Source organism: Haliotis cracherodii, unplaced genomic scaffold, assembly GCF_022045235.1.
Source record: "Haliotis cracherodii isolate W230 unplaced genomic scaffold, xgHalCrac1.p SCAF_5, whole genome shotgun sequence".
Classification (NCBI taxonomy): Eukaryota; Metazoa; Mollusca; class Gastropoda; order Lepetellida; family Haliotidae; genus Haliotis; species Haliotis cracherodii.
The window spans coordinates 68113232-68185320 of record NW_027266308.1 but is presented as its reverse complement, the minus strand read 5'-3'; the positions used below and the strand labels follow the sequence as shown (position 1 = coordinate 68185320).

At 39.1% G+C, this 72089-nt stretch overlaps 2 protein-coding genes across 2 annotated transcripts; one reads left to right on the top strand and one right to left on the bottom strand.

The window, feature by feature from the left end:
- Positions 1-21624: 21624 nt before the first annotated feature.
- LOC139442308 (dihydrolipoyllysine-residue succinyltransferase component of 2-oxoglutarate dehydrogenase complex, mitochondrial-like) lies at positions 21625-39322 on the bottom strand. The gene is made up of 13 exons (XM_071223099.1): positions 39226-39322; positions 34217-34247; positions 32584-32632; positions 29527-29591; positions 29257-29331; positions 28490-28545; positions 27977-28085; positions 26987-27219; positions 26026-26123; positions 25064-25262; positions 24408-24491; positions 23775-23942; positions 21625-22489 (listed from the first exon to the last, which is right to left on the bottom strand). Exons 1-13 carry the CDS (start codon positions 39304-39306, stop codon positions 22355-22357), a joined length of 1383 nt encoding a protein of 460 aa, XP_071079200.1. The 5' UTR covers positions 39307-39322; the 3' UTR covers positions 21625-22354.
- Positions 39323-39520: 198 nt separating this feature from the next.
- Positions 39521-71511, top strand: LOC139442899 (homeobox protein prospero-like). The gene is made up of 5 exons (XM_071223807.1): positions 39521-39650; positions 46695-48313; positions 54498-54652; positions 64099-64243; positions 67270-71511. Exons 1-5 carry the CDS (start codon positions 39620-39622, stop codon positions 67453-67455), a joined length of 2136 nt encoding a protein of 711 aa, XP_071079908.1. The 5' UTR covers positions 39521-39619; the 3' UTR covers positions 67456-71511.
- The last annotated feature ends 578 nt before the right edge of the window (positions 71512-72089 follow it).

Here is a 72089-nt window from a genome sequence, read left to right as displayed (position 1 = left end):
TTTTGACCGCTGTGTTCCCCGTGTTTCTTCAGGTGGACAATTGTCTTGCCTTTGCATGCGTTTGTGACCGGTGACACCGGCGGGGCAGGATACGCTCACCTTTTCGCGGTTCATTTGCGGTTTCTAATGTTTCTTTACTGATGAAAACATCTAAAACTTTGATTCTCTGAAGAAAGATTGTAGGATAAAGATATTATTACCAGTGTGTATTTCCGTATAATAGTGAGCGTTTTGGTTTTACGCTTTTCCGAAATATTCCAGTAATATCAGGGCGGGGACACTAGAAATGGGCTTCACTTTCATAATTATCATATATCAGGAATATTAAATATGTATAATGCACATATTATTATGTCATATATATGATATTTAAGACACCGAAACACACTCGGGTGATAGGCCCTACTAATATTTCCTTGTCCACATGTTAATCCCCCTATGAACTGATGGAATATCTAGGGTTAATCAATAATGTTCTTGAAAGAAAATCACTACGAATTGGGAAGGATAAAAGAATGTGGCCGCATTAAGGGACCCTGTCTAACATCTGGCAGCCCGATCGTGGACCTGCCGTCATGTCATTACTGGGACGTATTGTGTTAGATAGTTAGATCCAATATTTGTTCTGTGTAAGAGAACAACTAAAGATAACTGCCGCGGGCAAGGGAAAGTATACACGTGGAAACTGGATTTGACCATAAAAATACAAACCTTATCAAAACGTTACCAGACTGACAAAAGTCCCCGAAACACTGCAAAGTTAAGGTGGGAAACATTTAACCAACATTTTGAGCAGGTTTGTAGTCGAACTTTGACAGGGAAGATGAGGAAGTTTACACAGGTGAAGTTATTGGCCGCTCGTCCCCCGCATTATCTGGCAGCAGACAATACCGTGAATGTCCACTCCAGCAAGTGTCCCAGTAGATCATACGATCTGCGTGAAGAGCCATTCGCATATCATATATGATATGGTACAGTAAAGTTCAAATTCGTGAGATCATTGAAATGCTGGGCTACAAACTTGAACATATTCTCGTTTTTGATAGCAATGCGTTCAGGGGTGGTAATCAGGGAGGATACGAATACCGAATGTTACCTGGCAATATCAGATGTCAACAATAAAAATGTATTCTTTTTATCACGGTTTCACATCAAAACAGATGTGTCTGTTTGTTGTTTAGCGCCGCACTCAGCAATATTCCAGCTATATGACGGCGGTCCGTAGATAATCGACTCTGGACCAGACAATCCAGTGATTGACATCATGAGCGTCTATCCACGCAATTGGGATCGATGACATGCATCAACGACGTCAGCAAGCCCGACCACCCGATCCCGTTACTCTTTCGACAAGCATAATCGCCTTTTATAGCAAGCATGAGTTGCTAAAGACCTATTTTAACCCGGATCCTTTCAGATCAGTTTTAGCAATATATTTATGCATAGAGTATATGTTGCTTGAAATAAACATGTCAACTACAGTCCAAAAGAAAGTTGATTTGGCCAAACAAAACATTATAACCGTTATCAAAACTTTACTGGGCTGAAACTTAAGGTCCAAAATACAACTATGATACCCGTATCAAATACATCACCATCTAATAACCGTTTCCTGTTTTGGTTCATTTTAGCCACCATCGAATAAGGATGTATACTTTCTTTTGCCAGGTGACCGCCTCCGTGGTCTAATGGTAGAGCGTCCGCCCGGAGAGGGGAAGGTCCGGGGTTCGATCCCCAGCCGCGTCATACCAAAAGACGTTAAAAGATGATACTTGTCGTTACCCTGTTTTGCGCTCGGCATTAAGGGGCTAGAACAAGGACAGGTCGGCTCGGAGTCAATATACTGTGTCTGAGTGGGGTATTCATGTTAAACTGCGGCATGGTATCTCAGTGTGTTAGCATTATAAATCGGCATCAGTCCGGACTAGAACAAGCAGCCACACATACACGTGCATGCACGTCGCTGTATAAGTGCAATAATCTTGGACGCGACGTTAAACCCCATTTCACCTCACCTCACCTCACATCACCTTCTTTCGCCAGGCAGTTTATGTAGTCCATATGTTTTAGTTCGAAAATAAAATCTCAATTTATGTGGCGAGGACAGACAATGCTGCAGGAGAAATAGACCAGTAATATATTCTTCATAACCATAGTGTAAAGCTTCTCATGCCATTAGGATGACATATATATTTCATATCGATTATGTAGAACACGGTGTATTGTACTGATCATATTGCCTATATAAATATCAGCTGTTAATGATGTCATCAAAACATAAGTCGGCACCTTGTATCCTGGGCCACGCTACCAGTCTAGACTGGCATTTTCTGTTTGAAACTGCGTACCCCTCTAGACGTTCCCGTTAACGGCGAATGTGGCCGTCTTTTCTCAAACACCCGGTGTTGTGTTGGACACCGCCCTTGTGTGTGGTGAAAACAAATGCCGTCGTTCCCATTTCAATCTGTACAATTTATACATGGCGGCGATGATATCTTGCATATCTCAGTACCAGTTCTCGTGGGAATTTACGTGAGTATACGGGAAGTCGGTTCCGTAAATACAGCCGACGTAGCGGTCTCGGAGGGCTCTGTTAGAAACCGCATGTCCACAAATGAATGGAAATTATTGATTTAGCCTTCTTTGATAAGTTCATTCATCAGCAAATTGCCACTTGAAATATTATTAATTGAGTAATGAATATGTGTCTTGATAAATGTCACCGTCGCTTATCTTGACATGAGTGATAGTCTCTGAAACCCCTCCTTACGTCACAGACACCAAAGGTTCGCATCTGTGTCTTCGCGTTCGGGTGACTCGTAATTTGGTTGCGGTGTATATGTATGGCTGAAAGGTGTAAGTATGCGTGTGTTTGTGTGCGTGCGTGTGTGTCTTTGTGTGCGTGCGTGCGTGCATACATTTGAGGCTGTATCACAAACTGACGGTGTTAGCTTAGAAGCTATGTGATCGATGATGAAGATGTTTTCATTATGAGGTGGATGGTGATGAAAATGGCGAATATTACCACGATGGTACTGATGATGAAAATACCAACGACGATGTTTGGTGACTATATTATTGCAATGAAGATGAAGATGAAATTAAAATTGTTACAACGCAGTTATAAACAGGACTAAGATGGATTAATATCACATAAAGGTTTGTACACATTGAGGGTGTTAAGCGAAATATGCTTTTTAAAAAAGGAGTGAGTGAATATGGTTTCACGTCGCTTTTAGCAATACTCAAGCAATATCACGGTGGGGGCACCAGAAATTTACTTCACATATCGTGGGTAAGCGAACCCGGGTCTTCGGCGTGACGAGCGAACACTTTAACCACTAGGCTACCTCGCCGCCCATATAAAATAGGACGTGTTTCTGACAGAAAAAAACATATACCTTTAAATATTACATATTTCAAAATATAGTGCTATATTAGGACAACTTTGCTATACAAACTGATTTAATAACATATGCATTTTACACTAAACATGTGTATACTTGACAACAAATGGCGGCAAAATTGCATTTATCGTATTATGTCAGAAAATATAAATGTCTTCCTAAATGATCACCAAATGCAATGCACATTTACGCAATGGAATATTTTTCAATGTGAGATATTTGTTTCTGAATTTACAGAAGTCAATTAGTAATGAACACCGGGTCAGAACGGGACTGCGACAGCCGTGGTTGATGCGGTGCTGTAGATGTTGCAAACAACGATTAGCCATAGTGATACCACACGTCTTCCTCACAATGTAGCACCTTTGACCTTTGCATCAGTTGGCCATGTCTAAAGTCAGTGTTAAAACGAAACCCTCAACAAACACTGTAAAAATATATAATATTATAAATCCGAGGTTTATCATATTCCGTTAAAAACCTTTGAAATATGCATTGTATAAAGTTTTCGAACGAAAGTGTTAAACTATCTGTTCATTTTTGCAATTGTTTTAGTAAGAAACGCAATACATCTATTTATTACAATTACCATAAAAAGTCTAACCTAGCATTGTCAATCTAAATGCCGGAAAGAACTTTTGTTAGAATATGTTTAATTTCAAAAATTGTGCTATTCCTGTAAAGGATAAGAGGTAATTGAAAAAATGTTAGATCCCAGATCAAAGAGTATGGCTACAGTTCTTCATACAACCTCAATTGTTACGGAACAGCCTCTAAATTTGATACACGACCCAGCCAACATCAGAATGTCGTATTCCATGAATCAGTTAGCTGGGCATCTTTCTGAAGTAATCAGTTTCAGCTCCCAACGACTTTATCTTCTTATGTCAACACACTTTGTTCACATAAGTGACGTGAGTTCCTCTGTATATGAAATGGGTCGCTCTCTCCAACGACCGAACGAACTATTACAATGCTTCACTATTTATGTAAATAGCGTTCGTTTTGAAAGGTTCTTCGAGAAACAAACCAATGTCATTTAGAACCGTGAATGTTAACACACATAACAGTGCAGTGCAAAGTTTTTTTCTTGTAGTGAAACAGACTGCCTCTGTCATAATATCTACGAAATTCCAAGATTATAAACATAAAAATTCCGTTATGGCCGTTTCGATTAGGGTTCTTTATATATACTACTCAAAAGAAGTTAAGGAGCACCCGATTCTTTCATATTACTACAGTTAATCTGGCATTGCATATAAACGAATCGGGTGGTCTTTAACTTCTTTTGAGTAGTATAAGTTACAAGCTCTTATCATATGTCTTACTTACATGTCTTTACACAAGTGTCTTGTATCCGTATTTGAAAAAAAGTATTTTCTCCATAATTCCTAAAACAATAAATATGGTTATTTAGATTTGAAAGTATCGAATATCATGGACCTTATTTAAACATGGGTATTTTCTTATGTCTTGAAATAGTAACATCCATTAGCCGATGATATGTTGAATCGTTCCGGTGTATGTGGAAACGGTTTACTTTTTATTAAGATGGTCCTACTAGTCAAACACAGAGGCATAGATAGTACTAAGTAGAGAGGTGGGCCTGATTGATGGGTGTGTGTTATCCATCTATTACAAGGCAAATTAATCTCTCCAGGAAACAAAGATATTGACACAACAAACACCAATCTGTCGGACATCATGTCACGACACATTAACAACTTGGTACTTCCTCAGCGGCCGGCGTTAATCACCCCAGAGTATATTTGTCTCAAATATTAATGAAGCTCGGCACATGCTGGTGCCTTTATTATTTGTCTTAGAAACATGGGCGACGTTTGGATCTATTGATGAACCATTTTTTTGTTTGCTATCTTTATCCATAAAGAATACACGATTTAAAATAAATTGCCGTTAAGCTGCTAAATCTACATTGTTGTTATTGTGTTTCTGATCCGTGAGTGTAGTTTAGTGAATTTTTGGTTTCAATTTTGTTTTTTAACGAATATAATTACTCTTTCGATATTTTCACGTGTTTTGTTGAACAATAACCAATATGACATACACAATTGAAGGCTTAAATAAATCATACACGCTAATGCTGTTCAAGTCATTGTAATAAAGTTAAGGCATTCTTCTAAAGCATAAACATTTCTTCTTTCAAAAATGAAATTCCATTAAAAGAAATTTGCATCGTGTATAAGGATTATACAAGCAAGGTGTCAAGCCTGACTACGTTCCCTGCTAATATAAGCGTCAGTAGATGATGAATATTTCAATACGTTATTACATTTCGGAGACGTGATCATGATACGCGTGCTGTCCTTTCACGTCCCCTTTCATCGTGTCCTTATGTAAAGACTACATCATTGAATGTCTGTTAAAAGGTTGTTTGGTGGCTCGTCATGAGGCCCGAGCCTCCAAACCTCGGTCGCCACATGTCACGATCTTCAATTAAAGCCTTCTTTCTTGGAGCAGGAAATGTGAGATTTCACACAAGGGGAACCGGAGCGATAAAGGCTATTTAAGCAAAGAAATAGCGTTAAGAAGTTGTAACCGATCGGCTTCCGAACAGATGTCTTCCGTCTCGGCAGGCCAACCCCTTATTTTAACGCTAATATCAATTGTCCCCCCAATTGTGAAGTAGCGGTTTCTAATGGATGACACCTAGGCAAGTCGTGTCCCCCTTTGATTTCATTAAAGTGACAATCTTGGTAATTTCAAACAGTCTTCAAGTTGAAAAACGATCATTAATCGGTTGTCGATTTCTGAAGTCGGCCCGTCTCCCAGATGTCAGAATGCGCTTGGCGCTGACAGCTCGTGCGCGTGCCAATGAAATCGGCAACATGGACTTGTCATCGATCGGTGTCTTGAACGCTTGAGGCCGAGTTGGAGGTTGTTGCTTAATTTCATGATGGTCGGGCCGGCGTAAATCACTGTTTAACAGAAGAAAGCAAATATTTAACCGCGGAAAATGTCTTTTTACTCCGTCAGGTCTTAATGCCGGCTGATTGCGTGTGGATGACAACTGATATATCGCTTGAGAATGCGTGGAAACATTCTTATAATAACTCGTCCCAAAAGCTAATAGCCCGCCGGCTCCAATCCTGCCTGGCAATATGAAGACATGAAGTCAAACACGGATGTCAGGCTAGAAGCGCTCGGACAAATACATATCGGTAGAGATCTGTCGAACTCAGTGACGTTTGGACGATTCCCTGTTTGATCGTAAATCAAATACTTGTCTTTTAATTTCTCCATGTACACAAAGCTCCCAGCTTTCCGTGCAATTAGACGCTTTATTGTCTCCGCTGTCGACTCAATTCTAATCAATTCAATTCCTTTATTTGAGCAAATTAACTACCTGCTTACCAGGTGGAAACCATGATATTGCTTGCATGACAATCGGCGGCTAGGCCACAATAGATCCGGGGACAATACCGTTATAACAAAACAACTCATTAGACAGAAGCCATCAAGAAACAAACGATGCTATTGCCAGTAATTTTACAGAAATAAGGAAGCCGCGACTAGCGTATCACTGACATCAGTATACTTGTGACAATTGGGCTACCACAGGACATAATCCGTGCACACAAAGTAGTGACGTGGCCTGCGCGTGCTATGACGTAATAAGTGGGGGATTATGAGTCAATACTATCTGATTACAGCACTTAGCAGACTTAATTATAGGTGAATTATCAAGCACCTTGGCTCGAGCTGTCATGTTGGGCGACGGTACAATACGTATTGGGTTGTAATGACAACGACGCAGAAACACGCGAAGGACATACACGAACCGTCAACAGTTACATGAATTGGAATCCAAATTGAAATCAATGGTTATTGCGTAACTGTTGTAGAGTTTCCCAGTGAAACAACATCTTGGTTCGCCGGGGATGCATTGTGTCGGTTACCGTTAAACGACTTGGCAAATGAGGCATTTGTACCAAAAGGTATTAAACAAATTCTGGGAAGTGCCTGGTTTAGTGGACACGCGGCAACACCTATAATGCATTTCGGTGAAACGAGAAAAGCCATGAGATGAGATTATTCAGTTAATTTGTGTCTTTGAAGATCTTCGCCGGCCGTGTATGTTTTTCTGCTGTTGTTCTTGTAACCAATGAAAAAGAGTTATTTGTCGTAATGTATAATGTCACAGTGACACCCTACACCAATACTATAGTACTGTAGTGCTCCCGATCAGCTAGGAGCCATCAATGTTTAGACAGTATTGGTTTTGTTTTCGATAACGTCATGATATTTTTGTGTAAGGCAGGTTTAATGACGTGATATCAAACGTACATTCTGAACACAAGTTTTAAGTAAGGACCGTCCTTATTACGTAGTGACTCATTACGCAGTGACTCTGACCCGTGAAGATCCGGGGTAGAATAGGTCTTCAGCAACCCATGCTTGCCGTAAAAGGCGACTATGCTTGTCGTTAGAGGCGACTAACGGGATCGGGTGGTCAGGCTCGCTGACTTGGTTGATGCATGTCATCGTATCCCAATTGCGTGGATCGATCCTCACGAGGTCAATCACTGGATTGTCTGGTCCAGTGTCGATTACTTACAGACCGCCGTCATATAGCTGGAATATTGCTGAATGCGGAGTTAAACAACAAACAAACAAAGAAAACGTATTGACTCGAGGTTAAGACCAGATAGAGGGCGATTAATAAGACTGATTGTAAATATATCTTGTCATAAAAAAGGTCAAACTTATTGTGGCGTGTTGTGAGTGTACTAAATACAGTGTAATGACTCTGCAAAAACATTTTCTTAACTTCCTTTATTCCCAAACGCAAACACAACCGGAGATGCACAACCTGAAATAAATCATTGCGGGATCTCAGTTAATTATATAACCTGAACAAAGTACACTTACTAAATATATGCTCTCCCAACACAGCCCGGCAAATAATCGAGTCATAAAGCGTTATCAATTAAATGTCTCAGTTGAGACACCTATCTATCTATCTATCGTACAAAACACTCCCAGAACGCAAATACTTAATACTGTTCTAATTCCATATTTCTGGAAATAGATTTATAAATTACGCTTAAACGCAGGGTTCGTCTTGATAAATAAATGCTTCAGCATGCCCATAGGAGCAGCACCAGAGGGTGGGGTGAGAGTGCGGTGGGTGGGTGGATATATGTTTAATAGTTGTGTTTAGATTAATCCTAAGCATTTCAGTTTTGTCTTTTGGCTTGAATGGCCTGCTCATTATGTCCGAGATAGTTTAGCCGCAATCTTCACCAAGCATGTGTGCACGTGTGGAAGCTCTCCCAACACCACCTGTTGTCAGTGTAGGGAGCTCTACACCTTCACATCCTGGTCTCGCCGCGCGTCAAGTGATCTAGATTTATGTTATGAACACTGCAAGATCATTATCTAAGCTCATGTGTCAGTATTGTCCAGCCGTAATCAGTGTCAGTCTAATGTCTTCCACGTTCTCGTGGCCACAGCTTGTCAGTCTCCATATTGTCCAGAGCAGGTCACGTGGTCAGTGCATATGACCAATAGTCATCCCATGATGCGGAACTGGTTTGGTGTTATTGAAGCGAGCAATAGCTATGACACTAACTAAGTAACACATTTCATTCTTGAAGGGCCGGGCCCGCATATTATAATAACGGTAACATCTGGCACTTTGTACATTCACAAGAATTGTATATTGAATAGTCTCTATTTTCACCATACTATGATGGCCCATTAGATATTCCACATTGCTTATTAATTAACCGTTCGACAGTCATTATGCTATGAAGTTATTCATGTTGCAGAGATGCTGTAGGCGACGTGCGACTCCCCACTTACACAAGGCTATGATACTGTAGGCGATATGCGACGCCCCTTTGACCTAGGCTACAATGTAAGAACTGCGATAACCTGACTATGAGTGTATGAACTTGAATATCTGCAATGTTTTTTCAATCATATGCACCAGTTTAATGCATTGCTATGTTTTGTTTTATCACAATATGAATATGACTTGGGGCTGATTTAGTGTCGTAAACATTTACAGCATATCTCACTACCGGAATTATATTAAGATAGATTCAAAATTAAGATTTTTTTGGCCAAATTCATTTTGAGAAATCGAAGACAGCCGGCCAACATCAGTAGTATGTTGAGAGCATTTCCTGAGGGTAGTGCGTTCTATTGGCCGTGATTGATGACATTTTCTTCAGATCATAAGATTTGGTAGACAAGCGACAATACGCAGACATGGTAATGGACGCTTTCATAAATCAGTGCAGCCAAATTGGAAATCTTTATCATGTAAGACAATACTAAGCGATCAACTCCAGTCCTTGATGCACCGATAGACGTCGCAGTCAATCCTTGCTGCAACTTTCGTATATTAAACTGTCTTAAACAATAAATGACAGACTATATATATTAAAATAATAACAATTAGAAGACACATTGAAATATTACCTTGCAGACGGTTCGTTATTTTTATCTAAGATAATATTTCGATGTTTACCATCTTGCGAATACCGCTAGTACGTTCCGGACTTCAACGTACAGCTTAGTAAATGGGAACTTTTATGAGCGGTCATGGAAAGGGCATATTTCTAAAATCGACATATATTTTACAACTCATCTCTGCAACAGACTACAGGAAACCGTTGTGGAGGCGATTAACATTTAGGGAATTACAATTAAATTACACAATCATTTATGAGTAACCTGGGAAATAGCAAAATTGACGTATGTAGTAACAATTTATCGAGTGGATGTAGAGAAACCACTTAATCAGTCATTATTTCATTTCTTCATGGACTTGTCAGAAGGGAAGGGGTTAATTCTTTTAATATCAAAAGCAGGGTTTGTGTCGACAGCAACATTACAAACCAATCCCCTTTAAATCATGCAAACACGATAGAAGATCGAAACATAAAAAAGTGCATTGAAACTGGCTGGGCATCCCACCCTCAGTCGTGTAAGATGCGAGCTCCCCTGGGGTGTGGTGGTATTATCATCAGCATCATGAACTATCTTTAAGTGGTATTGGAAATTATTGGGAAATGCTAGATGGCTGACAGCGATTAATAACCAACTAAGTTGTGAATAATTTAAGACGATGGAAGTAGTTGCGTTCCTATTATATCCACTCGGAGAGAGTCGTGTTCCTGACGGGGTTTCCTGAGCAGGGTTGCGAGATGGGGGGAGGGGGAGGGGGGATTGGTTGGGGTGGGTCGGTGATGTGGAGGGGCTGTGAACGACAGACTACACCGGATTCATATGCTGTGATACTGGTGCAATCAAATACGGCTATTATCTTGATTTAAATTGATTCTAAATGAAACAACACAATGGTTTAATGTTTTCCATAAAATTGTATTACATGGAGTTAATCTAGTCTTGTATTATTCTGAGAAAGGTGATTTGGGAGTAAATTTCCGCAGTAAATACTTAATAATGCATTTCAAAATACAAGAGTTATTAGTCGTTTTCCGTAGGACTCTTTTCACTATATATCTCGCAGCTGTGAGGCGGACATGGTGTCACTCTGGAACGCTATGACGTCACGATACAGTTCATGGCGTCATAGTGTTTCCGCAACAACGGAACCCGCATTGCTGCCAGAAAACCCCCCAGCGAAATCGAAATTCTTATGATATTTATCAAACAATATAAAACAAATGCGGTATCAATTCTGAATGTCACATTTTTCAAATTTAGAAAAAAGGGCATATATCCATGCTCGGAAACAGTGATTATTCAAGAAAAGTATTCCTACGCAGTGAAAAGTCAAGAAGCTTATTTGTTTCTAATTTCATTCAAAAACGTTTTTCATCCAATCAAATTGCAGGAGTCTGACAGAGACACAGAAATAAGGCATCATCTTCACACGAATTATATAAAGTTTCTCCGAATGACTCTCTGTACAGTGCCATATAAGAACATGAACACAATGCCAAATTCTGCCTGGCGGAGTAGCCTAGTGGTTCAAGTTTAGCTCGTCAGGCTGAACTGGGTTCGATTCCCGATATGGATACTACAATGCCTGTTCATGGAGCAACCTGGCATACTATTGCGGTATTTCTTTTGACCGCGATACAAAACCATTCTCGCTAATTTAACTAAAAGTAAGTGTCTTAAATAAATGTACATTGATACCGACCGCCTCAGATTTGGTGGAATATTGAGCACTCACCCCGACATATAACAACATTACGGCTCTTTTCGGAATGCACAACTCAGTGCACTTCGACATGCATGTAACTTGTAAAAGAATGTAATACGCTTTCTCTACTATTGTTTTAAATTTGTACAAGAAGTATATTTCTATTTACAGAGAATATATCCGATATATCTTTCTATGCTTTCCGTGAGTGATATGACTTTTGTTTTAGCTGTAAACAATTGGCAACGGTTGTTCTCGCTCACTTCTAATTTAAGACTGAACATTTTTTATTTGTTGAAATTCGAGAACAGTAATAAACAAATAATGTAAACACGTTTTTTACGATGATATTTATGTCCCTTAAATTATAACATGAAGCTAATTATAGAGCTAGTTACCACAATACCGTCGTAATTTTATAACTCATGTCATACTTTAAATTTCCAGTCTGGTACGAAATATGCCAAAATGAATATCTTTTGTTGTAGTTGTCATACAGATTATCATGAAATTAAAATATCAAGGACCTCGTTATTAGTAAACATGCCAAACATACCCCACGTGGAAATATACACGAACAGCCAGAGAATAATGAGTCTCAGCTGAAACAGATTCCATTGGGAGATATAGCGGTAAAATTATGTGTAACGTTTTGATAACGTTTATAATGTTTTGGTCAAATCCAGCTTTCAAGCGTAAACTTTCTTTTGTCCGGTAGTGTATTTTCAGTTCACAAGTCACGTGGTGTTCTTACTTTTTAATGCAAATTGTGAGTGGCGGGTGCTGCAAGTTGGGCAGGATGCTTACCCCTCTCGCGGTCGCCTGTGTCACCACTGACTGTTAGTGATCCATTCATATAATTTTCACGTTTATTTGCCTTTTACGCCCAATGGAAGCTGTCGGTGGGACAATGGACACTTGTTATATACATATTATGATACCAGGATCTACAGCGACAGTTGGAATGGATTGGTATTGAGCTGACATTCACGATACTGTCTGCTGTAAGATAATGTGCACAAAGGGCGATCTGTGAACACAGTCCTCCAACTTCCCTGTCAAAACTAGCTTCATAGGGTTCGTGGATGACACACGACTTCTGAAGAATTGTTCAGATACGTTCTCACACTTCGTGCGATACATTCGGGAAGTCACGTGGTAAGGCCGAGTGATGTTTTGTTGACAAGGAAACCCGTATGTATGATGTGTGGCGTAGATGGACGTATAAAGGAAGTGCTCAGACTCTCAACTTGAGGAAGGCAGCGCTGACCGCTGAGAAGTTGAGAAGTCATGATGGCGTTGTCAGAATCGGATGTGAAATGAGCACCGAGGTCTTCATGTACAGGTCCGACCGCTCGGTTTACTAATAAGAGAACGACATGACGGAAATTACGGGAAGATACATAAGTCGTGTGTTCCGTCGAAGCTCTTCTGACACTAGACAGGCACTGTCTCTTAGCACGAACATACACTTGACACTTGAGCTTACAAATCTTCCACAAATTAGATGCAATTGTATAGCGTCCTGAATTAATAATACTTGTTGAGTTGGAGCAGTGACAGAGAAAGTATGTCTTTATCTTTTATCTTAATGACAAGAAATCGGAAACATATATCAATAGATCTTTTGTAGGGAGTATATGTCATGCTCACTTTAGTTTAACTACTTCCACAAAAGCACTGTTAAATATTCTTGAACGTTGTATCCAACGTTCATAACTGATCAGAAGTGTTCACACTCAGTGTTGTGAACAAAATGGCCATCGACTAATCCCCATTCCTTTGTCCAAACTTAATTATGTAAGTGTCATATATCTATATATTAACTTTATATAACTTTCCTGTAACTATGTTCTCTGTATTAATACTTACTTTCACCAATGACATTTAAGATCTATATTTTGTTGCCCATGAAAACGGTGTAGCGTGTCACCATCATCTATAAATGAATAGTATCTGTATGGAGAAATATACGAGTAACAGTGATGCAGTGGAGCTCCAACACATTGTAGACTAGGTTGACAGTATGACTGAACATTGACCTAGGTTGACAGTATGACTGAACATTGACCTAGATTGACAGTGTGACTGAACATTGACCTAGATTGACAGTATGACTGAACATTGACCTAGGTTGACAGTATGACTGAACATTGACCTAGATTGACAGTATGACTGAACATTGACCTAGGTTGACAGTATGACTGAACATTGACCTAGGTTGACAGTATGACTGAACATTGACCTAGGTTGACAGTATGACTGAACATCGACCAAGGTTGACAGTATGACTGAACATTGACCTAGGTTGACAGTATGACTGAACATACACCTAGGTTGACAGCATGACTGAACATTGACCTAGGTTGACAGTATGACTGAACATTGACCTAGATTGACAGTATGGCTGAACATCGACCTAGGTTGACAGTATGACTGAACATTGACCTAGGTTGACAGTATGACTGAACATCGACCAAGGTTGACAGTATGACTGAACATCGACCTAGGTTGACAGTATGACTGAACATCGGCCAAGGTTGACAGTATGACTGAACATTGGCCTAGGTTGACTGTATGACTGAAGATCGACCTAGGTTGACAGCATGACTGAGCATCGACCTAGGTTGACAGTATGACTGAACATTGACCTAGGTTGACAGTATGACTGAACATACACCTAGGTTGACTGTATGACTGAAGATCGACCTAGGTTGACAGCATGACTGAACATACACCTAGGTCGACAGTATGACTGAACATACACCTAGGTTGACAGTATGACTGAACATTGACCTAGGTTGACAGTATGACTGAACATCGACCTAGGTTGACAGTATGACTGAACATTGACCTAGGTTGACTGTATGACTGAACATCGACCTAGGTTGACAGTATGACTGAACATCGACCTAGGTTGACTGTATGACTGAACATCGACCCAGGTTGAAGTAGGACTAAACACTGACCTAGGTTGACTGTGTGACTGAACATTGACATTGTGTCGTCTTTAAATATATTGCCTTCCACCAATGTGAGACGCTACCACGAGACACTTGATTTGTTTTAAAGAGTGAGTGAGTTTGATTTTACGCCGCCTTTATCAATAATCCAGCAATATCCCGGCGGGGGACACCGAAAATGGGCTTCACACATTGTACCCATGTCGGGAATCGAACACGGGTCTTCGGTGTGCCGAGCGAACGCTTTAACCACTAGGCTACCCGACCGCCCCTTGTTTTAAAGAAGGTGGATGAGATAGCGTGGGGTGGGGTGAGATTGAGTGAGATGGGGTTGGGATGGTGAACTTTGACCTCCCAATCAAAATGAAGAATTAGTATCTGACGTCAGTTTGCTAAAACAATCGGCTTCATTTATTTGCGACCTAGAAACGGAAATTTCGATCTTGGCAAAAGATATCCTTGATAGTAACCCTCTTCCGTATAGAAAACGTGGGCCTTAGAAACGGCAGAATGTATAAAATAGAACAATAGAATGGAGCGGCTGCATTGTTTCTGCACTCGGAACTCCTCGGTCATATTCGTTTTCGAGAAATCAGATATGTTGGTCTAAATGCTTCGCTCACTCGTGCTGAGAATTTAGAAGCCTTGACACTGATTGGCTGATTAGAAATATCACCTGACGCCGCCCCCAATGGAGGTGGTCTGAGATCTTCAGGCAGGGAGGTGTCGGATCCCATTAAAATATCTGATTTGAATGAGAGTGAGTCAAATAACCATTGTCATGACATAGTTACAAAATATGTCATTAGATAATCGATTTGGGTTTCTGTATTTGAATATGAGTAGGCCAGTGTGTAAATAAAAACAAACGTAATGACGACAGGATACGATTTTATACATTGTCAAAGTAAACAACAAATAGTGTTTAACTTAACGACACACTCAACAATATTCCAGCTATATGGCCGCAGCCTGTGATTAATCGAGTCTGGGACACACAATCCAGTGAATAACAACGATCGCAACGCCACCCACTAAGTCAAGGAACCTGGCCACCAGGTTCATTAAGTAAGCGCTTACGATTACTGAATAACCTTCTTTTTGTCATCAATATGTTTCATATAATATGTACGGTCCATCACTGTTAGAGGTAATTCAGTATTCAAAACAATCTGAAGCAGTGAAAACCTGTTGTGAGTTAGCTTGGTTTATGCCGCTGTTGATAATATTCCAGTTATACCATGGCTGAGGGCACCAGATATGGTCTTCACACACTTCTCCAATGTGAGGAATCGAACCGGGACCTTCGGTGTAACGAGCGAACGGTTTCACCTCTTTAGGCTACCCATCTCCATCTGAACGTGAATGAATTAGGGGTATTACAAATATTTGATTCCCTGTAAAGCAAGGAACGACCTCTCACGACCTAAACTAACGCATCCCAAATGTTTGGTACCGTATTAAGCAATGGACGACTTCTCACGACCTAAACTAACGCATCCCAAATGTTTGGTACCGTATTAAGCAATGGACGACTTCTCACGACCTAAGGTATTTCAAATGTTTGGATCCGTATAAAGCAAGAAACGAGCTATCACGACCTGAACTGACGCATTCTAAATGTTTGCTACCGTATTAAGCAATGGACGATCAACGAGTAAGTAGATTAAACATATCACAGCGGGTGGATCAGCGAACACAGATGATCAGTTCTCAAACTGCAAGTCGTTTTAAAAAACAGATTAAAACCGAATAAAAAGGAACCCTCGTCAATATTGGTAACAGTTTTAAAGAGATAGCAATCTAATATTCCATAAAACGACAAAAAATAGAAGTCATGTTGCACTCTCTGTACTTTGACAAACACAAGACATTCGATACCGAGGCTATGCGGCCGAAGCCTGTCTCTGGTGCAAATAGCGCCTGCTCTTTGTAAAATCAGACTTGTGTATTTCAAAGATTTAATTAGAGAAATAGGCTGTTTTATCCCAAATCTCCCGTGTGTCGTTAACGTCGGGCAGCATGGTCGGGTAGTGTTTTAACTTGAGAGTATTGTTCCGCCATTCAGAGGAATCAGTGGCCTAGAAGAATCATCGGCTCGAAAGTCACGGACAACGTCGCCCGCGACACACGTTCACCCGGTTATAACACTGTACTGTGTGGGTAGTATGATGTGATGCTTGTTTGTTATATAACTCCGCACACAACAATCATCCAGATTTATGTTTGTTTGTTTGTTGTTTAACGCCGCATTCAGGAATATTCCAGCTATAAGACGGCGGTCTGTAAATAATCGAGTCTGGACCAGAAAATCCAGTGATTGACATCATGAGCATCGATCTACGCTTTTTTTAATAGAAAACAGTTTTATTTGAATCATTTAAATACAAGTTGGGGACAAGTGATACTTGTACAAATGGGATACGATGACATGCATCAACAACCCGATCCGTTAGTCGCCTCTTAAAAGCATGGGATGCTATATAGGATGTATATAGGATATAGGAAGGCGGTGAACGCACCAGTGGAATGTACCTTAAAGTCTTTAACTAATGTACTTCTCTCAGACAATTTACAAACATTAGATATTCAGTATTCTGTTTGGTTAACTCAATAGTCGATTGGTATTCATAATGTCAAAATACATATCCTTAAACTGCATCCCAGACAAAAACGTTCCACAAGGTGCAATACGAGCCTTGTATTGCTTTACCCGATTCCTTTTAATTTAGTTTTCAATATTTTCGTAAAGTAGTCCCAATTATTGTATATGGCTCAGAGGAGTGAGGATTAGACAATTTTATCAGATATTGAAACTATCCACGTTGTAAACGATTCCTAGTACATATAGGTGAGAAGTCGTCAACGCCTGATAACATCGTTATTGGTGAATGTGATGCTCCCTGCATTATTTCATATAAACGAATGGTAAACTACAGGATCAAATCAAAGAATATTCTAAAACGATGTTATAATCTGTTATTAGAGGCTAAAAAGATAAATGTAACGGGTTTCAAAAGTGAACAAATTCCTTTGTCAAATCGGCTTTGGGTTCCTGTGGAACTAACAGTTTGTATACCATAAATAATGTTTCTTGGTGAAGTCGTTAACGCCGTCAAGATAAAAAATAAATGTTAATTTTAGCACGGTTGAAAACGTCTCAAAAACAAGACTTGACACTTTTTACAATTCTGGATTGTCTGGTCCAGACTCGATTATTTACAGACCGCCGTCATAATGCCTGGAATATGTCTGAGAGCGACGTCAAACAAAAAAAACAACACCGCCGCTTGTAATGACTTCTATTCCAATTGAAGGAAGCCCTGGTTTGATTACGCTGAGGTCCATGTACTCCATGATCATCATCAAGAGAGAACTCCAGTCAATGACGACATACTATAGCCGAGCTGATGAACCGCAGGTTTGCCTTATCCGAACCAATCCCATTGAAATCAGGATTTAAAAAGTTAACTTGATTCTCTGATTTAATATAAGTCTATATTCAAACATGCATATCACATTCCAGTATCTATCTCGAAAACGAACTAAAACGACAAATTCCGAAACGAGAAAATAGAGCGATTATGTTATTGTGGCTATTGAACACTGCCTGTTGTTTCTGAGCGCTTTGGCATCTTTTCGGGGAAAACGGAATACCATCGAAGGAATGTTTGTGTTATCTTGGAGTTTTCGTTTGTACAATCGTAATTTGCGAATCGGTGGTAAGAAAACGAAGCCGTAATAGAAAGCATGAATGCCTCAAATGACTGAAAATGAATGACCATAAACCCACGCACCCTTCATTTAGATTGGGCGGTCAAAGTTCATTCAGGGTTTACCCGACGCGACCTTTCAATGGGTGTCCTCAGATCTGAGCACAGAGGGGTCGTGTGGGGTAAAATACTGATGTTAATCACACTGTGTCCAGGACAGATTAATTACAGATCGCCGTGATGTAGCATGGAAACTGTTGCCTGTGGCGTAAAACAACACTCGCTCGAACAGGCAATACTAGACGTGAAACTTAGTTGTGTTTGTTGTTTGAGTCTAGACAAAACAATCCGGTAGTTGACATCATGAGCATCCATCTACGAAATCGGGATCGAGCTTGACCGCCCAAGTCGCGTCTTGGGACAAGCATGGGTTGCTGAAGACCAATTCTATGGTGGTCAGTTATGAGTTGTCCTCCTAAGACATTGAAACGTATTTATTAAACGTAATTAATTAAAGAAGGTAATATCATTTTTGCAAGTAAAAGTAAAATTGTAAATAAATCTGAACGTTTTAGTTGATATGAAGATACTTCTTGTATCTAGATTTTAATTACATTTGAAGTTGTAAATAAAGCATTAGTGTTAAGTGTCCACTCCAATTGCAATGTTTCTCGAACAGGCGACAACTCGGGTAGTATATAAATAGCTAGCCGCTCACCTTAGCTGAAAATACCTGGCAATAAACACCCCTATACTTGGTCAAGGCGAGATAAATTCCGATATGATTCCAGTGTGCTCTTTGAAAAAAGTTACAATTGTGTTTCCGGTATCTGGATCCCTCCGCTAAAATTCTAGTTGCTTATTATATAAAAACACGAACAAAACATACAAGTTCAACTACGTAAATCGTTCATATTAAAATCGTTTATCCAAAATCGATGCATACTACTGAAGGGGTTAAAGAACACACGGTTCTTTGATCTCCACGGGATGACAAATTAAGTAGCATTATGAGAAAGTCGGATGTTCTTTAACTTCTTTTGAGTTGTATAACTATAGGCTTGTACCAGCATGGCCCTCGCGCCGTCCCCGGGTACGACAACCCCACCCAATCGTCTTAGGCACAGAAATACACACAGGCACGTCAATGAAACGAGCAAGTTGTTTTTCGACTTAAGTACAGTCCGATGTCAACGCAGTAGGTGGGCGACATTCTCTTCGACCGAAGCATGCCTTCATCTCTACTGCTTCGTTTGAACAGCCAGTAACGCCAGACATACATTACCTCAGTACTGGACACTTATCTTCTCATTCAAGACCGATGCTCGGCACCTTTCACAAAATGACAGGTTACTACTATTAAAGACGTTCGGGTCGGACAGTGGTGACCTCTGGAATCTCCTAGGCCGGAAGAACCATCGGCTCTGCTCGTAGGCATCCTACAGACTACATTTAACCATTCATATTCCTAAACAAAAATCTTGAAATTGCCAAAACCGATGAAACAAAATTGAAAAAGATATTTTTGATCTTATTCCATTTTCTTTGTCAAATTTGAATCATGGCGAGAGTGACTTCTGGAAAAAATATCGTATTGGTCACGTAATACTAGATAACGGACTACTGATTTCAGAAATATAGTATTAACATAAAAATCGTTTCACCGTGATTCTCTCGATCTCACTGAAGCAATTAAACGAATAGGGTACCCCACTATACAGTGAAACATGGACAACACGATGCAGGGATCAACTATATGGTCAGAATCCTTGACGGTAATAACATTCCTCTAACCTACAAGGGAGCTCGTTTCTTATTTCGATTAAGCTCAAAATCGCGTGTTGCCTGTTTGTCAGCATATATTATCTCATTGGTAACACGGGGATCTCTTCAGACGATGACACTGAAGATTTACCTGTTAAGTGCACAGCGTCTCAGTAAACACAAACGCCTCGCGTCACATTTCTCAGCGGCTGATAGCTATTTGTCCAGACAACGCGAACACACTTCAAGAAATAAGCTAGCGAATGACAACCGACGATGCAGCGTCGAGAACATCTAAACATAACGGTTCCACCCGATACATCTCAGGTCATCTTCCACGCGTACTGGGAACATACACTACTCAAAAGAAGTGAGAACCCCCATTGTTTCGTCTTATTGTAATTAATCTGTCATGCCATGACAACTGTTTTGTTTGCTAGTTGTTTAACGCGACACTCAGCAATATTCCAGCTATATGACGACTGTCTGTAAAAAAAATCGAGTCTGGACCAGACAATCAAGTGATTGATATCATAAGAATCGATCCACGCAATTGGGATACGATAACATACATCAACCAAGTCAGCGAGCCTGACTACCCGATCCTGTTAGTCGCTTACGTACAAGCATAGTCGCCTTTAGCGGCAAGCATGGGTTGCTCCATGACAACTGTGGCAAGTCTGACAATCAGTTATCACACCCAAGTACAAGATTGAATCTGGTAAATATAAAGTTCTTTTGGCTATGAAGAGGATACAGTGTTAGTCCACACATACCCCATATTGCGTCCTGTTGTTAACAAGCATCTACAGGTGTATATCAGATGATCAGAGTTAGGATTGGTCTTCAGCAAACCCAAACTTGTCCTAAGAGATGACTGTTCTTGTCGTAAGAGGCGACCAACGGGATCTGTGGTCAGGCTCGGTTTATGCATGGCATGTATTCTAAATTCATAGATCGATGCACATGATGCCAATCACTGGATTGTCTGGTACAGACTAGGTTATTTACAGGTCAACGTCACATAGCTGGAATATTGCTGAGTTTGGTGTCAAACAATAAACAAACAAAACAAGAAATACATGACTCTTTTGCTATTTTCATTTCTAGGAACACCGACTACATCTCCCTGTATAAATGCATGAAATACATAGTTCACCAGTGAACTGTGCAACCTCATAAAGAAAGTGAAAAAACATATATCACAGAATATGTTTGCAATATATTGTTTAATTAAATAAGTGTGATCACAAGAATATGAATATTTGAGGGCGGACCAGACAATCCAGTAAGCAACGATCCAACCTGCCTGGTAGACGACACACAATCAACCAATTCACAGATCCTGAAGACACTATCCATTTCTTCGCCTCTTACGACCAGCATAGGTTGCTGGGTACCAAGACTAACCCAGAATCACCACTTAGGACCAGCATAGGCTGCTCAGGACCTAGAGAACTAACGATCAGCAGAGTTCGCAGTCCCATTCTGACAGACCAAGCAGTCCTATCCAAACCAGACCTCAACACCTTCAAGAGAACACTTGAATACAGGTAAAACAAAACCACAATTCCTTGTCATTTATCTCAGCCGTGTTTATGGTACAAAATACAACAAATACCAAGAAATAAACAACTAAAATAGTTTACTGCTAGAAAATATACCTGATGTTGACATCAATCACATGGATGAGCCCACACATGAAACAGTACGACTTCTACCTGCCACCAATACTGTGACCTGGAAAGAGGTCACCATGACCTAGGAGTAAAGGTCACTCTGACTCACTCATCACACAGAGCATTCGACATAGCCCAACTCAAACATGCATAGTCCATGAAATCTCAAACGGACATTGAATTTTCCATATCTTAAATAATCAATTGAATTTCTGTCTGAATAACTATTGATGATTAATGAGCACTTGAATGGAAATATCAGTGGAAATAATATAATCCACCACGTTTTATGTATCGTAAAGTAAGCCTTAATATTCTGATATATAATACTTTATTATCAATAGCATAAAGCCATAAAAAACTTAAAGAGCAAATCAATATTTGTCACATAGCCAATCAAACATATCAAATAAGTAGATAATTTATTCAAATAAATATTTCCTCAAAATTAAATGTATTTGTTGAAATGTGAAACAGAATAATAAAACCATCAAACACACATTTATACACAGACTTGTGGCTTGTGTCAGTGCTGCGAGGCTGATGGTGCGAGACCAGCGATGTTGCGACAGCTGTAGATGCTCCTCAGAGATTCTCAAAACACAATGCATTCTCCGGAATATAGTCTCCTCCATAAGAATCAGGCACAATAAATTTCTACAACACATTTGCTTGTATATTACAAGTCCAATAGTAGAACTCGGGGGTCCTCAACTGCGGATTTTATTTTTCTCAGAAAGAGGACAGCCTCTCTCCCATCTACAAGTCTATGGTCATAGGTGAGGGCGACATACATCATGGGGCGGATCTCCACCTGAAACAACAACATTCAGCATTAGGGGGACACAAGTGGGCACAAGCAGGTAGGGCCCCCCCCCCGAACTATCCCTTCAATAGGATCACATAGGGCCCCTGACCTATCCCTACAATAGGGTCACATAGGGCCCCCGACCTATCCCTACATTTTTAGGGTCACAAAGGGCCCCCAACCTATCCCTACATTATTAGCCCACATAGGGCCCCCTACCTATCCCTACATTATTAGGGTCACATAGGGCCCCTGACCTATCCCTACATTATTAGGGTCACATAGGGCCCCTGACCTATCCCTACATTATTAGGGTCACATAGGGCCCCTGACCTATCCCTACAGTAAGGTCACATAGGGCCCCTGACCTATCCCTACAGTAAGGTCACATAGGGCCCCTGACCTATCCCTACAGTAAGGTCACATAGGGTCCCCGACCTATCCCTACAATAGGGTCACATAGGGCCCCCGACCTATCCCTACAATAGGGTCACATAGGGCCCCCGACCTATCGCTACAATAGGGTCACATAGGGCCCTGGATCTATCCCTACAATAGGGTCACATAGGGCCCTGGATCTATCCCTACAATAGGGTCACATAGGGCCCTGGATCTATCCCTACAATAGGGTCACATAGGGCCCTGGATCTATCCCTACAATAGGGTCACATAGGGCCCTGGATCTATCCCTACAATAGGGTCACATAGGGCCCTGGATCTATCCCTACAATAGGGTCACATAGGGCCCCTGACCTATCGCTACATTATTAGGGTCACATAGGGCCCCCGACCTATCCCTACAATAGGGTCACATAGGGCCCCGGATCTATCCCTACATTATTAGGGTCACATAGGGCCCCGGATCTATCCCTACATTAGTGGGCTCTTAACAGGAGGAGAGCAGATACATCCCCAGCCACACAGTTCACAGCAAAATAATGTGACAGCGCATTGCAATCAACTGCCTTGGTATAAGTGGCTTGGTATATCAAGCAACCAAGTAGTTTTCACAGCCTTAGAAATTTGTTTTGACATTTCACACGAATGTTTACCATGTTTACATTTTCTGTCAGTTCCAATATGTAGCAAAATTGAAGTTTTGAGAAGAGGTTCAGAATTATCGCCCTCAAATGCCACTGTCAATAAGGACTACATCATTGGATTTTTACTTGTCCTCAGCACATTCTAGTAGTCGTGTGCTAGCTGTCTAGTGCCAATTTCGAAGACTGATGGTAAATGATGACAGCAACAGCCCAAGTTACGATGGCGTCTACATTGGAGATCCTATTACCTTCCCTTCCAAGGCGACCGGCCGCTGAAAGACTCCATGCATGCCGAGGATGGCAGACTGGGGAGGGTTGATGATGGGGGTGCCGAACATGGAGCCGAAAACCCCGCCGTTGCTGATGGTGAAGGTACCACCGTCCATATCCTCTACAGCCAGACTACCCGCTCTTGCCTGAAACAGTCACAAAACACCTGATTTAATATCAGACATAAAAGCTTGAAGTTATTTTGAGCATTTCAATCTACGACAGCCCCAACTGCAGTGTTTGCTATTGCAGAATAACACCAAGGTCTAGGATGTCAGTGAACATTACAACATTCTCATTTCTGTATAATACAGGCAACGAGTCTTTCACTAACTCATCTACAGAACAATTACTTTTGATTTTAGCGCTAAGATGATCCTAACTCCCTCACTTTAACATGGGATTACGATAGCTCCCAGATTCCTCTGTGGAATTGAGCACAGGTCATTTCTTTAAAAAACATAATTGTCTGAAGACATGGTATTTCTCTATAAAGCAATTATTATCGGAGGGCACATCACTTCTCCATTAAACAATTACCATGTGAATCTATGTCTAAGTGTATCAGCTTAGTAATCGCTAGTCTCCATGACCTGACTGACATGACCTACCCTCTCTCCAAGGTCATTGATTGTCTTCTCAATGTCTGCATAGTTCATTCTCTCCACATTTCTGATAACTGGAACAACTAGACCCTGAAATCATCACAGAAATGGATTCATTCATGTAGCTAACTTTGCAATATACAATATATAACAGTATTTATTGACAATTTGACTTATGTAAACCAGTATTGGACATAATTTTGCATACATTTTTTTATTTATCTTGCCGTTTTTGATTTTGATATTTTCTTCATAAATTCCCTTATCTCTAAAACAAACAAATCAATTTACACCCTTTTCACCCTGCCAAACCCATACTCACCACTCTTCACCATCCATCTCTGCCCCCCCCCCCCCCCCCCCCCCCCCCCCGTTTTCTCCCTAACCACACCCACCCCACCCCGCCCTGCCCCCAACCCCCCTGTTTTCTCCTTAACCACCCTCACCCCGCCCTGCCCCCACCCCTGTGTTCTCCCTTACCACCCCCACCCTGCCCTGCCCCCACCCCTGTGTTCTCCCTTACCACCCCCACCCTGCCCTGCCCCCACCCCCACCCTGCCCTGCCCTGCCCCCACCCCGCCTGTTTTCTCCCTAACCACCCCCACCAACCAAATTGCTGACACCACTCCCTGATCCCCACACTTGTGTGTTCCGTGTTGTACCTTGGGTGTAGACACAGCCACACTGATGTCTACATAGTCTCTATACACAATTTCCATATCGTCTATAACAGCATTAACCACAGGTTGATCTTGAAGGGCAAACGCTGATGCCTTAACGAAAGCCGACATGAATCCCAGCTTGATCCCGAACTTCTTGAGGAAGGCCTCCTTGAACTGGGCTCTCATGCCCATCACATTGCTGTAAAAACAAGGTCCACAGCAGGTGCTCTGTAACAGGTCTCACATGGAGGAAGTAAGGAGGGGTCAGTTCCTTTAAAATATTTACATTTGTGGTGAACAAAAATAATTTGTTATAATTTTCGATGAGCTTTAAACTTACAACTCTTACAATGGGCTTCTAAGAACATCCTTAAATACAATCCCATCAGCTACTATCCATGTCATCATAAACCCTTCAATGGGCTACTATCCATGTAAACCAAGACCCTTCAATGGTCTACTATCCATGTCATCACAGACCCTTCAATGCGCTACTATCATGTCCTCAAATTTCAAAATACAAAGAGTGAGAGTGAGTATGGTTTTACACTGCTTTTAGCAATATTCCAGCAATATTATAGCGAGGGACTCCAGAAATGTACCCATGTCTGGAATCGAACCCGGGTCTTCAGGGTGACGAGCAAATGCATTAACCAGGCTACCCGACTGCCCCCAAAATACAAAGAACATCCCATAGGCTAATATGCACATAAAATACCATTTAGGTTATCTAGGACACACTAGAATTAAGTCCAGGTAAACATAAGGATAGTCACAAGGAATGATATAGAGACCACATGTTGTGTAGTGGAGTATGCATGACAAGAGAGAAGTCTTCCTGGGCCCAATTCCACAGAACGATCTTCATGCTACGACGTTCGTAAGTCTATGTTAAACTATGGAAGTGACGATCATCATACAACTAAGATGGCTTTGTGGAACAGGGCCCGGGGCTATACTACCTCATGTCAATCTCATTAAAGGTGGTAAGCATGGCACAGGTGTTCTGAGCGTCCTTCAGCCTCTGGGCGATCCGCAGCCTCATCCTGTTCATCTTCACCTGAAATGGTCAACACAGCCTCAGAAATACAAGACTAGTTCGACTAGTGTAAACATATTTCACTAGTCAGAGTTTGTAGTTAGTTCTACTTAAACAAGACAAAAATTAGTGAGACACCTAATCGCCAGCACACAAAGTCAGCGATCTAACCCACTCAGGTTTCCACAAAATGAAAGTCTGACAACTGGAAGTCTATATCACAAACGTAGTGTACCCTTCTGACAGTGTAAATTGGCATAGCTCCCATGGCTGAAAGCTATGATCACACAAGGCCATTTAGAAAATGGTCAAATGTAAGAAACATCATATTGGGATAACACTTTCTTATATATATACAATGGCTGTTTGGTTGATTCAGTTCCAACTTGTAGCAAAACTGAAGTGTTGAGAACTGGTCCAGAACTATAGCAATCAACTGCTACTCGTCAAAAGTCAATCAGGACGACCATCATTGGATTGTTACTTGTCCTCAGCACAATGTAGTAGTCTCAGACCAGTGTGAATTTGGTGTAGCAGGGGACACCAGACATGGGCCTTTCATGTCTGGACCAAACAAACCAGAAAAATCAGTGTCCCATGTTGTCAGGGTGCAAAGACATACCACCAGCTATGTCACAGAGTGAGTATTGTTTTACGCCACTTTTAGCAATATTCCAGCTATATCATGGCAGGGGACACCAGATTTCACACATTATACCCATATCTTTGGCATTATGAGCGAACACTTTAAGAACAAGGCTACCCCACTGCCCCTACGTCACAGAGCCTGACATCAATTCCATGTTCCAGTCAGCCCTTACAACGAACATAAAGGGCTGCTGGGGACCTATTTCAACCACAGAATGACGTAGATGTGGACTTACCCTCTGTTCTCCTCTCGCCCCAGAGCCCATGTCCAGTGATAGGGCGGCTGACGGGGTCACCTTGATAGAGGAGGTTGGGGTGGAGGTCAGAGGGGCCTTGGGTACGGGGGGAACTGGGGGTGGGGTGCTGGGTATGGGGCCTGCTGATGGTGGGGGTGGAGGGGGAGGGGGAGGAGGGGCTGCAGCTGGTGCAGGAGCTTCAGCCTTGGCTGCTTTTGGGGGAGGGGCATCGCCTACAAATGAAAAGATTTACATCAGACTTCAAAATTAATCTCATGATCCAGCCAATCTTGTTTAGTATTTTCAGATCTGGTAAAATTACACTGTTGGTGGAAAAGAATCGCAAACACTGAAGAAAGCAAATGCTGTAGTGAATGTAGATTACAGCAATATAATGGCCTGCTGACATGGGTCATCTAGATTACAGCCATGTAATTTGTGTGTTTGTTGTTTTATGCCGCATTCAGCAACATTCCAGTTATATGATGAAGATCTGTAAATAATCGAGTCCAGTGACTGACATCATGAGCATTGATCCACTCAATTGGGATGCGATGACATGTATCAACCAAGTAAGCTAGCCTGAACAACCGATCCCGTTAGTAGCCTCTTACAACAAGCATGGGTTGCTGAAGATCTATTCTCCCTCGGGTGTTCATGGGTCGAGCCATGTAATGGCCTGCTGTCATGGAGACAAGACAAGCTTTTACATCCTGCTCCTTAAATCAATCGGCTCTTACAACAATAATCAAGTCTTGGCTAGACAGCCTAGAGGTTGATATTAAAAGCAGCATCCTACACTGTCCGGGTACGAAGACATGCTGTCAACCCAGTCAAAATTTGACCACCTGTTACATGAATTAACAATTACTTGGCACCAAATCTAACCTGGGTCACCATTTAGTCTGACCGGGAATCCCAATGATAATAAGGAGATTTAGTTCATTCAATATGGGGATCATTGAGATAATACTGACAGTGGTATCTTACCTGTCATTTTGATCTTGAAGAGTCCTTGTCCTGCTTTGACCGTTCCGCCGTCCTCCACAAGCAACTCCTCGATGATGCCAGCCACTGGGGCATGCACAGGGATGGATGTCTGGACAGAGAAGGTGATAGAAACTAATATTTTAGTTGCCCAATCCTCGTAATAACATCGCAAAGTCCTTTTGTCCCTATGATGCCTTAACTATTAGGCAGTTTGGCAGGGACTATAGGACTGGTGCCATCATTGAGAGAATGAGTGACATATAGCATGTATAACAAATATAGGACGGCCCTTAAGGCTTTCTCAAATATTAGTTTAATCTTTGGATTTCAAAACTTTGTAAATAACAGTGTTTTAAATCAAAGGGGGTCATGGGGTGTTTGAGGTTTGCTTCTTCAAATACTGTTTATTTGTTCATTCCATTTTGGGAATTAATACTGACATTTGCTGAAGATTTGGCACCAACTATCTGTCTTGGAAATGGTCTAGATATATCCCTGACCATCAATACATACCTTGTCGGTCTCGATCTCAGCCACAACAGCATCCTCACTTACGAAATCGCCAACAGCTGAAATAAAAGTCATTGGTCTTAAAGTAACAAAACCATCCTTAGAAATTTGTATTTTCAAGACTAGACCAGAGGACTAGTGTCAGCCTTTTTCACTAATCTTCAGAGTCTGTAGCTCATCCAGCTTGAACATGACAAAACTGTTTACCATGGTTACATTTTCTGTTCTCAGTTCCAATTTGTAGCCAAACTTTAGCATTGAGATCAGGGTCACACATAGCTCTCAAATGCTTTGAGGAGGCCTACCCTCTTTGGATGTCAACTTGCCCTCGACACATCTTACCTTTGTTTGTTGTGTAACGCCGCACTCAGCAATATTCCAGCTATATGACAATGGTCTGTAAATAATCGAGTCTGGGCGAGACAATCCAGTGATTGACATCATGAGCATTGATCCACGCAATTGGGATATGATGACATGCATCAACCTGTATATAGCCTGTGCATGAGAAGATTTAAATGTGGGTATATGAAGATATATAGCCTGTGCATGAGAAGATTTAAATGTGGGTATATGAAGATATATAGCCTGTGCATGAGAAGATATGAATGTGAGTATATGAAGATATATAGCCTATGCATGAGAAGATTTAAATGTGGGTATATGAAGATATATAGCCTGTGCATGAGAAGATATGACTGTGGGTATATGAAGATATATAGCCTGTGCATGAGAGAGAGAAATGATATGGCGGAGATAATATGACCCACCTTTTTCCCACCGCACATCTCCCTCAGTTACAGACTCCGCAAACGGCGGAGTGTTCACTACTCTCATTTCCTCATCTGTAACACATCAAGTCAACAGTCAATAAATAGACATGTGTACATCGCCATAGGCCTATAACCCTCACATAAGATTTCAAATTTGAATTGGAAATACAGTGACATGAAGCACTCTGCCAGCAATGATGCTATTACAATGACAGAAGCCCACTTCCTATCCTGCCAGGCCCTGCTGCAGTGCAGGCTGGTACTCACATCGGATAGATGTTGTTTTGAAGGTTCTAACTGGCACCAATCCACCTGGTGATGTCAGCGAGCGACTGAAACACAACAGTGAAAGACAACAATAAAGTCAAGGGCATATTGATTATACATATCACTAACGATTTCATAATTGCAAAATTGAACATATGACAGCTCGATATTCCACAGCTTTAATCTCAGATCATAAGTAATAGATAATCAAAATGGCCATCAATATAATGACCCTAGTTGAAAGCACTTGAATGTTTGGTGGTAAAAAAACCATTACAATTTCAACAAAACATGTGACTGAAACCTGATTGTGGCGGTTTACTGTTTGATTGCTTTAACACCCACACAACCACCCACGCTTCATGAAATAAAAATTCCTCAACAAGTAGAACAACTCCAAGAAGTCAAATGAAAAGTAAAAAAACATAAGACCCAAATACCTGGTTGTTTTTTTAGGGATGCTAATTCTTTTCTCAAACATTAAACTCTTCCAACCCAGCTTCACAAACTAATCATACATTGATCTTTCTCCAATAAGTACTATTATCAATACCAAGAAATAGCTTAGCCATTAACGACAGATAACAAATAAATCGATATTCATAATTTGCACAGATACTAAGCAGGTGTTTCAATGCTAACCTGTGACAAAATCAAGTTTATCCAAACAAATCAATAATTGGTTCTATTGTGCTACATGCCTGTTCACATATGGTGCAATTTCAAGGAATGACACGTTATCAATGCATGCATTGATAATGTGCAGCCAACATATCATCATGTTATCACAAGTGATAACAGTCCTCAGGTGTCAACGAGGAAGAATCACCCCCATCTTCACCTGTCCTAGATATATATGTCTTTTGATGGACAGGCAGCCACACATGGCTGATGGTTGAAAACATCAACAACCCACGTCTTTATCACTCAACAAGTCATGCCTATATATACCAACTAGTTGGCCATCTGTAATTAACACAACTGATACGGCAACAGGGACAAAGTCACATCATCCGTCCCTAATCTTCCTTATTATCATGCTGTAGCTTCTTAAGAATGCAGCCTTTGATCAGTTCGCGTAATATGTAATATTAGCTGCCATGTCTAGGTGCAGGGTTCACATCACAGAAGGAAATCAGGTAATGTGAATAAATAGAATACTTATTGATGTTACAGATCCTGTGTTCAGGATTTCTCGCACGAGTGAGTGAGTGAAAGTGAGTGAGTGTGAGTGTTGGAGTGTGTGTGAGTGAGTGATTGAGTGAGTGAGTGAGTGTTGGAGTGTGTGTGAGTGAGTGAGTGGGTGAGTGGGTGAGTGTTGGAGTGTGTGTGAGTGAGTGAGTGGGTGAGTGAGTGAGTGAGTGAGTGTTGGAGTGAGTAAGTGAATGAGTGAGTGTTGGAGTGAGTGAGTGTTGGAGTGAGCGAGTGTTGGAGTGAGCGAGTGTTGGAGTGAGCGAGTGTTGGGAGTGAGTGAGTGAATGAGTGAGTGTTGGAGTGAGTGAGTGTTGGAGTGTGCGAGTGTTAGAGTGAGCGAGTGTTGGAGTGAGTGAGTGAGTAAGTGAGTGTTGGAGTGAGTGAGTGAGTGAGAGAGTGAGTGAGTGGTCATTCAGAGTTGGTGCTATAGTATTTGAATCAAGGGATACCCTTCACTTTCTGTTACTAACATTAGGGTTATAACAAGGACCCTTTGACATTCAGGCTACATTTTGGACCATGTTTTACTCAACAGACAGCAATTTTATGAAACCATATGCTGGTATTCTGTAACATGAGTCCAAACCGGGCCGACCAGTGGTTGATCGTCGCTACTTGGCTGAAATAATATTGATGCGACGTTAAATGTTAACTCACTCACCCAACCAGTGGTTGCGAGTTGGAGTATTGCTCCATCCAAGGATCTCCCTCTTATTCATGCCCAGTATCTTGGGACAAGTCTAAGAACAGGGACGTCACACAGCATGACAAATGTCACAGTTCAGATTATAAAAAGTTTCATTTCATACCGCCGTCATATAGCTGGAATATTGCTGAGTGCGGCGTTAAACAACAAACATAGTGTCGTCATATAGCTGGAATGTTGCTGAGTGAGGCATTAAACAACAAACAAACAAAACAAATATGAAGAACCAATGATGCCCATGTTCAGAAGTCAGTCAGCAAGTATTAGAGACACCTCAGCTTGGGCAATTCACAAAATGTTTCAGATCCACACGCCATGTAGTTTCAGAAGAGATAAGCTTTTTTCAAAATGACTGGGGAGGAAGCTCAGTTTCAGAAAAAAAGAGGTTCACACAATGTACCTGTGTGGGGAACTGAGCCTGTGGATAAACATGTGACCAGCAAACACCTCATTTTACATTAAGGCTTGAGGTTATATCCAGACATGTTTGATTAGCATAGCTAACCTTACCAAAGGGAAGGGTAGGATAACTTTGAGAGCTATTACTTACAGTAAACTACGGTTATAACAAACTTAAAGGGACCACTAAATTTTGTTTGTTATAACCATAGTTCATCATAAGCATTTTTACAGCATATATATAATACAGCATATGGACAGGGGAAAAACAGTTGGTAATATCCATAAAAAAAATTAAGCGTGCTCGTTATAAACATAGTTTACTTATCAGGATTTTGTTGGATGTACTTATCACTACTGAAGATAGTGAAGTTTTCAGGTCGCTATCACTAATTGGTGACAAGAAATACAGTACTGGTCGGGTTAGCTTCATCTCAGCATCATGTACAAGGCATGGGGCAGGGTGCTTGAGGAAGTATGTTCCAGGCGTTCTCTTGTCAATATGCTGTGTCAACTTTAACACACACTAGGAAGCATGAACACAAGATCACAACACATGTTGTATTGGAGGAAGCAAAATCATAGAGCTTTGCTATATTACCAAGGGTCTAGAAATACATTCACTTGGCTGTTCAAAACGTATCCATTACACCATATACCCAGGGTGCACTGCTGCACATGTCAGTCACTACTAACACAATGAGTTATTAGATTTATAACACACATTGATGCAATTAAATTGATTATGGACAACTTACTGCGAGTCAACAGCTGCCCATAGCGTACATAGAGCTCTGCAGGATGTGGCTGAAAACACAACCGAGACAAGAAACAAGGAGGCAATGTCACTGCTTTCACATCATAAAAACAATGTTCTATGTCTATGCTCTTACTCAACAGTGAGTCGCTTCAAGTGTAAGTGTGTGTGTGTGTGTGTGCATGCGCGTTTGCATGTGTGTATATCCCGACATGTCTGTAAATATTCGACCCTGAGCCAGCACCACATAATCCAGTGATTGATGTCATTGAGCAATGATCCACACTGTCCAGGTACGTTGTCATGCCATCAGCTAAGTCACCATGCCTGACCACTCTTGCAATCAGCATAGGATGCTGGGGACCAATTCTAACCCGGGATCCCCTTGGTTCATTCCACCAAGTAATTCTAGCATAGAACTATGACTGCTCTACCTCTCGCGCTCTCACAATAGTAGCACTAAGATCGCCCAAGACAGAGATGTATCTAGGCCTGCTGATCGCAAATGTCGTAAACATTTTGAAATTACAATTACAAATTTTCCCAATTCATATCAAATAGTCATAACTAATGTTATGGCCTTTAACGGGTAACCAAAAGCTAAAGTGATTTTTGTCCTTAAATTGCCTGCCAAAGCTGTTAAATGAGCAAGGAACAGGAATTCAGATAATATATTCAATAATACAGCTTTACAAAAGAATTTATTTTAAAGAGTTGAGTTACCATTGTTACGGTTTTCTCAATAACAACTTATTGAATAAATATACAAATCTTGTTCTGTAATGATAAACAGTCTACACTTGTCATAAAAAGTCATTCTCTGGTATGGTTATAAACGTGAAACTTAAGGATTTTGCTGGGCCTAAAATTACAGGGTTGTAACATGTCACTGACATATAGGTATCGATACTGTGTCCCATGTGTATCGTGTACTCTTACATCAAGTATCAATAAAATATGAATGAAGTTTGTAACTCATACTGAACAAGGTAAAATGTATATTAATAAACTCAAATTATCTTATTAGAGGATATTGACTGACGGGAACAAATAATGAACTTGATGTGGCCTAAACGTATTGCTCAGAATTATTTTTCATCTTTCTAAAAAAAAACCCATTTCAGCCAAACTGTAAGACCTGATTGTATAGGACAGAAACATCAATATGTGTCCAACTGTTTAATGATCACAGTGTTTTGTTAAGATACTGTCTCAACTCAATGTCACTGGCAACATATTGCTCGTTTCAGACAATGAACAACAGTCTGTTAGTTAGAGAATTATTTTGTTCATATTAATATTTCTACCACAACCATTTTAATCTCGAAGTCATCATTTCAAAATTGTGGGTACCTAACCAAAACTATAAATTTGTTTTTTGAATAACATAGGTGAGCGGACAGGCGAAAAAAAGACAAACATTTTCCCTAAAATGTTTGATTCAAGTTTTGATACTTTTTTCCTGACAACTAACTTCAGATGTGATGAAAACCAAGGACCCAAGGGGAAATGAGTGGGTGGTCGGGATTCTAGTATTTGTGGTAGGGGTATGCCTATACGTCGCTACTGTTGAAAGCAAACAGTCACAGGAGGAAGGTCTTTGGATTTGAATGAATTTTGGATGATATATTTACCACGGAGCTCTTGAGGCAAAGCCACCAGGATCTGTAATACACAAACACAATGCATCATATTTACCTGGCTGCTACCACCATTTGAAAAACATCAGCATTTTGAATGAAAGTATTCAACAGCATATACTACTCAAAAGAAGTTAAGGATCACCTGATACTTCCATATTACCATAGTTATCTGTCATGGCATGACAGATGACTGTGTAATATGAAAGAATAGGGTAGTCCTTAACTTTTTAGTAGCAGTATATAATGTATTTAATCTGAGTCAGTACGTAACCTGGTGGCTATAGGACATAAACAGCCAATGTGACGTCAACTCTTTACTCACACACTCTCTCACACAAGCTGAACATGCATGCAGTCAAATTGAATCTCGGGTCTCTCATACAAGAGTGCACAAACACTCAAACTTTCCTTGTTTCAGAAACAAGACGGCAAGTACATGACACTGCATCTTGATTTATATCTTGATAAACTATCACACTGTCACCTAATACTAAAGCAACATTATAGATATGCACAATTTCAATGTTAAAAACATCTACCTGGTAGATAAAAAAAATATACACTGATGAATATCACATTACACGCAGGTATGAACTTGAGGAACAAGTGTACATGAACAGGTGTAAAGATGTAGTGACTTATGTAGGGATTGGCTACAATACTGCCAACAATGACGTTTGTGTGAGACAGCGACGGAGTGACCAGCACACCGATGTGTGAGGAGACGACTCAATCAGACTTTTAATCTTGTTCTGTTTGGTTGTGGGCCATCTAGAGGGCGGACACTAACGAGAACCTATATTCAAGCACAAACATCACGGAAACAAAGCATGGGCTTCTAGCTAATAAGAGTTGCCAGGTTTACAAATATTGTCAAAGTCTGACCTAAGAATTCTAACAACTTATGCAAATGAGATGCCTAGCGGGATTAATTCCAACTGCCACGGCCTAAATCCACCATTATCAAGTGCAAGTGGGAGTTATGTGTTGTGGAGCTTAAAGCCAGCAATCTCTGCATTCCCCTCCCCTGCACACAGGCAGTTAGGATACCCGACAGACAACGCTGTCCAAACAGAAGGTCACCAACTTTCCCGCCCTCCGCGAATTGCAGAGCCTGGTACTAAGTAAACTGTGCACTCACTTGACCAAGCAATGTTTGACGACTAATCGCAGGAAAGTCTCTTATCCATGCGCTAGTTGTCTTCGGGTACAAGTTGGCGGCAAACCCCCTCAAGTTAAACACCCCCATAAATCAGCAAGCCACCAGTGTGTCTACATCATCCCTCAAACCCAACAATCCCTTCGCATGTAGCAATGAAATCTTTGCCGGTGCAGCTCGCTACTGGGCTAGGTAAACTCTGTATGAACACAAGGAGAGCATTCTGTGTGAGACCTATCTCTTGGCAACTACATCCCTGTAGGTAGAAGGTGACTAAACTCACAACAGGCAACTGATGAGATGCTGCTGGATCCACACAGAAACGTAGTGTCATCAATTGGAATAAATTGATACAGTGTGCAACTATTGCCATGAGTCCTAAGTTTGCTTCTAGTCAAAATTCTTTCGGTGAAGTACCGGTAGCTACTAAAAGTAGCATTAGAAACTAACAGTTTTCGTCCACTAGTCCTTATAATGATAACATATAGCAAAACCCTTGAAAAGGAACAAATTTATACTTGTCCTTATGATACCCTAACTATTGGGAAGTTTGGCAAAGACTACAGGACTAGTGGCAATTTCTAACACTGCAAAAGTCTTAGTATGTGTATCTTAATCATAATACTGACACTAACATCGACTGGAAAAGATGTCTATTGACATGTTCAGACTAGCTGACTCAGACGTGTTTGGCTTCAATTCTTTAAAGTTACAATACATGATATGCAGCCTACATACAGCTGGAATATTGCTTGGAGCTGTGTTAAATAAAGTAACCAACAAACAATTTGGATAAATATGAAAGATTTTTTGTTTGTTTGTTGTTTAACGCCGCACTCAGCAATATTCCAGCTATATGACGGCGGTCTGTAAAATAATCGAGTCTGGACCAGACAATCCAGTGATTAATGTCATGAGCATCGATCAACGCAATTGGGATCGATGACCTGCATCAACCAAGTCAGCGAACCTGACCACCCGATCCCGTTAGTCGCCTTTTATGACAAGCATAGTCGCCTTTTACGGCAAGTATGGGTTGCTGAAGACCTATTCTACCCCGGAATCTTCACGGGTCTAAATATGAAAGAATGTGTTGTTGAGCACGAGGTGTTAACGAGGTTTTAACGTCTTTATGTATGACGCGGCCCGGGATCGAACCCTGGACCTTCTACTCTCCGGGCGGACGCTCTACCACAAGACCACGGAGGCGGTCTTTGTTGCGCATGATATGATGATGCACAGGCAGAAATTGGCACTAGTCCTTTAGTCCTTGCCAAACTGCCAAATAGTTCAGGTATCTTAAAGACTAGTAGACATTTGCCATTTTAAGAGGTATGCTATATGTTTTCATTATAAGGACTAGTTGACTAAATCAGTTAGTTTCTACCACTGACAGGTTAATCAAAATATGAAATTATAATGAAATAAATGTGACAAGTAAATCAAATACCTTAAGTGAATTCCCAAATATTCGACTAATATGATAAAAAAAGAAAATTCACATAAAACATCTGATCGCATGGCAGGCTAGGAAAGCAAAATTGTATGCAGCAACCATAGCTAGTTGTAAACCTTTGTCACAGCTGTTGTGAAAGGGGAAGGTGTAACTGTTGATTAACAGACTTTTCTTTATCTTCAGTTTTGAGGTCTGGAGTTTTTATATTTTGGTTAAAAATGTGGTAGGTCAGGCATTAAGGAACAAAAACGAAGCAACTGATGCATGTCCATTTTTACTCAGCCAGCTGCAGGATCAGCGGTCACTCATCCTTAGCATCCCCAGTTTGCAACTACTCACTGCCGACCAGAGCTCATCAGGGTACACCAATACATATTTGTATACAGTCCAACTTTGAACAATAATTAATTTTCTGCATTTGTCTCTCCTTTGATGCCACTAAGTGAAAGGTAATAATTCAGTATTCAACTAAGTCCTGTCTATCAGGCAACATACGCAGTGGCTGACAGCTATTCAGTGCTGGTGGTATTGACTGAGGTTAGAGGAGGGGAGACAACTTGTGCTTGATCTCTCATAAATCAATCAATTACATTTGCCGCAGAGCATCTGGGATATAAAGATTTTGTTATGACAACTGAGTATTTCAAAAATATACAGTTCAACGATTCGATTTATTAAAAATAAAGTTATCTGTGCAATATAATATACACATCATAATGTGTGGAACATTGTATCAATTTGTTCCATTGTTTACATTATATCCAACACCAAATCTGTGGCATTAATCAATCAAAACTTACATGTAGGACTCAGATCTATGGTAGGACTGACTATCTGTGGTGGATTCTAAGATCTATGGCAGATTCCACATAGGGACAGATATTGGCGCATACTCTGATCTATGGCAGATTATCACATAATATTAATAACTGGCAATTTCTATAGTGCTAAACCTCATAGATTCATATATAGTGGCAGGCTTTCGATGATCAATGCTGCAATTTCTCAAGATTATTTTTATAATTTTCCCTTTGGAACAGCATTGTTGGTGCAGGGATTGCATATCAGTACTTTTCTTAAAAACATTCCCTAAAGCTTCATCCTAGAAATAATTTCCTAAGACCTTCCGCACCATCCTCTCCATTGCCGAGTTGACGGTAAAATCCTGAATATTTTCACACTTCCCTTCTTTGAATTCAGCACCTAACCCGAGGAAAGTCATGATTTTTTAAAAATCATTTGAAAATGATTCAGCATTAGGGTCTTTCAATACTAGTTTCTTCATCTGACAACATAAATCTACCATGGGAAAACCTTCATTTTCTATGGTGTATGGCTCCATCGTTTTCAACTGATTACTGTGTCTATCGGCAATAATGTTAAACTTTCATGAAGTCATCACAGGCAAGAAGCTGTGACGTCCTGTCAAGTATGACGTCATATAACAATGAAAATCTGCTATGGATTAGAGTCCTGCCATAGACCTGTACTACATATTTATAGTGAATGATATCAAAATAATGTCAAAAGTAATCTACATTTTCCAAGCCAAACAGTCACTTTCCTTTGCTTATAGGTAGTTCCAATAAACACAGAAACTATTTTTTCACAGTTGTAAAATGTTTGGAAATAAACATTGTACAGTTATTTGGGTTTGCTCTGATATAAAAATGATGCATGATGCATTTTCCTGGGGAAAACAAGGATCCTAAGAACCAATTGTGTATGTATGCTGAGTAATAACATCAATATACCCAATACTGATATATTGCACACTGGTAAACTGTAGTACGCTAATGCAACCTCTCTCTTTGTGGCACTATTTAGTCTGATCCTATCATGACTCAGTTATACTATGTCAAGTCAGGTCTGTCCTCATTTCACAAGAAAAAATGTGACATTGACCTTACAAAGGGATAAATCGGTAATCTATTGTATCAATAGCAACTCATATCTTTACAGGTTAACTGTTTGAAAGAAGATGTGCAAACGCTATGCTGTAGCTTTCTACAAATCACAAAGGTCAATTTTAGTACATGTTTTCCTAATACTTCCAAATAGTGGGGTGGATTACTCTGTCGGTATATGCGCGAACACTTCCATTTATTGCAGTGGGAATTCGGTCGAAGTGTAATCCTACAAGTCAAACGTATCACGTTAAATATACTGCTTATTGCTCGTGGCTACACCTTTTTGTACGAGTGAACAGTTTTTCAAGGGCATATATTTACAAATTGGTACATTTTCCCTGTGAATGTCATTTTGACTTTGACAAACCCTCTCAGGAAACCGGATTGTTTTGGGTTTCTATCTTGCGATCAGAACTCTGTATCTAAACGAAAGCTAACATCCAAATTATAGGGGTGGAAGCATTTCATAACTTGCCTTAGGCGTCCTTTGGGTCGCTCTACAAGACGTTAAAAACCTAGAACACTGCGGTAAATACCGCAGTCTTGTCGAAAGCATGGCGGTCGTCCGTACTTCCGCTGCGCATGCGCCGTTTACACGAGAGGTCACGGGTCAGAGTTGGGAGGTTCCCCAATCAGATAAGTTGCTTATTGTTCTTGAAGAGAGCTACACTAAGTGCGCCCGAGACAAGCGGAGTACAGAGTCCAAGAGACGGGCAGCATCGATGGATTAAAGGTAAGACACCTTTCACATTTCCATCTATGACATCACCTGGAAAGGGAGTTGAGGAACGGACTAGCGTTGTTTGTGGGAACTGTCAAGACAATATGTGATACCTTAGACGTCCTGTTGCTGTCGCTGCCGCATACACATGGACAATTATTTCCACCGGCCGTGGCTTAGTAAGCTTATAATATTTCTATATCATTCTTACCACAATACTCATAGTTTTGTTGATATATATATTTATGTTGAAGCATCATGTCATTATTTTTTAATATTCATATTGTTATAACTCTACCAATCAACAACAATTGTTCATTTTGCACTGCAACACGTTTTAATCTTGTAACTGTTTGGGATGACTAAGACAGATGAATAACAGATTCTCGTCTCGTAAAACCATAGGCGGGTGAGCGTGTATTGTGTTTCAAGTAGTACATTATTTCATGATGTGCATTTAAATATTGTGTTATCAATAACGAAATGCTGTACTTTCTAGTACAAGTGTCGCGTTGCGTCTTATCGCCGAGCAAATTATTTGTATGAGCCCTACCTTCCGTATGGTAATTTCTATTTCATTTACATCTAAGAATAGTACGAGGATAAATTCAGTCTTAAGTGTTTAGTGGAGGAAAAGTTTTATCAGCTTTTTTTATTCATTGTTGTTAAACCACGCTTGAAAAGTATACCACGCGAGGAAGTACTGAAGAATGGTACTTGATATGATAGGTTTTTAGAATTTCACAAACCAGTCAAATATAAACGCCTTTCCATTTCAAAAGCTTATTCACCTAATTCTTTGCAGTGTCACTGAATTGATATGAACTAATGTAAAACTCCAGCTGCAGATATCACGTATCAATATTTGCATTCTTATGACCAGAAGTTGAGTTGTTGAACATTACTTTGTACGGGCACTCCACTGTCTCCTAAAGCTTTCACGCCGGGGACATTCAACAATACCTATGAGATATCACCTTTACGCCCTAAATTAATGAAATCCCAAAACAAATAATCCAAAAGTCAAATCTACATTTTCGACCCCCGTCGAGTTGCATTTAGGTTTAAATTGATTTTTAAAAAAAATATGAATACCTATCAAGAAAATAATGTAATTTAAAGATTTAAGGTGCATTTTGTCGAATATTTCAAGGGCGGTGTTCTCTTGTCATGCTTGGCAGTTGTAACATGTAAGATGTACATACACCGGGCCCCTGGGCCTGATCGAACAACGCAGCTGGGATCGGGATGTTGTCCCGCTCTGCATCCCCCTCCTGACTGATTCCACGCCACATCGGCTTTAAGGTGTCTCCCTCGCCGGAGCCAAATCTATCGATCTTGTAATATATTAATATTTACATGTGTCGACCAAACCCTTAATGATATTTCCGATATCACATGTTCGATGATACCGACGGAAAAATGTTCAGAACGTGTATATTTTAGGTCTGAAAATTAGATCTCAGAAATGTATTATGATATTAAGAAAACTGTAATTTTAATATACTATACTATTAATCAGTGTGCGACTTTATACCAGTTTAACACATGTACCCTTATTAAGTATCGTGTACGTGATAACCAATAGGAAATTAGCCAAAGTAACCAATTTCACAAGAAGTATTGTCAGCTGTTCATCTGGCCGTCTTTCAAAATAAGCCATTCATCGTTGATTGGTATCCAGCTTTCTCGCACCTATACAAACTGTGAAAATGTATGTTACGTCACAAAAACCGCCACAACATGATCCAACAACGGTAATTGAATCAGTCACGTGATACAAACACCGATTCATATAAATTACACTGACCTATTGTGTGTGAAAGTCGAGTCTCCCAACTCCAGATGACTTCCACAAAGACTTTTTGGAAATTATCTAATAATTTAGGAACAGATTGTTGATAGTTGTGTTAGGATATTGCTTCTCCGTCGTCCCTTACTGAGATGCACCGTCACACACAGCAACTATTCCCAGAAAGGGTTGTGTTTGTTAGCTGCTCAGTAAAAACTTGGGAGAGGCAAAAATAATAATATGTCAATGTTTTAAATAAAAGAAGAAATAACACGGAGTAATTATTTATCGGAGAAGAATTATTTATTTTATACAATAAGAACATACACACACACACACACACATATATATATATATATATGTGTGTGTGTGTGCAATTATTCGATGGTGCAAAACAATTTCTCACGTATTTTTAGTTAACACAAACTAGCCTATAATATAAAATGTGTTACAGGGCGGTGAATATATTCTCAATAATGAACTCATAACATGTCTTATAAGTGTTTCTTCACCAGCATCTATATTGTAATGAGAAACTGAGAAACTGCGCGAATGTTTAACATATATATTGGTACTCCCGTGTATGCAACATGAAGGTGATAACGTTATCAAGTGATTGTCTAATGGATGACACAGATACGTCACTGTCCTGCATCGATTTTATCAAACAACATTATATTACATTGTGTGTAACGGGATATATATATGTATATAAAGACAGTTTCTGTGGAGTCTGTGTGTAGCCTTTGCCTATGACCTCCATCAAATATGAACTTGCTGTATGCACGAAAAAGTTAGCCTTTTTGAGTCTCTCGACGTTCGTCTGTACATAGAGGGAATATTTATGTTTATGGTGATGTACATAGACAAGATTCTATTAACATTACGAATGTGTGTATACTATTAATAATAGAATATTCTAACCGTATTTGAGCAGATTTGTAATTCTAAACATGGTTGAAAAATTGACAGTGAATTTAAAGTTATGAAATTATGAATAATCTAAGCCTGTCGAAACATTCAGTATATTTTTATGTATAATTTACCGTATGTATAGGTTAAGGATAGTGTCCATTTAAATATGTTGATGTCACTTTTTGACGTGCACGAGATTAACTGCGAATGTTTTCATATAGTGTGAATATTGAATAATGTCACTTTCGTCACTTTCACGATATTTCTACAAGTTAAGAAGTTCATTTTGAATACTATGATCGATGTGATTAATATTTCAACAATACTTTTACATGCAGTAATTGAAATACGTCGTCATTCGTTAGACGGTCGGTTCACTCACATTTAAGCAGTGACCTGAAACTATTATCAAGAATTAATTGTTTTCACAGTGGTAATCAATAAGCCATTTAATAACATGTACACAGATCACGGGGGCTTTGTTGGAAACAATTGATTAAAAAATACATATCTGTATATCAATGTAGGAAAGACGTAAATGAATGAAAACCAAGGAATGCACTTTCTTTGTATGTTTTAATGCACGGTGACCTTTGCGACATCGGGCTGCATGTTTAGGAGCTGACTGTCAGAAAACTGAAGTACTAGAACGTTAATTGTCTCTCGTAATCAACACTTGTTGGTGTGTGGTACACCAGTGTATTACCGGCTGACAGTGGTGCATATGTCGATTGTTAATTGACTTGTTAATTACTCATGTTAATTATGCTATTCAAGTGTTGTTGATCGCGCTCTCATTGCAGGGCCGTAAACGCTGAATGAATAATGTCGTAAGATTTCAGAAGTGTTTATCAAAATATACAGCCATAATGTCTCACAAATATTGTTGACTATTGACTTGGTCTGGCAACATCAACAAACGAAAGGAGGCAATATGAAACTATTTCTAAAAAGTTACTGAAGACAGGTTTGATTTATTCCCACATCCGAAAGATTTAACGAATTACTTCTGATAACACCAGTATTCCTTATGGCTAACGTGTATAACAATAGCATATAAACCTATTTTTAATAAATGGAGAGTCTTTTTAGAAAATTGAATTTATCAGGAAAAATAGATCGATATATAATACATAAAGGTAAATAAATAAATAAATATTTGTATGTAAATAATTAAGGCAGCGTCATATACGCTAAAATGTCCGCTGAGGGCGAGAGTTCTCTATTGTTGCAGATGTTGCTGTATATAGACTACATAGCCAGCCACCTTCATCTCCCCAGTTTCTTTTCACAGCATTTTTAATCCACATGTGTGCCATTTCGTCCATCTGTTGTCTTACTTCAGTGATATAAACCGACGATTTAAGTCGGTAAAAATTAATCCAAATTGTAACGCCGTGTTGAGACAATCGATGTTTCGACGTTTAAAGGAAAGTAGAAACCGCAGGCATTTGGGATGCACTTTGCAAGCATATTTGAAATTTGCATATGTGTGACGCCACAGTCCCTGCATTCTTATTGGCTGCGCCTGTGACATTTGATGTTAATCATGACTGCCATGCACGAAAGAATAGCAGTTCGTATAACGGGTTTTGCCTGCGACAGAAATATTAATTGAAGGCGCGCGTGATGTTTCTATTATGATTCAGCACTATTTCCCCACCAATTTGAAATAGTTCTGTATGTATCATCGTCGGTGTATAAGAATAAGAATGTTTGAAGTACGTACTCCACTAGAGCTTCCTGCTGCGGGAAATGGGCCACACAGTTGCAAACTTCAGAAAGAGGTAGTTTCACGTCCGACTGACGGAGACATCAAACTAACCTCCCAATCACCAATCTTATCAAGTCCTTGCTGTGTCTATTACAACTTATTCATGAAATTCGAGCTTCCCTGAAAAAAAGTATTTAGGGGACTTTAAAACTTAATATTTCCTTATGAACATTACTTTAAGTTCTCTGTGTCGATATTCATGTTCAATGCGTACATTTTGAAAATTACTGCATAAAAGTGAATAAAATGCAAAGGAAAAACATTTATCAAACGTTAGCCGACGACGGGTGATTCTTCATCTGACAATAGCAGTTATAGGTGAATAGTATGAGAATGGTACAATGACGAGGGTTTAGACTTGTCCACAATTAATTAAAGAAATTCTAAAATCTGGTAAGCCAGTTGGAAACATTATGTCAATTATAACAGACACTAGTGGGTCTTCATAAAGAAGTCCACATGATGTTAATGTGGACAGAGCTGTATCGGTATTCTTTGAAGTAACCTTTACCCCCCGAGGCGTCCCCAGGTAGCTCACGAACTTGCGGCAGGTGCGCGAGACTGACCACGCGACTAAGTGTGTCTTGAACTGATGAGGCGGTCAGTAGCTGGTGTCTCTCACCTGTCGGGAGAGGGAGGTGATAGGATGACAAACTGTTCCGCTTCGCTGACCTGCTTGTGTATAAGTAAAACACCCAAAGACAGCTGCGAGTTGTCAGTTGGAAGTTGAGGAGGGTACGGCGTGGTGTAGGAGACAGGCCTTTGTCAAAGGTGAGGGGCCCATCTTGTACTTTCTTCGGGGTTTTGTCTTTGTTGTGGTGCGCGATGGTCACTAGATGTATGCGCGTGGTATTTTCGCGTTATCACTAGAACAAAGGTTTTTTGAATAACCCTTGTTTAACTTATCATTGAGCGTGAGCCTTTTCACTGCGCTTCATTTTTTACCTGTTTTAACCATGCATGAATTAACATTTTAATAAGCCAACGAGTTGTTTAGATGTTTGTATAGTTATCAGTAATGGCCGCTGGCTTTTAACTACAATTTGTACATCTAGATCAACTAGGAAATTAATATTTGAGGTGTTCATTCGTGTAGTTATTAGGCTTGCGACTTGGGTAGTTCAGTTTTTCAATCGTTAACTTGTACGACCGTCAGTGAGTCAGCTTTAAGTATCATTCACCAAGGAACATTGTGTTCGTTATGGTCAAATGTGTTGAAAATACACACGATTAATTAACGTCAATAAGCTGAATAAACAAAGTTGCAAACAAGACCCACTTCGAGAAAGCCTTCAGCCAGCTTGCCTATGAAGGTGTAAGTGGACACCACAGTTGTATGTGTTCAGGATGTTCAGCGCCATGCGCACCTTAAACATATGTTCTCGACATAACGTGATAAATCGATGGCGTTGACAACATCTTTAAACATCTTTTCAGCTTGTAATGCATATGGGCCCGTTATATGAACACGTTTTGACTTCATAATATCGATTTACATTGGGATATGACCGTTTAAAGATTTTTCTACATTTATTGTCAAAGCTGAATCTATTTGATCGAGAAATCGTGCGCCGTGACTTGGGTACATGAACAATTGATGCTAAATTCTGATATTACAACACAGAATATTTGTAATATATACCAGGTGGTGCCGTGCGTCAAATATCTCTTAGACAGGTGCTCTTCCCGCGACACCTGATTGGGGGCCTGCTAAACAATGCGTCGACATTTTGGGAACATCTTTTCCGGAAATTTATATCCTTTGTCATGTAGTGTACTTGTACTTGTTGTCAGTTTGAAACTCGTTTCCACTTTTGTTTAAATACACGTTTTCATAATCAATTACGTAATGGTTAAGAATAGACATTCAAGTTAACGGAACGCACGTGCGGTCTCGTGACTTGGCTGGAGAAAACGTGTGTCGTGCCGAAAGAAATGAGATATACTTCATGATGAATTGTTTCGAACAATATTTATGGTTTTTCATATTATATCGAAATTCACAATTATAAATGGATTGTTATTAACACGCGTATAAAACCACTTTAGAATCTGAATATAATAATTATTAATGATAATATTGCTGTTCTTTCAAGTAATTTGTTTTAACTAAGTTTACTTATAAATTCCATTTATTTGATAAAACTTGTAAATTTCTGATTCTTTCAGTAAAAAACAATAAACACAAGAAACAGTATTGCTTTTTAATACTTGATCAGGTAGAAGTGAGGAGCAATATGCCTGTAACAATTCTACACTACCTTGATCAATGAGGGAACCTGTACTGCTACATCAATTAATATAATATCACCACAGTGAGCTGAAACAAAAATGATAACAGTCAAACTTAACTACATCTTAATTTATTGAATAACTCAATGTCTGAAAATACAAAAAGTGAATTTAGTTAGGACTGAGGTATTTGGGTTCTTCAGGGTATGCTAATCATGCCATCTGGGGGTGCCCACCTTTGTATATACATGATCTCTTACTGTCCCTCCTTTGTTGATATATAAGATTTAGGTGAACCTCATGGATTGGCCGAGAGTAAATTCCACCACTGCATCGACTGTTCACTAAACTCCAACTTAATATGGTACAACTTGTCATCTCCACATGACTGATTAATTTCATATATTTGATGGGCTGCTTTTTATCCTTCAAGCTGTTGCCATTTTCTTGGTGCATGCATGCAAGGTACTGTTGTAACATGATTACTCACCTATTGTTCACCTGTTTCAGCTATCAAGACTCTTCACGGGAACATGATGCCAGCCGTGGAAAACATTCCAAGTGATACATCGCACCTGTTGCGGGAAATACTTCAGAACAAAGGAAAGAACTTGAACAATAATGATCCTAACAAGAGTATGCATGTGATGAACCACGGACACAATCCTTCTGAAGCCAGTTCAGCCATTATGATGTCTCACAGTGAAAATGTTTCCGTTGATGGGGATCATGTCTCAGATGACCTTGACCCTCAGGTGGACAGTGAGATGGAGAGTGTGGGTGAGGAGGAGCAGGATATGGGTGAGCAGAAAGATGGAAGTTTTGGGGAGTGGCAGGCAAATGACAGTAAAGAAGCCAAGAGAGCTCGTGTTGAAAATATTTTGTCGAGTATGAGACAAGTGCCATCAGACAATGAAGATGTGCCTTCTCTTAAGGCCATGGAAGTCAAGAGACCCAAACGCAAACAGCTCCAGCCTCAGCAGCATGATGGTAGTAATGGCAGCTCGGAGGGGAAGTATCGCAAGGTGGAGCAGATGGCCCTCCAGGAACACATTCGCCAGCTTCAGCAGCAGCTCCAGGCGGTCAAGCGAAAGTGTGACCAGTTGTGTGACGATGACCTTCCAGCAGATGAGCGATCTGGGGACATGAATCACAAGAGATCCGATGAGGTCATTTCTAGCAAAGACCAAAATGGGGTCAGTAAGTCACCAGTACGGGACGACTTTTTCCCTATGAGAAGGTCCGAGTTGGACTTGCGACATATGCAGCAGCTACTTCAGGACCATGATCGCTTTGACAAGCTGACCAGTAGTGCTCTGTCCGTTCAACACATTGGAGACATGCACAGTGTGATGGACTCATTAAAAACTGAAATAATTGGAGCCATTACCAAGGTGGTTGAAAATGTGATGAGTAAGATGATAGAGAAGCATGCTGTGAAAGACAATGTCGAAACTAAGAAAACAGTAGTGGAGGAGGTGGAGAAGGTTTTGCATGCTCCCAATCCAGAACGTAAGAGCAACAACAATACGCCTAAATCTGATCCTTTTTCTGACGCCTCTTTGGGCAGGCTCGGCGAGAAGCTGAGTGCTTTTGAAACAATTACCAGAGACAATGATTTAGTAGCTCGTTCTCAACATGTTCCTCCTCATGTGCCTTTTCCCCATTTTCCCTACTACATGCCGACACAAGTGCTGCCTCCTCTGTACGCCCAGGAACCGGAACAGACAGAGGCACTTCCTCTTATAGTCAACACACCGAAGAAAAAACGTACGAAAGTGACCGATACGCGTCTCTCTCCTCGTGCTAAAGCTGCCCTTCTTCAGGACAGTACTCCAAGTTCCTCTCATCACCTTGACCTTGAACGACATTTCCAGTCATATCCACACTTCCTGCCACCAATGTTACCAACAAGTGTCGCCATACCGAACCCCGGTCTTCAGCAGTCAGACATTCTCGCCTTTAGTTCGCTACGGGATAACTGTTTCCCGGATCACCGCCTACATAGCCACTCTCCGCCCAATGACTCTGGCTCTCCGCGGTCCCCCTCCGAAGCCTTCTCTCACATGGGGAAGTCTGACATGTTTGATGTATCTCCCAGCAGTGATATGGATGGGCAGATGCAGATGATATCCTTTACAAAAACAGGTTTTAAACAGTGTTTGTTTGTTTGTTGTTTAAAGCTGCACTCAGCAATATTCCAGCTATATGACAGCAGTGTATAAAAATAATCAAATCTGGACCAGACAATCCAGTGATTAAAATCATGAGTATCTTTCTACGCGATTGGATACAATGACTTGCATCAATCATGAAAAGTGATGGCTTCATCAATGATTGAGTATTTCTCTAATTTCCCAAATTATCATCTTGCTAATTTGTATGTTAATTTATGCACATTTTCATTATTTTCACATTGGATTATAACAAAATATAGTATCTGAATTTATCTAGATTAGAACTTGAATACTCATCAGAATCTGTTGCTATGTTGGCCATATTTTCTGTTAACATTGTTTTTGATATGAGTCAATTTATTCCATGCTTCAAAGCGGAGAAAGCAAATCTTCCTATTAACAAAAGTGTTTTAATTAATTCTCCTACTTTCAGATAAATAAGTGTTTGAACAGGCAAGCAATAAAAACACCTTTCTTACTTTTTATGATAATTAGAACAAGTCTGAAAGTCTGAAAGTCTGAGAGTGATACCTGGCTAGCCTGGTGTATCGGTTACACTGGAAACAGTGTCCTAGAGAATAAATTGACCTTTGTCTAATTATTGGCCTCCTTAACAAACACTTCCATCAAACTGTACCCTAGAAAATCAATGCACTTAATTCTCCCAAGAAACATCTCAAAGTTCATTTTTATAATGCGATATTTTATCAAATCAAAATCTGTTGATATCTGAACGAATAATTATAGGATAGTAAATGAAAATACTTAAATTGATTACGTTGTTTCCTGCGAGCAAACAACGTTTTGTTTGTGCGGGAAAGATAAAAGCTTGAAGATCATTTTAACGCGGTTCACTTCTCAGATGTGGAACACAATAGGCTACATTAACGGTAGAAGCCATTAGACTCATCAAGTAGAGAAATGCTTTGTTTTCCTGCAGATGCAATTTTTCTTCGCCCTTGTTCGGCTAAGATTTCATAATTTCCTACGTGATTTCCCCTCGTCCGCCATCTTTTGTGGAAGCGATAGACAGGTAACACCACCCGCGATGGAAAACATGAGAAATACATTAAGACTGTGCGATACTATGGTGGCAGCAACTTCTTAAGCTGAACCATGTAGAAGGCTTTTCTACCTCCATTGATTTGGTAGCATTTCACATTAATGAGTTGTGCATTTTGCCTTTGTGTTCATTGTTTTCATTCTCATCAGAAGCGTGAAGACAGCAACCCGATACCCCTCTCCATGCCCAGCATGCGATGCAGGATCAAATGGGCCTTGTGCCTCTCTCGGCCAGTAATTGAAATACGGCCCCACCCATTTCGCACCTTGATTTCAACAAAGATTTCATGCAAGGCTCTGCTCTCTATGATCTAGCCATCAGCTTTGTAGCGGAGCAATTAACTGTTTCAGATTCTTTATCAATTATAACCTCTTTTGATCAAGTTAACAATCAATGATAATCTCATACAAACTAAAAAGGGGATGATATTTCATTTTTTTAATCAATAAATATGGATTTAGCATTTGTCTGAAATGCAATTCCTTGCAAGGCAAGACTTTCTCTTAGTTATTTAAGTGTCATATTCTGTATTCATAAATTTTGGTATTGTGAAATGCTTCTGCATATAAAAAGCTAATTTTAGAATTTTATGAGGATAAAATATCTTAAGAACAAAAGATTCACATTTTAATGTATCTTAGTAGCATTTTGGATTTTGTCCTTAAGCTAAGGAATTGTGTCTCGGCTATTTGGTGATCTTGTAATGCTTATTTGATGTCTGTATATCCCTGAAATATCTTGGCAATCAAAATGTATTATCTTTCATTCTTGTTTTTCGATATATGATAAAAAAAAAAATATGGTCCAAAGGCAATGATCGGTATGACAAAACATTTTATGATGAGGAGTGTCGTGACTGATTCCGTTCTTATTTGAAGAAATAGGAAACTTAAAGACAATGTATGTATATGTAGATGCGCTATTTGGTTAAGATTACAACGATGTAAGATTTTGTTACAGATGTTTATGAAGCAATTAAGTTTTGAATGGATGAAATTGATTTTTATTTGCATCAAAATGAGATCTCAAGTTTCCTAAGGAAAAGAAAACCTAATTCGTTTCAACCATCAAAAGACCACATTTTCTGAACTTGTAATTATAAAATCATGTTTTACATTATCTGCAATTAATTTTACTTCACAGTTTTGATACTAATTAGCTCATATTTGGAAAGAATAATTTGTGAAAAGTTTAAAGACATATTGACTATCTACAGATTATATCTGACCATTGTGGGAGAATAATCATCTGAGAGTAACTGCCTTGTGTGGTATTGACTATCTGTCTTAACTTACAGTGTAGGTGTTACAAGTAGACAAATAAACAATCTATGTGTGTATGTCTGCAGTCGAACTCCACTATAACAAGTGCCATTACAAGGCGGCAACATTAGACAACAAAGCTCTCTCTATTCAAGTTATATTCCACAAATGCTCTCCATTGATCATAAGCTACCGGCTGGTATCTGATTATTGGAGTCTGTTCACTTTCTAATGGTGTGTAAACTCCCTGGAAATATTCACACCACAATGGCCAACTTGTGCACGGCATCTGGAAATCAGTTTTGTCCCATAATGCCTTGCAATGACACAGGTAGATCTCCACAAAAGGAGATAATTACTTTTCTCCTTGGCCAAGGGGCTAAACAAAGGTGCTACCTGCTTGCTAGTCTTAATTAGAGAGAACTATACAATCACAAGACATTGTGTGTTTTGCACATAATGCTAATCAATATCAATAGTTACATGAGTTAGGACCTTTGTCAAGGCTGAGAAATAGACAGTGATAGCGATTGACATCGCAAACGACTTGGATTTCTCCTGAGGTCTTATTGGCATTCAACAACTGGTATTCATTCAGTGTCCGATATAGGACAGATGTCATAAATGTAGAACGAATATCTTTCCAGACTTAGACAGTTAAGATTGGGAATGGTGTTACAGTTAAATCACCCTTTAAAATTAAGTTATTGGTTCATAAATTATGCTTTTTGTTTTAATATAAAGGTACTTTTCAATGTTTTTAAAAAATGAATTCTGTGTTCATTAATTAGTTTTTTTAATATGTATGATAATTTCAATATGTTTAAAAAAGATCAGTTAATGAAGAGTTTTTTGCTTGGCATCAAATATTTTATTCCTGGCGTCTACTTTAGGCTATGAAAAAGAATGGGGTTATTTATGCATAGCACATGCTGTTTCAACCAAACCCTCAGAAATGATATTAAATAGACAGGTAGATATTATAATTTCAAATTATTACAACTACTCTCTCTCAAAAGGAAAGGCCAGACTCTATGAACATATTGAAGTTGTATTGCATTGATGTTATTAATTCATGTTGATCTATGCAACCGGAGTATTGCAATTTACAAGTAAGATAAATGTTTTTCTGTAATTTTCAGTCAAGGTATTGGAGACAGCTTGTCGTCTGTTTAATGGAAAGTAGATAACGGTACTAGGCTTGTGTATTATCTTGTATATCACAAAGGTTTCATATTTTTGTTTCATCACATATAACATATTTCTCATATATATGCAGTTTTAATTTATCTGAAGTCGACAGTACGAACAGCTTGAGGTTGTCAGTCGACTGTGAAGAATAGATACAGGAATATATAGCAAGTCTGACTGAACTCTGCACCTGAATTGGCTTGAATCGGTCTGAATCATTCTGACTAGATATACAAAGACTCGTGTGGGATGGTTATGGAAATATGAACTTTGAAGATATTGTAATGTATTGCCACAGTTGAGCGACTACGGCAAGCCTATCCTGCCGACAGACAGCGATAATAAGAGGAGTAGGATGATAAGCAGAACTGTCACTTTAATTTACTCTCTCGGCAACAGCTGGACTTTAAGCATCTTTTGTTTCATTTCTAATATCCTAGCACAGCCGTGCTGTCATATCGCGGGGCCCGTACCAGTGAAGTATGGGTGTAGTTAATTGCTACGAGAGACTGTTACACTTGAGAGAGCGGACTATCCGTCTTGTGTACAGTTCCGTGATGAGTTTTGGTAACAGGTTGAGGGTTGGTGTGTTTGTTTCAACACGGCGCCACCTATAGGCAATAATGGTCGAGATCCCAGTTTGAGATTTGCTTGGTAGCTTTCCGTGTTCCTGTAATCTTATTGGCTGATGAGGATGGGTAGAGCTGTACCACACCTCCTGGCCCTGGAGGGATGGAGCATCTCTGGTAACAGTTGTTCTTAACGGTTGTCACAGAGATGATTTGCTCTTCACGTATGGAGCAATATGGAGTGGGGGAGCCTTTTAAATGGACGCTTTTAATTATGACCATATCAATAAATGTTATTGCTTGTGCTCATGTTTAATGAACTTAAGAAGCGAAGCATATAAACTGACCTCGTAGAGTCCAATAGAAAACGCACAAGGAAATCTGCTGCCATTGTTCAGACAGAGATATTTATATTGATTTGGTAAAACTATTTACTCAGTGCTGTTGTAGATGAACAGCTACTGGGATGGTACAAGCAGCCATTTTGTTGATGCAGGAGTGTGTTAATAAAACTTCAATGCTAAAGAGAACACTTTGATCCATAGCACAAGCTTTTATTTTTGTTGGAAACAGGGCTGTTGATTGTTTTCTTTTGTGTTGAAAGCTGTCTAAACAGTGAGGTGTTGTGAAATATACATTAGGTTTTAATTGATTTGAGAGAGATTTGATGCATAATTTTAACAATATCCTAGAATACATACTTATGTAATTAAGAATATACCTTGGGGGTGATAATGTGGTTACAGCTGCAGAAGTAGGACACAAGTCATTGGAAACCTTTCAATCCAAATGAATAGATAGAAGCCAGGTTAGGTTAAACACAGGGTAGATTACACAGTCTTGAATATTTCTCTCACATTCATCTTTAAAAACTCTTTTAGAATAAATCCCTGATAAGATTTAACAGTTCCAAAAGAATTGATAGAAGGGTTAGGGACTAAGCAGTTTAAACACTGGCTTGATTAAACAATCTGTAATATTTCTCTCACATTCATCTTTAAAACTCTTTTTAGAAAGAAATTCCTTTAATAGTTCAAAAGTATGAAAAATTAATTCATTCCAAAATGTTGATGTCAGTTACTCATTGGATAGTGTGTGTTTGCAAATAATTTATGTCAATGGTGTGGACTATTTATTAGACAGGTGGTAGTTAAGACTTCTGAAGAAAATTAGAAACGATTTATTCCAAGTTGTTGAAAAGTTAAGAAATTATTCACAATAAGAATAACACCTGCTTAACATGACTCTGAGTGAGGTCAGTGGAACTATGTTAGCAGAATTTCTGCATTTCCATGGTTACTAAGGTATGGAATGATGCCTACAGTTTATAGATCTATTCTGCAAATAATTTGTTTCAAATTCCCTTAATTCAGATTTCCTTGTTTCAAATTGTCTTGTTTTAAATACCCTCCTTTGATATTTCCCAGCGTGAGAATGCTCCGTACACAAGCTCTGTTAGCTCTGTCAGGCTGAGTCTATCTAAATATTATCTCTGTAATAGGCATTAGAACCTTTCAATTGAAATAATTACATTTTTTTCTCAACATATTCTTTAGAAAGTGTTATTAAAGGGTTCTATATTTAATGCATATTAAATATTAAGAGCTATTACCATGATTACAACAAAATATACAAGCATTTAGTTTTTAGATACTAGTCAGAGATTGTAATAAGTGTTTTGTCATTTCCACGAATGCCTCATGTGATATGGTGACAAAGGCAAGCTCGTGAAGCAAGTGTACTTGTATCTATATCAAGTTAAAAATAGAAATAACCTTTTCTATTTGAATTAAAGAGAGCCTTGCTATTTCAAATGTAATAAGATAAATATGTACTTATGAACAAGTAGAAGAATGAGTGAAGGAAGATAGTATTAAGGTGCTTCTAGCAATGCCCCCCCCCCGCCATCGGACAAAATGTGTTGGAACTATGTGATCTTTGTTGGAACTGTGTGATCTTTGTTATGTGGTAGCGCAGTGTTTGTGAACAACAAAACATTATTATATTTGCTTGATCATTTTGTACATATGTATATTCCTTAACGGACGTACACCAGTAATCTAACACCCATGCACTTACGGAAGGCCAAGTTGATGTTCTTCTTTGTACGCTACCCAAGTTCAGCCATTCTCAAGATCTACTTCCCCGACATCAAGTTCAACAAAAACAACACCGCCCAGTTGGTGAAATGGTTCAGCAACTTCAGGTAAGTCCCAACTAGCCTCATCGTTTACAGCTCTATCTGTGCTCATGCTTTGTATCATCACATTGAAGGACAGTTTTGAAATTTAAAAAACCCCAGAAGGGTTAAGTACGACAGCAAATTGTAATGAGAATGTAATTTTCTAATGAACAGGGCATTTTCCCCAACCTGATGCATTTGGAAAATCGCATTTCCCTTTTTCTAAAAAGAAAGGTTAATGCACTCAATTATATAAGTGAGTGCATGCATGCATGCACACACTTGTGCCTCCTTCCTGTCCATCGTGCCAGTGACTCAACATTAGATATGGCCATCCCTCGGTTTCTTTTGATTTTGGTGTCTGCATTTCAGCAACTTGGCCATAGTTAATGGGCAGGAAATATCATAAAGATAGCTCATACCATTACTCGTTTAAATGAGAGTTTGGCTTGCTTTGTTCAGTACAAAGGGAAGAAATTTGCAATGCAAAGATTTGATAGCAGTAAATGAAGTGTCATGAGAACCAGGAACAGGCAAATATTTGGAATTGGATTGCTGTAGGAAATTGTGCAAGACAGAGTTTAATTGCAGCCAAGCCACTCAAACGCTATGGTCTTTAAGTCCTTAATGAACTTGCATGGGGTATGAGCAAAATGCAACAAATGGTTGGCTCAGTGGAGAGCTAAACCATAGACGCAGGTAGCAGTGCCTTCCTGCACACAAAGACAGCCATTGTGGTGCAGGAATTATGTATAATAACCTGCATTGTCCTGGAGAGCCACAATTGTTGGTGTCCCTCGGGACGTACAGATGGGATGAGGAGACAGTGGGTCCCAGAACCTCCCCCAGATAGTGATGGAGATACTATACAAATATGCCATGCTTCTCAACCGCCCCCTTGGTGCACTACCCTGCTACTGAGAATGCATATTTCTTAAATATTAATGGTGCAAATATGATTTGAGTCCTAGAGGCCGGGCTGGTTTTCTATCTCCTTTGATGACAGTGATGAGAGGTAATGGCTAGGATTGTTATCCGGCCATTATCGCTCTGCAACAATGTATCTATAAATCATGCTAGTGTTTGCTCACTCCATCTTAATCACCCTAGTCTAATATTTGTAAAGTTGGATGAGATTGGAAGTGGGTATTGTGAGTTGGAGCTGAAGGGCGATCTCTCTCCGTAGACTGTCCGCGTTGATTCGCAAACCTCTCGGTCTCCCCATCAAAGTCAAGTCAGAGCTATTGTAGAGGCATTTACTTTCTCTAATGTACATTAAATTTTCATATTCTCATATCTTTAATGTATTTTCTCCATAGAGAAATGCATTACAAAGTTCCATTTGTGGCCCAGTGTGATTTGATGATTGCAGACAAGAATTGGAAAAGACTGATATCATTTGGTTATTGATTGAGTATTGTTCCTCTTAATCAGCACGTCAAGATGGGCCATGCGCCTCGTCCTCCCATCATCTTTCTCCCCCTTTAACTGAGGTTCTGTCAAGGCTCTGTCATGCTCCGTTCACTGGCTCCCACGATGCTCTGTTCGCTAGGTCCCACGATTAAATGAAGTCTTTAAGACTGATATGAGAGGAAGTTAATTGGTGTCCCGATTGCTTGCAAGCATTCGACACATGTTGTGTGAGGTGTGTGGCTGGTATCAAGCCAGCTCTTGTGTGGGCAAGAGGCTAAATCAGTCAAAGTACACAGAAGAGAGAATTAACTTGTGTGTACATAACGTGTTTCTCTTAATGCTTATTTCAACGTGTTTACACCCTATGTATTTAGAGTAGGGCTCCATCAATACCAGAGTATCCCCAAAGTCTTGTTCGCAATGAGCTGCCACACTGGCAAGCAACAGGTACCCCCACCCTAGGAAACGGAGCAAAATGAAGCCGTATTCTTACCTGTAATCCCAGTCCTGACCCCCCACTCGTTATCTGGCCAAGCTTTAGAACAGGTACAAAATGAAACGGAATTAACTCTTAACCTCCCGTCAACTTTGTGATGACCTTCTTGTGTAAATTGTCCTCGATGCTTCTGTACACAAGAATAAATCAAAGATTAACATTTGTGTTTTTAAGTTAAATGGAATGTTTGAATATGTGACTTGTGTTACCTAACACTGATACATGTAAAATTTATATTTTAATCAAGTTAGGAGATTATTAAAGGAATGCATGTTTTAGTTTAACATTGAAATGTGGAAAAAGATAAATAGATAACATGTGTCAGTTGAAAAATTTGGATTGAAAAGTAACAATTTCTGAAACATTTTAGGAAATGTAATCAAATTCTGGTGTAGGGTTTCATTCTTGAGTAAAAGGGTCGCTGGTATTTGTTCATCTTATAGGAATGTGTGTAATTTAGCAAAATGATAAAGCTGACTGTTAAACCGATTTAAACACCGCTGTTAAGAATGCGCGAAATGATCGTGTGGGAAATAATATCCTGTCATTATGTCTGAAGTAATATGTCTTAGATGACCGTGTTTATGGAGGAAAATGATAGCTTTGAGATGCTATCGGATGAAGACTAATACTAATGAAAACTTTGCAGTCAGTTCATATTTTTATGCAGGATATTCTAATCTATCATAACTCTGAAAAACATCTAAACGCTTCCCTGCAAGACGTTAGCAGGAGGAATTAGATTGGCTACAATTGATATGACAAAGCTACAAATGTAGGGGTGTGTGATACGCGACAATAATGTCTGCCTGACCATAACTCATCGATGACAGGCATTAGGAAAATATTACGCAAATAGTGTTATTAGATAAGCAGTGAGAAGAATGGCTTCCCATGTATTGAGATTTGCTGCACGAGGTAAATAGATTAGGGTTGGACAATTCAATATAATTCATCAGGAAAAGGAATGAGTTTAGTTCAGACAGAAAGAATCTAAAGCAAAAGGTGAGAGATAGTTTTGTATGAAAATAAAACGCTTTAGGTGTATTGTACAAGGGTCTTGAAATGCCAGTTCAGGGCCTGAGGGAACTTACAATGGTTGGGAGAAAACTACTCACACTTGTCAATTGTTGATACAAATTTACACTCAAATCTAGAGATAACATCATCAGATATTGAAAATAGTTTGTACAAACCAACTTCTAGCTGCTTGCGATTGAAATAAATGTTTCTGATTATAGGAATATCACAAGTTTGTTAAGACCACCGGATCTGTGCTGTCTGGGGGTGTTTGTATTTCCGGCGTATGTCTTTGTATGCATCATTTCATCAAAGTAAGATGAAGACATTTTGAACAGGCTTCAGGTTAAATCAAAGTGCTAAAAATGAACACAGGATAATACTGAGGTGAAGGCAGTTTTAATAAATTTATATACTACTCAAAAGAAATTAAAGAACACCTGATTCTTTCATATTACTGTAGTTATTCTGTTAACTATAGTTTTATGAAAGAATCAGGTGTTCTTTAGCTTCTTTTGAGTAGTATACATTAATGTCAGTGTAAAGGTGTAGTACGGTCCCATTTCAGCAGAAAACCCACAATGTCATAAAAATGGAGTGTGTAATATGGTACTACTAGTAGTGAAACTACTCATAGTGTATGTCTCTTAGTATACACAGTTCACTCTTGAACATGGCAGACATAATGAACTTGAAAATTAAACCAGAAAAGAACCAGCTTGTATATTTTTAAGGTGTGCTTAGTGAAGATCCGCCTCTGCATGTTTGGTTCATATAAATATTCCAACTTGATTTTTTTATTTAATTTATTCTTCAACATTATTAACAGTTGTATTTTTGCATCCATCCATGAAAGTAATTTCCCGTTATTTAGTATTCCTTCACTTGATAAAAAAACGTTTCAAATGATAATGTTGGTCAATTAGATTTGTGCTTTCAACCATGGAAACAATTTTCATTTAATATTTGTGAAAGTTTCTCTTGAATGCCAAGGTGTTGAATTCATAGATTGTACATGGCACTTTCTGAATCCTGGAGCAACAATGGCCGACCCATCTGTGACACACAGTATCAAGTTACTCCAGGCCATGCCATCTCGTATATATTCCCATAAACCAGACGCAGCTAACAGTCTTGTCATCATACAAGATGATCAGCATGGCTCTATGGAAATGCAAATAAACCTTACTTCCATTTTACCATTTATTCAAATATATGCGAAGAGATTAGATTTTGAATCGTTGCTCAACTTCGATGTTGATCATATGCAGGTAACTTTGTGTCAGGTGTACATTCAGGGGAAGAATGGAGACCGGGCTTATTTATGAATACCGATGACATTCAGCCCTGCATTCAGTGTTCAAGTTGAGGGTATTCACTACAGCAGGATGTGATATGATGTAGAATACTTCAAGCAGTCCTGTATGTAAATTACCTGCTTCCTTCAGCCACCTCTGTTTCCAAACAAACACTGAATAAATCTATACCAAAACACTCAAGTCTGTTGACTCATGACAAAAGTTCATATTTCAGTGATATGTGTTCCACTTCTTTGGGTTGTCGTTATCTTAGTTTTGTAGAGAAAATGATGACATTTATTAACACTAAAATTCTCTTTTATAAATTCTCCTCCTTTTGTTATCAGATCCAATGAATCTGCTTTTCATTTTTAGCAAAGCTCTATCATTCATTCATTCATTCATTCATTCATTCATGACACATCTTATTCATGATAATTAATTGTGGTGACCGTCTGATGACGATTAATAATTCTGTTATAGTGTGGAGGATAATTCACTCAGTAGAAATCAGACGGATGGTTTTGAAAGGAAGTCATTTTTGGGGTCAAATAATTTTGTAATGATCCATATTGTTGACAGAATAGCATATGTTAATAATCATCTTAAGATACATATCTTGTTTGACAAGGTTATTAATTCTGTGCGTGGTACGTGTATAGATTTTGAGATCGTTGTCCACCTGTTACGGTGCGCGGATATTATACTCCATAAACTGTGAGGAGAATGTGTTTCTACCATCATAAATCTCTTAACACTTGTCACGCTTTCATACTGTTCATATTGAAAAAAGTTGACTTCAGGATTAAACCAAATCTACCTGTGACCCTATATCAGTGTCCATTGGTATCAAAAATCTTTTGTTTTTACAGTTTTGGTGTTTCTGTACTACTGGAAAGATGGTTCTTGTAGTACACAACCATAAATGGACAGACAAACAGATTGTTTATTTGTTTATTTATTGTAAGTCAAAACCTGAAGTCTCTCATGCTGGGACAATGGGAAAGAGGATGCTGTTTTAGATTCTATTCAAACAATATTGTTCTTATTAAAAAGGACCCCTGTAGTTCCTTGTTAGAATAGGTCTTCAGCAACCAATGCCTGCCATGAAAGGCGACTAATGGGATCAGGTGGTCAGGCTCGCTGACTTGGTTGATGCAGTAATCGTATCCCAATTGTGTGGATCGATGCTCATGTTGTCAATCACCGGATTGTCTGGTCCAGATTCGATTACTTACAGTCCGCCATCACATAGCTGGAATATTGCTCAGTGCGGCATTAAACAACAAACAAAATTAAAAGAGATTCTCTCAATAACCATTGGTGTGCTTTCTAGAAATATTACATATATTAAAAAGATAAATTTATTTATATCCATTGATCCATTTTAGTAGATGTCATAACACATATTGCGTGGTTTTGTTTCACTGCAGACTAAATGACATATATCTCAATATGTGTCATAATACGTAATGATAAATTAATTAATGGTAGTTATTTCGTTTATAAAACCTTGATGCATATATGTAAATATTATATAGCCTAGGTGAAAACTTGAATATGCCTCTCGAATAGTTAAATGAGAATATTGAAAAATATGTATCACTTTAGAAATGACACTAGCTTGATACTAAAGTTCAGAATTTTTCCACGAGAATATTTTTTGTGACCAGTTAGTCATTTCACACAGTACGAATTTGTTGTCACAATATTCTAGGTCACGAGTGACACAGACTCGAGACATGTAAACAGTTTATGACAGTTTTATTCACAGTTGGATGTCATACTCTGTGTTGATCTGAATCTTGTGATGAACCCCGTTCATTTGAACCACGAAGAAACAGCAAGCTACCTGTACGCAAACACTCTTTCTTCCTTGACAAAAATATAACTGATATTTCACTGTGACAGATCACTTAAAAGCAACTTTCAAATTTATTTTAAACTAAAATGTAATAATGTGGGGATAGAATCAAAGAAGATAATTCTTTTTCATCTCTGAGTTAGACTGCATTCTTTATAAAATGCAATTTTCATATTTTATATAATATATTTATTATTTATGACAATTCAAAACTGGGTAGGTTGTTAATAGATACTGATATTCTTTGTCTGTTTTATCCCCAGCCTGTTTTGAGCCTTCCCCCAGTCAGAAATCACTCCGACCTAAGATTAACTAGGTATTTAGGAGGTCCCAGAATCGCCAAGTGCTGCCAACGACCACTTACTATGAACTAATGTTCAGAAGCATACATAGAATTCACATACCGGGTAGTCTGTATTCAGTGTATACAAACATCAATGGTGAAAGGTTAATTTGTATGCTTGGTTTTGAATTAACAATTTTATTTTGTCATAATTACATTGGCGAAGAACATGTGTTGAATTTCATCAGCAGGATTCATGGTAGAGGTATTAGTAGGATCAGAGAGTAGTAGACAATGATGCACTTGTCCACAGCCATTGTCAACAATTCAGTGTATAAACATGATTGGGAAAACATTGTCTTCTCAGACATCGATGGTTCAGATTAGATATCCCTGGAGCTTAGACAGCATAAACGCTGTGAAAAGGACTGGTTATACAATGATTATATATGCTGCTCAAAACAAGTTAAAGAACAACCAATTTTTTCATGAGACTATAGTTAAAGAAAGATCAACTATAAACAGATATAAAAAAAATTGGATTAACTATAGTCATGAAAAGATTGGGTGTTCTTAACTTCTTTTGAGTAGTATATATTTTTGAAGCCAACTCGCAGGGCCTGTGTGTTGTTACTTCCTAGAGGAAACCATTAGAGCATAGTCTTGATCATAAGGAAGTTGCATGTCTCATTGCTGTGCACTACAAACAGGTTTCTGTAGGGATGCTACATTTTCCTCCAGTGGGGGTAAAGTCAGGGAGATAAGATTGTGTTTGAACCAGCTGACTATAGCAAACAGATGCTCCTATTCAACGTTTATTGGTTTTCAACACTATTCATGAAACTAGGAAAATATGTTTATGAAAACAATGTTGTTTTATTGATTTTCTTTCCTGGATATACATGTAAGGGCGACAACTTGCAACATCATGCACAGGGCTGGTTTAGCATCTGCTGCCTTCATTGGTCACCTTATCATTTTGTCTAAAGTGATTTGATTCGCATGAATGAAGCTTGTCGTGATGCTGGGAGAATGTCTGATTCAGTATTTAACTCTACACACAACATCAAAGTTGGTGGCAAAGCATTACCAATCCTTGTCCCCATTATCAAGAGACTGGCACAAACGTAATTAACACTTTGATGAATCAAGAAGTTGCTTTTCAAAATATATATGTATTTATCTGAATGAGGACTAAATGTTGGGATATAGTAAATGTAAGGTGATAGATTATGGCAGATGAAGCTGATTAGGAATTTATGAGAGAAGTATTCATGTTGCCAACTGGTCCTGAAGGATGAAGGATGCCTGCCCCACACGGTGTATATGTGTACATATTTGTAGGTTGTAGGACTGACTGACTGACTGACTTCTAGCATCAGGTGAACATTGTATAGGATAATGTGTGACTGTTGGGGATAATGTATGACTGTTGAGGATAATGTGACTGTTGGGGATAATGTGTGACTGTTGGGGATAATGTGTGACTGTAGGGGATAATGTGTGACTGTTGGGGATAATGTGTGACTGTTGGGGATAATGTGACTGTTGGGGATAATGTGTGACTGTAGGGGATAATGTGTGACTGTTGGGGATAATGTGTGACTGTTGAGGATAATGTGACTGTAGGGGATAATGTGTGACTGTTGGGGATAATGTGTGACTGTTGGGGATAATGTGACTGAGAAAATGTGACTGCGGGATAATATGACTATGTAGGATACTGTGACTATGTTTGGGATAATGTGTGACTATGTGTAGGATACTGTGACTGTGATTGTCATCACACGGCCACCTCTGCCTCAGATTCAACCCCATCCACAACATATTTCCTTTCTTTTACAGAAGACTAAACTCCCCGTCCCCGATTCCCAGTGTCCCTGCATTCATTATTCACTGCTGCTTTAGTTCCGATATTAATACTCATTTCTGTGAATTTCTCCTGACGGGAACATTTCTCGAATTGCACCGATTATACCGCTATTAGCTGTGTGTCCTGCATTTGTGCGACTAGCCGTATTCTCCTAGAGAGACCCCTTTGTTTGCACGGCACAGATCTTCTGTCATTAACCCCCCATCTCCGTCAGACAAACGGTAGAGGCGACACTTAGGCCCATGTGGGCCGGGGATAAAATGTCTCCTCTCATATTGAATAATTGGACCATGTAGGAAAAGATTAGCATTTTATGATGTCAATATGAAGGCCATGCTTGCCTGTGTCCTGGCAGGGACTGGAGCTATCGGGAAGAGTTGTCGGGGGGCGGGGGGCGGGGGGGGGCAATACAAGCCCTGTACTGGCTTCTTATATTAATGATAATCAGTTTTAAGTCGACCCTCATCTCATCGGCAGGGCCTCTCTCTCATGAAATATGAACTTGAATTTGAAAGGCCAGAAGGAAACGTTAAATGTCAACGCTATAGTTCCCAGGCAGACTTGTTGGGCACCGCTCTCCTTCAGAACTATGCTCAAACACAAGCGGGGGCTAATCGCTAACAGAGACAATTCTACCACCATTGTGTGGAGGCTTGAGAGGCTGCAGTCACAGAAATAATATCCGTTAAATGTCTCTTCCCCTATCAAGTATAATCATGGTAGCGAGGAGGGAAAATTATCACTTAATTGAGATTAATTCCAGTCTGTCCTTAACTTTGTCATGGCTATCAGATGGAGTTGTGGCCCGTCAGTTGGTCTTGACTTGTTGCCCTGACTTTGATAGTGTTACTTGTCGTACAAGCTGGTTACAGAAGCAATGAGGCTCCAGTAGCTGGCAGCTACTGCTGGGTCTTGTAGCCCTGAATAAATTGTACTGTGTATGGTGATACATCACTTACATGAAACACATCATTACTAATCAAAGCAATATTTAATTATGGGCAATTCTTTTGCTGTTCATATAATCATTGCATATTGTTTTATATAACAAATTATATGTTTTTTGTAAATGATTCATGATAAGTATGTTGTAGAGACTTCTATGAAAGAATTTTACATGTAAATTAATCAAGACAAAAGTGTTAAATTGCTGTAAGAATAGTAATCCTGAGACACTTGATTGCGAGATATGTTTTATATTAAATGTTTGCCTTCATTTTTAGAGAGTTCTACTACATCCAAATGGAGAAGTTTGCCCGTCAGTCGATTGCGGAAGGATGCAAGCATCTCGAGGATCTTGTGGTGACGGCAGACTCGGAACTCTATCGAGTTCTTAACCTGCACTACAACCGCAACAACCAGATTGAGGTATTTTCATCTTGCAGTACAAAACATACTACTCCAATTTTTATATGGAATTTTTTAAAATCTGTCCATGATGCACAAAAATGATTCCATAAAATGTTATGTGAATTTATCAGTAAAATGACATATCATATTTCCCTATCAAAAGAGGAGTAGTATGTGTTTATGAAAATGACTGTCAGCATTAAGGAAACCCTCGATTGTAAATTGTAGGAATTGGTTTATACTAGCCAATTAGAGTTTTATCAGTCATTTGAATTTTATTTATCTATCCTAATTTCAATCACAATTCTCTTGTGTTTATTAGAATCAATTTGATTTCTTGTTTTACATATTTACTTTCTCAACACACCAAGAGGCAGGGGTCAAAATAAAAAAGTAAATTAATAAAGTTATTATCAGGGTCCGTTTGAGGTTAACTTTAAAAAAAAGATTAAAGAATACAAAATATGATTTTTAACAAAACTTTTTTTTAAATATTTGTTTAAAAAAAATAAATTCAATCAAACATAGCATTTCATGTATTTGGTTTGGTTGACAAACCTATAAAACAAGAAACAAGACTGGTCTTGCATCATAGTCGATTTTCTTGTGCCGCTAATTAATAGAAGCGGATTAACATTCTAAAATAGCATCTTTGTTCTTCATGAGATAATAAGAACAAAATATTCCATAATCCTGTCGGTGATTTTCTAAGTTCCAAAGAAAAGGATGTCAATATTTTTTTATGAAAATCAACAAGATTATTCCATGAGCTAGAAAAGGACTTATATTCTCCTGAAAGTGTTGAATTAGAGTTGACAGGTAAAAATAGTGTAATGATAAAAAAGAAGAATGAGGATAAAAAGTTGGCGAAGTTCTGGGATAATGAGAGTTTGTGGCGAGATGTAGCATCGCGGTATCCACTTAAGACATTTAGTCTGCTGAAGCAACGGAACGCCAAGCTTCGGAGTTAAGAGGATTTCTGCGTAACAAGATTAGATATCTCTTGTAGAACCCTGTTGCCATTTTGTTGCCTACTTCTCTGCAGCATGTAAGATGACTACCCTTCAATCAAAGATCGTCGTCAATAACGGCCACCTTGACGGCCTGCACGATGTCAGATTGCATCGTCAATCCACATCAATGACTACTTACATGATTTTCCCCCTACTAAGACTAACAATGATCGATTGGACAATTGTCTTTAAAGCAACCTTTCAGGCATGTGGACTTGACACAATACAACTCGCAATCAGAGAGTTTGTGAGTTTTTCAAGTCGCTTAATGCACACATTATTCTGTCATCTTTAGCTTATGTAGGTTTCTCATTAATTTCTTGTGTGTGGACGTTGGTTCTTTGTTGAAGTCGTCGCGCACCACTTCCTTCAATAACTGAGCTTTGATGCGATGGTGGAACATGAGAAATCACTTAGGACGCGGGCAGAAGATGGCCAGTTGGAGACCACCTCTTGTCATTGAAGTCATGAATGAAATTGGTTATTACAGGTGTGATGCTCACCTGTGTTTTGGGTGCTTCATTACTCAACTCAAGGTCAACCAGGACAGAACGGGGCACACAGTCACAAATAGTTCACAAAACGCTTGTTCCCAAAATAAATCAAGTTATGTATTTGATTGAATGAGAACAAGGATGAGTTAAATTGTGACCTTTTCAAAACAGGATCATTGACTCAACAGGGTATATATCCACATTGTTCATTCAAGAAGCCCTAATTGAAATAGTGCTGGGTTAATCACAGCCTGGCATTGTCCTCGTAACTATTGTATTGCCTTCTTGAATCAAGCATGGTTGTGTCCGTCTCTAAACATGAAACATCTTTAGAAATGTGACGAGAAATGCTGAAGGAATAAGCGTGGGAGATTATGTTTGGTGCAAGTGAGTTGGTAATATGCCGAGCTTCATTTAGACTCCAGGTAGTACACTAGTTAGAGATGCCGGTATCCTGGTTGCATTAAGTGGCTGTAGATTTGTTGGTGGTTATTGAGGAATTCAGTCTGATTACCGCAATTTGCCTAACATGTGTAAGACCATGAAACCATTCACTGTTCATCTCCAATATAGTTTAGCTGTCTATAAAATATCTCAGAGCTAATACAGTTTAGTTGTCTATAAAATATCACGGAGCTAATACAGTTTAGTTGTCTATAAAATATCACGGAGCTAATATAGTTTAGCTGTCTATAAAATATCTCAGAGCTAATATAGTTTAGTTGTCTATAAAATATCTCAGAGCAAATATAGTTTAGCTGTCTATAAAATATCTCAGAGCTAACATAGTTTAGCTGTCTATAAAATATCACGGAGCTAATACAGTTTAGTTGTCTATAAAATATCTCAGAGCTAATATAGTTTAGCTGTCTATAAAATATCTCAGAGCTTATATAGTTTAGTTGTCTATAAAATATCACGGAGCAAATATAGTTTAGCTGTCTATAAAATATCTCAGAGCTAATACAGTTTAGTTGTCTATAAAATATCACGGAGCTAATATAGTTTAGTTGTCTATAAAATATCACGGAGCTAATACAGTTTAGTTGTCTACAAAATATCTCAGAGCTAATATAGTTTAGCTGTCTATAAAATATCACGGAGCTAATACAGTTTAGTTGTCTATAAAATATCACGGAGCTAATATAGTTTAGCTGTCTATAAAATATCTCAGAGCTAATACAGTTTAGTTGTCTATAAAATATCACGGAGCTAATATAGTTTAGCTGTCTATAAAATATCTCAGACTAATACAGTTTAGCTGTCTATAAAATATCTCAGAGCAAATATAGTTTAGCTGTCTATTAAATATCACAGAGCTAATATAGTTTAGTTGTCTATAAAATATCACGGAGCTCCTTCAGTTTAGTTGCCTATTCAGTGCAACCAATCATCTAACATTATACAGTGGTATTTTGGAATTGGAAAGGAAAAATCTAGTTAAAAGACTTAACATATAATGATAAGGTAGTATTAGACTACATGCCATGTAGGATATATATGTGAAGACATGTAAAGTATTTTACTTTTCTTTCAGGTGCCAGAGACATTTCGGATAGTGGTACAGTCAACATTACGAGAATTTTACCGAGCTATCTCCGCCAACAAGGATACGGAACCATCTTGGAAGAAGGCTATCTATAAGGTCATTGCAAGAATGGACGACGCATTACCCGATTTTTTCAAATCAGCAAACTGGCTGGAACGTCTTGGAGATGCATAGACAATTTACATTTTTCGTCGCATATAGAGGTACCATTTGCGTTAATCAGCTGGAGTGACGAGATGCAAGAATGCCAGTTTCCTATTGCGCGGCTTCTGAGTCGTCATAGGATGGTGCCTTGTTTCAAGGCAATTGAAGTTACAAACATTGACCCTGAACAAGGATTATTAAATATAAACATGTGTTTATAAAGATATTTATTTATTTGTTCATCATGTGACAACAAGAATATGGAAAATGCATATTTATTGCTCTTTTTATAATTCAGAGATAATATCCATAATTTTTATCAAGTGCTATGATTAATATTTTAAATATTTTTCACTGTTTTTTGACATGTAACTATTGCACGAAATAATGCATAATTGACAATATCCAATATTGTGGGCAATACCACCAAGGAGCATAATGTGGGAGATAATTGTGAAGTCAGACATAATGTTTCAAGAAATGGTCGTTAATTCGTTAATGGTCGACATGATGTTGCATACAGTTGTTGCTGAGTTTCGCCGTTACATACTCTAGTCACTTCAAGCAATGTGTTCATCTGCATCCTGGTCCTTCAGTACATGATGTTTATCTGTGTTCTGTTTTCATTTCTCAGATCTGCATGACAGATTGTGTATATACACATAAGTTATATAGTTTTTGTTGACCTCACAAAATGCTTCGGACTAAACTGTCTACACTTAGTCCGGACAACATCTTTGTCATCACTGTGTTCACCTTCATAACACTTTTCTCCAGTTCTTTCGCATTGCTTCTCAATAATTCTTTTGCGCAAACAATCCATTACTTTGAAGCTTCATTATGCGTAACCATGGTAACTTGTTAAATTGTGATCTGCTATTGTTAAACGTTCCATACAATTTCCAACCAATGCTTGATTCAAATCTCCAGGATGATCAGAAAATGTTATAAGGAATGCAGAAGTTGATCTTGACCCAAATGATATTACCGAATTTGTTTTGTTTATATTTTGTTGTTATAAAGATCAAAGATCAAAACCAACCAAATCAAATATATGTGAAAGTTCACTTTGAATTAGATCTAACATAATCAAAATGTGTCGTAATAATTAGATCAAATTAATTCAACATATTTTTGTTAGTTAAAGGGTTTCAACTAAAATCAAGCAAGGAGTTGACCATGTTTTCTTGATACGTAATTATTTTAATAATTCTGTAATAATCTCAAACATGTTCATTGTTAGATAATCTCATATTCACAATATTTGGAGCTATCACCCCTCCTCATGCCATAAAGGCCAAGTACTGATTTTGAACATCAAATAACTCATGTCTATTCCTTCTTTCACACAGCGGTATTCAATTAACAGACATTTAATTTAAATTAACAGAATTGATAATAGAGGTTTGAGGTAAGGAAGATTGTACTCATCAATTTAACAAAGAATAACATCAATGCGCTTAAACTAAGTCACGCGGTAAAAATGTTTTAAATCCTGGCTTTTTCCTTCATGGTATTTTTAGTTTAACTGTTCATTATTTACTTAAAAACGAATTACCTTTGTAATTTTTTAGATGTTTGTTAAGACGATTGTTGCTGACTTGAAAGATGGAGAATAGGGAGATTATGAATCTGTGTTAAACAAACTAGGATTCTTTGTTCAAAATCAGTCGCTCCAAGTCCTTTTTCTCTCTGCATCACTTAGTCAGATGTCATCGAGAGAAACGTGCAATGACCTTTCCCGAGATCTCTGTAAGCTAGAGGTAGACATTTGTAGACAGTGATTTGTTTATTTTCAAATGCATATAATCTGCTAGCTGATATAGTGTGTAGAATAGTATGTGCGAGCAATGTTCAAACCTTTTATCATATGCATGAATGAGCATAATATTGAACTATTTCTTACAATGTGTTTTTAGATTCTAGTTTTTCTAGCATTATTTGTGTTGCTAGGTGATAACTTGTATGGTATACAAGTGTATATATACATGCACAGATAGATGAATCAGCATCTTTTACATGGGAACATGTCACGGTTTTATTTCATGCTTGAGTATCCATAGCAACTAGCTTTCACTACAAGTTTATACTTTGTGCAATAATAGTACAGGACTTCCAATACCAAAGGGTTGATGACAATTCATATTCCATCACATCCAGGGGATGTAGCTAAGATTAAACTTTGAAAATGCATGACAAAATAATGAAGTGAATAATTATTTTGAAGGACATTATTGTGGAATTTGTGTGTTTTTTTCATAGTATACATGTATTGAACGACGAGAACAGAAAATGGTTTGAGATAACCTTTAATCACTTCTAGATCAGAAACTATGCGCACATTCCTGGTACAGGAAGTAGTACGCTGTGGATATTGCACCATATTGTGCAACTGATGCTAGTGATTGGTTGCACTTTGTGCAATAATGGGGTTGCAACAGCAATTAGTCAGTGTAACTTTACAGGTTGGGTGCATTTGGTGCAACTTGAACGTGTGGTTGCATTTAGTGCAACTTGAACGTGTGGTTGCATTTAGTGCAACGTGAACGTGTTGTTGCATTTAGTGCAACTTGCAACGTGAACGTGTGGTTGCATTTAGTGCAACTTGCAACGTGAACGTGTGGTTGCATTTGGTGCAACTTGAACGTGTAGTTGCATTTGATGCAACTTGAACGTGTGGTTGCATTTGGTGCAACTTGAACGTGTGGTTGCATTTGGTGCAACTTGAACGTGTGGTTGCATTTGGTGCAACTTGAACGTGTGTTTGCATTTAGTGCAACTTGAACGTGTGGTTGCATTTAGTGCAACATTCCTCTGCTTAGGATTAGTGCAACATACTCACCTGTTGGCTGCACATGGTCGAAGTCCGGCAGGGGAGTAACTTGGACCCTGTGATTTCTGTCTTCGCTTACTTGACTGTGTTGTTTTTATTTATTTCTCATTGTTTTGTTGTGAAAATGCCCATTGGTGCCATGCAGTCTTTGCTCAACACTGCGGTAGTCTAACCAGTGTCCCTAGTCGGACGTATACGGATCAGGAGAATTCCATTGAACTAGTCGTCTTTGTCGTGGTAGAGTAGGAAGCATAATACTTTATATTTGTCTATAATTTTCTGATTGAAAATTCATGTCCGATATTTACCATTCCAAATGATGTCATTTACACTATTATAAGTATGTGTGAAATTAATTCTATTTTGAGGTTGAAGTCGTGTATTATTAAATATCAGCCTTGTTCCTTTGTATATACACTACTGTGAGACTTTTGTTGCCTTTTCCTTGCTGGCGGTCAGTATGTGGTCAACTACTGACCCTGCAAGACGTCATTATCTACTCCCAATGTTGTTATTGCCGGCCTGTATAAGCCAGCTCTGTGTGAAGGTTGTGGGGAGATAACTCTTGTAGTTAGGAATGCATGCAACTTGTTGGGAAACAAAGAAAACAATTAGTGACACATATTTTGAACCTATGTGATTATTTTTTCATTTTTAATCCTAAGTTATCTTTTCCCAGCACACATTTAAAAGATTTTATTCTCAAAATTCAATTAATCTCTTTAATGTGTTGACAATAGTTTATTGAGGACGTTGAGACTACGATATTCAAGTTATTTCACTATATGTCATGTTTTGACTTGAGATTGAAACTCTTCCTATGTATGAATTGAGTTATGACTTGCAAAACAAATATATATGTGCCATTATTGTTTTTAGGATGCAAATATTTCAGCAACACTTTGTTTTCCATCAGGTTATTGAATGAAAGAAGGTGATGTAAAATTCACCCAAATTGTTTTCCCAGTTTAATTAAGTTGGTGATTTGTGTAGAACTCCATGCCTCCTTCCTGATCTTGTGGAGCACTGGACATTTCCTGGTGCCCACGCCCCTGTCAGGCGGATGGTCCTCCCATCGACACCATGGGGATACCTCTACTACAACATTGTGAACAACGTCCGCAGTGACGTCGACCAGTGTTGGCGAGGTTGATCCAAGTTGGGTGTGGTCAGTCAACTGTGACTGGGAGAAATTTGCCTTTCCACCTTTTCTATATTTTCCTAACTTTTACATGATAATATTGTAGCTGTTATCAAATAAATACTTCTAAATAATCTTGTCTTTGTGCTGGTTGTGGTCGGAGCCATGGAAGTAGGAAGTAATGGATGATTGCCAGTGTTTTGTGAGATAACGCTCATACAGACTTTCTGCTGAATAGCCAGTTTCAATGAGTGAGTGAGTGAGATTTTACGCTGCTTTAAGCAATATTCCAGCAATATCACGGCGGAAACGGGCTTCATACATTGTACTCATGTCAGGAATCGAACCCGGGTTTTCGGTGTGACGTGCAAATGCTTTAACCACTAGGCTACCCAACTGAAGAGACTGCAGTAATGTCACTGCATGCCAGGTTGATGTGGTAGGTAGGTGATGGAGGTTTTAGATGTTTGTTACTTTGGTGAAACCCACATGCTGGGTATGGTGCTGACAAACCTTGACATATATCCGGGCAAACCGGGATTCAAACCCATGATCATTGGTTTTGGCATGCGGGAGGGAGGTTACTCTGCATGGGCACAATGACGCAGTGTCAGCCAAGTGACGGAGACACCTCATCCCATCAGCTCCTTTGCAGCAGAAGACACTGGGTGCCTGTTCCATGAGCAAGTC

Excerpts from the sequence above, each read along its gene's own strand:
- LOC139442308 (XM_071223099.1), bottom strand. The coding sequence starts at position 39,306 with ATGCTTTCGACAAGACTGCGGTATTTACCGCAGTGTTCTAGGTTTTTA. Across the intron at positions 28,086-28,489 it reads CTGAGATCGAGACCGACAAG|ACATCCATCCCTGTGCATGC; the intron begins GTATGTATTGAT and ends TTCTCTGTCCAG. Across the intron at positions 22,490-23,774 it reads CGGTCGCCTTGGAAGGGAAG|GTGGAGATCCGCCCCATGAT; the intron begins GTAATAGGATCT and ends TTGTTGTTTCAG.
- LOC139442899 (XM_071223807.1), top strand. The coding sequence starts at position 39,620 with ATGGACAATTATTTCCACCGGCCGTGGCTTA. Across the intron at positions 39,651-46,694 it reads TTTCCACCGGCCGTGGCTTA|CTATCAAGACTCTTCACGGG; the intron begins GTAAGCTTATAA and ends CACCTGTTTCAG. Across the intron at positions 48,314-54,497 it reads TGGATGGGCAGATGCAGATG|ACCAGTAATCTAACACCCAT; the intron begins ATATCCTTTACA and ends TAACGGACGTAC.